General features: G+C 41.7%; 2 protein-coding genes across 2 annotated transcripts; both read right to left on the minus strand.

Moving 5' to 3' along the window:
• Positions 1-6,838: 6,838 nt before the first annotated feature.
• LOC133448840 (RNA-binding protein Musashi homolog 1-like) lies at positions 6,839-32,935 on the minus strand. Its single transcript, XM_061727747.1, has 14 exons — positions 32,787-32,935; positions 32,185-32,225; positions 31,171-31,252; positions 30,935-31,019; positions 22,259-22,300; positions 21,722-21,814; positions 15,868-15,916; positions 13,962-14,044; positions 13,681-13,798; positions 12,033-12,113; positions 11,295-11,351; positions 9,601-9,657; positions 9,279-9,433; positions 6,839-9,165 (listed from the first exon to the last, which is right to left on the minus strand). The coding sequence occupies exons 1-14, from the start codon at positions 32,852-32,854 to the stop codon at positions 9,124-9,126; spliced, it is 1,053 nt and encodes a 350-aa protein (XP_061583731.1). The 5' UTR covers positions 32,855-32,935; the 3' UTR covers positions 6,839-9,123.
• Positions 32,936-45,749: 12,814 nt separating this feature from the next.
• On the minus strand, positions 45,750-50,961 carry LOC133449489 (protein unc-119 homolog B-like). Its single transcript, XM_061728640.1, has 5 exons — positions 50,587-50,961; positions 49,523-49,636; positions 49,236-49,335; positions 48,858-49,030; positions 45,750-47,456 (listed from the first exon to the last, which is right to left on the minus strand). Exons 1-5 carry the CDS (start codon positions 50,807-50,809, stop codon positions 47,344-47,346), a joined length of 723 nt encoding a protein of 240 aa, XP_061584624.1. The 5' UTR covers positions 50,810-50,961; the 3' UTR covers positions 45,750-47,343.
• Between the last annotated feature and the right edge of the window lie 326 nt (positions 50,962-51,287).

The following is a 51,287-nucleotide window of genomic DNA, read 5'->3' on the forward strand; positions in this document are numbered from 1 at the left end:
ACATGAAAATAGGAAGGTTGTTTACATGCAGGAGCATCTGAGTGGGATTTCCAATGGCCAAGCAATGCTGGGAATGAGATCCTACAACCCAGATAAGCTGAAGAGGAGACACTGAGGATGTAGGGTCGGTGGAAAACAGAGATATAAGAGCAAGGAGGTTAAAACATTTCTTTCCTTGGCTGCCACGGAATCCTAGAAACCTTAATGTCTGAAGGTGCAGTCCTGAACACGTTACTGTGTGAAGGGGCATCTCTTCACCTGTTCACCTGCTGATGCTGCATGTGAGTTCAGCAGTTCACCTGTTCACAACGTCATAATCCATTTACTGCATAGTTTGCAACTATGACCATTTGGTGTGATTAGGGGTATACATTCTATGTTCCAACAGTTTATCAAATTATTTTAATTTGATTAGATTTTTCTGAGAATTAATTTATACAATACATATTTTTTGGGTTTAAAACTACTAAATTCATCCATTTGGTGATTAATAAAATAGCGTTGAACTTAATTCATGTACAATGACCCATAACACATTCCAGGCCATGAAAGGGTTATTTACCCAGAAACTCTGGCTTCCAAAATCAATCCACTTAAAGCCAGCTGAGATGTTTTAGGAGGAGCTAGACCTGAGAGTGAGACAAAACAACTGCACAACTGCAGTTCCTTCAGGAGTTTTGCAGAAGCATTCCAGGTGTTTGCTTCATAATGCTGGTTGAGGAAATGCCAAGAGTGTGCAAAGCTGGCATCAAAGCCAAATGTGCCAATTTTGAAGAATTGTTTTTTAATCAGTTTATCTTCACATCACATATAGCACCCAATTAAAAAAAAAAAAGAAAAAAAAAACAGAACGTCAGAGCATATATTTTTTACTGGTCCCCATAGTTAACAAGAATACTACCATGTGAAAGTCTGTAGTGACCCTGGCGAAGATTTTCTGACTCTGATGAGTACAAGTTTATGAGATGATTCATCTTCTTTCAAGTCTGCAGAGAGGTTTTGCATCTTGTTGCCATAAGGATTTGATTTCCAGGCATTCATCTTTACTCTTCTAGCTAATTGTGACCATGTTCATCCATTGTGAGAGCAGGTGTCCAGGAGCAGGACCTAAAATAGCTCTCTCTGTCTGCTAAGAGAGGCAATTTTACACTCGATTCAGAAACAGGATGCGAGAATCATGGATGTTGCTCCACACTGAATAAAGGTACAAATGGCATACAATTTGATAACATATTTCAGTTTTAGTGATATTTTACTCCATTTTTTTTTTAAAGCATGAAAAATGTAATATCCAATTGCTAAATACATGTTTCAGTTTCTGCGCTTGCTCTGCATCATTTCCACAGTTATCTTCTTTCATCTGTTCTGACTGGATAAAGCTGCTCAAAAGGAGGAATGTGTCATGGGATATGTGTGCATGGAGACTATCTGCTGCTAATGGCAGCTACTTGTTGAGTGGCCTATTTATGAGCACTTCATATGAGTCATGGGCTGCTCTCCCAACATACCGACGACAGTGTTGCAAGCAACTGTAAAGCATCGCTACAGGTGATTTATTGGGAATACGAACTTGAAAATGTTATAATTTTTTGATGTAATTTGGATGTAGCATGAAAAACTGAATGGTAACTGCTTAAATTAGCTTTGTTTGTGTGAAATTTTCTTCTTCAGTTAGTTCCGTAATCAGTTTCCTGCCAGAGTCTAGCTTGATCCCGTGATAATCTTGGTAAATGCTTTCAAGTCGCCTAATCCCTACACTCGTTTTTCATCTGCTCCTGTCGAGTTTTGCTTTGGTGTGACATCAAAGAAGTGGGGCTGCATTCACGTTGCAGTTCTCTTTCAACTAATAGGAGATAATGGTGCATGATTACAGCCAAAACTGATTGGTGCAAGTGCATTGCGGTGAACGCTGGAACTCAACATAAGTCTGATTCATCAAAAGGACTGATTTGCACCTGCACAGAGGCGATAGCGTTGAAGGGAAAAGGCGCATACCACAAATAAAATGCAAGCCTTTCCTCCATGTATTGTACGTTGATGGTATTTGCATGTCGTCAGAGTCCATTGTTAGTCCGTGGATGGAGTTGTGAATCCCATTAAAACAGCCTGAGAGGGCTCTTTGGAGTAGAAATAATAAGAAAACTGAGGTGAGTCATGGGATTAGAATAAAATGAATGTACGTTTCTCTCCCACTTGAACCCGTCTGAATCATCACTTTATTTCCTCCCACCTTTCAGTCGCTTCGCAACAGGGTCAGCTTTGTTTGGCCATGTGATGAAGCAGGCAGTCTGCTACTTGGATGGGAAATCTGCTATATTTAGTTTGGGATATACTGTGACATATCACACTACAAGAAAGTGTCCCAGCAAGGCAGTTTGTAATCCAAGGCTTGAGATGTTAGGGTGTAAGAAGAAAGAAAAATCAAAAGGAATATCCTTCAATAACTAATAGTTATTGCAGTATATCAGACAGAACATGGCAAACTAAACCCCCAGTTTACAGGACCCCTGGGCCGCCTTTCCAGACTCTAACAGGCGACACTAGCTGAGATGTCAAGCTCTTGTAATATAATCGTTAAGTTTGAGTTCACATTTACTTGACGGCTTTGATGCCAGATTTGGAACCGTTTTTAGACACGTCAGTCCAGCCAGGAAACAGGGCTGCAATAGCCACCTGGTCTGACAGGAATAGCTCTCCCACTATTGCAATCAAATCAATCCAGCATGGGCCAAACAAAAGTTCTGAAATTGTCTTTTATTAAGTTATTCAAGGGACAGAAAACAGACATGAAAATCAATAGTAAAATTCAAAAGAACAGATTCACGTGATCATTTATCTCAATGTAAATCACGATTTGAAAACACTGTATTCTTTATAAATGTATCATAAAAGCATCTTTATTAGACTCTTGCTGCTGGACAAATTCCAGCATCTTTAAAACTTTTTTTTTAAAACAGGAATAAATGTTACAAATTTGAAGTATTTTCTTCACATAGCCAACATTCAACGTAATCCTTCAAACAGCTTTTCACACATCCTTTACAATTGTTGTCAAAAGTGTAAACTAAAGGATCACACTAGCTATCAAATGTCAAAGAACAGTACAATCACGAAGTCTGTTAAATTACCTTGACTACATTTTTAACATCATCCACAATATCCTACTGTTCATACCAGAACAACCCTGACACTAATGCAGTAACAAATGCTTGATTTATGTAGTTATCATTATTGTTGCTATTATTATTATTATTGTAATGTGATTACTTCTTAATAAATATTAGTCTCTGACTTTAAAAGTTCCCTCCAGAGCCAAAGGGGACATTTTGGAGTAATACGATACAAATGATGATCCTGCGAGAAAAGTTCTGAATTTAAACTAAGAATAATATAAATATACAGAGATTTTTAAACACATGTTTAAAAAATCTCACACAAAAAATCTCACATGTTTAAAAAAAAAAGGAAAGAAAGAAAAGAAAAGCCATGCTATAAGGTGAAACTTTTATGTGAATAGTTACATGAGCAGAAGATGAGCTAAACTATTTAATTTATTTTTTTTGTAGAGTTATTAACTGGAATATGGTGCAAACGTTTGGGTCCTCTCGGGGGTTTAAGCTGTTATGGGCGGTGCTGCACTGTTATTGTACTAAAGCTGCAGCATAAATGTTACCTTGTTAGAAGCCACACATGCCATGGACCAATGTAACATCTCTAGGGTTATGTAAGATTGTTCATGTATGACACAAGAAGCGTTCAAAACACTGTGCTTTGGGACTTCTGTGATTTTTCCTAATCTCATAACAACCAAGGAAAATGTTACAAAGTTGCATGGGTGGAATTAATTTCTGTTTTTTTCTCTTTAAGGCCACAATGAGTAAATTTGATGAGAATTTGGTCCACAACCCTTTCCGACTGTTAGACACGGAGGAAGGCTCAGTCATGGGCTCGGTCCAATAATAGAGCCTTCTGGAAACAAGCATCTGTTCATAAAAAGGATGAGTTGGGATCCTGATCATAACACCTTAAAATCCATAACTACCTTAAAAATGTGCAATTTGAATCTTAAAGCAGCACATGTTTCATGTGTATATATCTGTGTAAATTTCATTTGAAGGAATATTTGCTTACTTTTAGTATGTACTGTTGTCCAGCTTTGACCATTTTCCAGACCCGCAACAAAAAGCAGCCAAGGTGACTTTGCACTCCCATCTCGGCTGTCACTCGTGAAGAGCTTCATCATTACAGAGAGCTGAGCTGCAGCGTATCTCATGGCAGAGGTGACTAAGAAACTCAAAAAAGTAATGGCAAAAGAGAAGTTGTATACCAAACCACAGACTAAACAACACATTTTGGACAGTGTCAGGAAATAAACTTTATCTGCATTGATAGATCTGTTAAACTGAAATGTGCAAAAGTTATTTTGTGCTGCTTTAAAACTTAAATGAGAAGTGTCTCTTCCTTTGTGAGAAGAATAGATGAAAATCCTGGAATAATGTGCTAAAACAGTCTCAGAAAAAGCTAAGATGCTTGTTGAATTTATTCCTAATGAAAGTGGTATATGCAGGATGCAAAAATGATTGCTTCAGGGTCTCAGGTGTTTTTCTTTCTTCAAATCAAAACAATCTTTTTTAAACTATCAAAGCAATGAGTCAGCTTTAACTGCATACATTTAGGAAATAAGGTTATTATTCCCTCAGCTATTCACAGAAACAGATTTTATTTCTTTAAAGAACAACACAACTAAACGTCCAGTAAACATGAGGGAAAAATCAGTTACACTGTACATAGAGGTATTTTGATCGTTGTTATCAATGAAGTACTCACATGATCGTAGTAAATTGTACTGCTGTAGCAATAAATAGTTCTAATAAGGCTGGGTTTTTCAGCATATTTTCAGAAGTGAACCAATTCAAAGCATCAAGAGAAATATTTACACTCACCAGCATTCACAGTCAATATAAATAACGGGAAACTTGAGAGAAAGTGATGTGCAGGCTGAAGGAAACATGAACTGAATCCTGCCGTTGGCAAATGGGATGAAGGTGATCACCTGTCCACGGTGCTAATAAAGCATCTAAAACACAAAAAGAAGTACATTGAACCAGAATCAGCTACAGAATAGCTGTTAAATGGTATGTAGTGATTTGTGCCCTGAGAAATCCACCTGCCATTTAAGGTTTTCTTCTTTTACACATATAATTTGCCTTGAGTGATAAAGATGTTATGATAGGTTGTAGTTGCAGTGTCTTGCAGGTTTAATGTGGACTTTCAGTATCTCTCAAAACATATTGAGACACAGGCCAACATGGAACTCGGTGTTATCGGTCTGAACAACCTGAGCCTTACTGTGGTAAAATGAACAATGCAAGTGATGGCAATGATGAGAAGGCCAATGATGATGGAGGCGACAGCAACGTAGAGCGCGTTCCTGCCCAGCATCCTCGAGCCATCGTAGTCACCGCGATAATAGCTGGTTCTGGACTGGGGGAAAAGAAATCCCCGTAAAACATAAAACTAAATGTTTGTCCCTAACAAACTGGCTTTTAAAGGAAGTGGAAGCGACAGAAGCATTAATGAAGCAGTAAATGTTGTCGTTTCATTTTATACATATAAACAGAGACGTTTATATCATTTTCCGAAACAGAAGATGAACAGAAAGTGAGTTTGTTTGACGGGCAAAGCAAGATGTGTGCCTGGCCGGGTAACACCTAGGTGATCGACACAACAAATCAAAGCACAGCTTCACTGAAACATTTGGAGCTTCGTGGACATGGACAACATTATTTGCTAGACTATGAATGCTGAGATGACCCGTGATATCCAGCCTCAGTTGTCTGTGCTTACCATGACAGAGAAGACCAGGCCCACAATGTTGATGGGGTAGGCAGGACAAAAGCAAGCAAACATGGTCCAACCGAGGTAGCTGCGGAGTGGAGGCGGCAGTTCCTGCTCCTCTTGTACAGAACCACCGTCAAAATACGCACTCCCGCTTAAGGAGCTTTTCTCTTTTGAATTTAGCACTGTGAGTGCCATTGAACCTCACGGCAGTTAAACACAGTCCAGGGATGAAAACCAATAAGACACTCAACCTAAAAATGATCAATTATGACTAAAATGCTACTATACAAGTGGAAAGAGCGTAAATCCAGCTTGAGCAGCTACAGTCTGACTTTTTACCAGAAAAGGTCTGGAAGCAGTGGCTTGAATCCCTGCTTGGTTAGTTGGATGCCATTGCCTCTAATCCTCTCGGTATGAGAAATTTGTAAGTTTGTAGGCAGAAAGGGGGAAGGGGAGAAGTGAGGAGAGGATCACTAACCCTGCTGGCCTCCGTCCAGGACCGGAGTACAAGTGTGAGGGCTCGGACTCTGTTTACCACTGCAGGCCTGGCACCCCACACCGCCAACTTAGTGCAGTGTCATGTGTGTGTGTTGGTAGCGCATCACATGAAGGATGTCATGGTATGCGTTGCCTGCACCCTACTTGTTTTCTCTCTGGTTAAAATAGATGACGGCGCAGATGGGGTTACGCATGGAAACACGGCCTTCATGCACATGAATGTACATGTAAATAGTCTTTCACAAACATCACTGCCCGGGGGATGAGGAGGCACTCGCCACTTTTAGATACTGGTTCTGCTTTATGAGACATCCCCGCATCGGCTGCGAGACTCACACATCACTCACATCTGCTTGCAAATGGATTTCTTTTGTATTCTTCCACCTGGAGTCACCAGAACCGTCAGGTTCAGACTGAAGAAAAACAACAGGTTTGCATGCTTTTGCAGTTTGTGTCACAGTTGCATCGTAAAGTAATAAATATGATCACAAAATGCTTTAGAATAATTTATTAGGATCTTCAAATTGAAATTGTCAGAAAAAAAACATAAAAAACAAGGAAAGCTTAGCGGGGGACAGTCCAAATCTTTATCTTTACGTGAGCTCGTGCTGAGCTCCAATCAAAACATTGGCCCTTTTCCTTATGTCAACAACAAAAGACATTATTAAAATCAATATACAAGGGGGACCAAGACATCAAAACAGAAAAATATAGTTTCTTTTTTCTGAAAATAAGTCTTAATGCTGCAGAATTTTCCACTTGTTGTCTACTATTACCAATAATAGTAATATTTTCATTTGTAAGGTAAAAAATAACTTATTGCTTTATTGTAAGTTAAAAAGTTACAGTGTTGGTGTCCAGCAGTAGTGTTAGTTTTTTTTTGTTTGTTTTTTTTTTTTTTTTTTTTTCCTTTTTTAATTGTGCCCCAGCCTGCCTGACGGAGGAACTGCTGGCTGAATCAGGAAGTGTTTTTTTTTTCTGCTGTGCTGAGCATCAAACAGGCTGCAGCAAGAAGGCTGAACAAACAGGCGATTTGTTTTTGCAAAGGTTCAATTTGTTCCAGCATTTTTCATTTTTCCTGCCAGCCAGCATCATCTTGAGGTCCTGCATCAGAGCGGGCCGGGAGCGAGAGCCCGTTCCATTTCTGGTCGTCTGCCCGTGCCCTGTCTGTTCACCACCACGTGGAGCAGCAACTATTTATAAACAATAATATGTTGGTTCCAGCGTAGCACAAATTTATTACAAGTTAATATGAAATGGGAGAAAGTCAGGCACGAGTAGCAGATGAACCACAATGGAACGGGGCGACCTTCTTTTTTCAGTACCAAAGAAAAAAAGGCAATCACAACGCTCCTCCGTTGCCAGAAGTAGTTCCATATTACTCTTTGATGTATGCTCACAAACGCTCACTCACACACACTCAGACGCATTCACATGCACCTTCAATAGTGATACAAGGACAGAACATGATCGTGATTTTCTACAACTGCTTTCTCTGAGAATGTCCTTCATTTGTCTTCGCGGTGGACAACACCGCATAAAAGAACCTTTTTTTTTTTTAAAGAAAACAATAAACAAAAACATTAAGAAGTGAATTGCAAAAAAATATATATATAATATTTTCAAAAAGAGGAAGTCAAGTCAACCCCGAATCCCGAGAACCCCTGATTTCTGCTGCTTACGGTTGTTATTCTTCCATAGACCCATCAATGTTAATCAGAGAAAGTTTTCATGAAGATGAAGGCTCAAATTTGCTTTTTCTCAAAGTGTAAAGCAAACAAAGGGATGACTTTGTAATAAAAAGTACTCATATCTGAACAAATATGCCAGACAGAACCCAGAAAGGAACACACTCATCAACGGCTATGGTTGATGGCGCTGTGCTGAAATCGACTGGCCCACAGTGTACACATATACTATACGCATACTGATAAAAGTAGTGAGATGAGATCAGATAGTAGCAAATAACATCCAGTCACATTGCTGTTAACCCTCTTTAAACCAACCAATGGCATGCCAGCTGGTTCAGTAACCCCTCCATCCCTCCCCATGTCTATGTACAATATCTTACAGGAAGACATAAAAACATTGCTTTAAAACCAATTACAGAATAAAATACCTTACAGATTATCATTATTATGTCATTATTAATAACAATATTACAAAGGTTTTGTTTTTCAAGACTACCAAAATATACATTTTAGGTTTTTTTTCCCATGTTTTTGTGACAGTTGAGTGTAAAAAAGGACTTTGTTGGATTTGTTCTTCCTTTGTTAAAAATGCTTTTCAAACAAAGACCCCACGTTGTGTTTGTGTGTTTGTTTTTCTCTCTGTTCATGTCAGTATCAGCTTAGAAAGTATTCATGATAAAAATAACATATCACATTAAAATAAAATAAAATAAAATAAAAACAAAGATCGTTCTCTGTGTCTTACTCAAAGATGACAAATGCTTTCTCAGAGATGTTTTTCTTTTTTGCAGTGTTCTTCTCTCAACTTCAAAAGAAAGAGCAATGGATAACTGATGGAGGACCTAGTCGTTACGCTACATGGGGACAAAAGAGGAGAAACGGGAACATTATGTTGAAGTGAGATTAGTACAGCAAGACGAAGAGTTCTGGTTTTAAGAAGATATTCAGTCGGTGGGTGGAACCACGTGGAGCCAGGAGAGGCCGGTAGCGCCTATGGCGAGCCAATCAGGTTGTGCCATCAACAGGCAGCCAGCATTCTGATTAGCTCAACAGCAGAGGAGAAGCCCTCCAATCCTCAGTGACCTGAGTCTTCTCAGTGGTATCCATTAGTGAATGCAGTCGCAATCAGAGGACCCTGAGGACACAGAGAACAATAAACGAACGCACTCATTACTCGCCTTGTGAATGTGCATGTGCAGTCGTGCATGAATCTGAGTGTACGGGAGGGAGGGTGGGTGGGTGACCTACCCCTATTCCGTGTCCGAACCCCGTGCTAGGGGCAGGACTGGCGGCACTGATGTAGCTGCTGACTCCTGAGTCCTGATTGGCTGCGGCATACAGGTCAGCCATTGGTCCGGGGCTGCTGGTGCCCAGGAAGCCAGCTGTGCGTGAAGGGGTGGAGCCTGAAAGGGAGAAGGGACGAGTCAGGCTTCAACACCGGAGGGCTTTACACACACACACACACACACACATACGGATCTAAAAATATGCTTTTATTTGTCATAGCAGGACATTGTGCAAACACCACATAGAGCAAGTGCACACATATGCAAAGCGCGCACACACGTACCTCTAACTACTGCTGCTGCTGCAGCTGCCATTGGTCCGTATGCAGTCAGTGGAATGGCTGAGGGTTACACAACAACACAGCAAATTAGTGCACCAACAACTTATTGTGGATCATTCTCATAATACATCATAGGCAACGATCTAAAGCTCCGTCAGGGGGGATGTACATCTGCCCAGACATCTGCTATGTCATTTAAATCCAACTGGTGGATGGGCTAAAAGGCACCGATGATGCAGAATCCAACATCATTTTTTCTTTTATTTCAATAAAATAGGTCATCTTGTGAAAGAAGATAAAGGACACTGAGGTTATGAAGTCCACCTCACAGCCTGTGGTGCAGGAAGCCTGCCTGACATATTTAGATGAAGTACAGGAATGGTGTCATTAAAAAAATACAACATATTTTCAACACATTTTTTTGGTCAAAAGTACTTTCAAATCCAAAAATGTACTGTAATTATATCTACATTAGTTTAACAATACCTGTACCTAGGGCTGGGCGATATATCGAGATTTTAATATATATCGATATATTTTCAAACGCGATATGGTACGAGACAATATCGTTTATATCGATTTAAATTTTTATTTTTTATTTTTTTTTATTTTGATATAGCTTATTTGGTGACGAATTGACTTGAATGTTTTATTTGAGATTTGGACAAATGTTTTGTTATTTGCACAACTGTCAACCTCAGTGGAAAAGTCTGCCTGTTACTGTCTACATTGTATTAATTGCACAGTGTATTTTAATTTAATTGTTATGCAGGAAAGGGATATTTGTTTTATTTTATTCAAGAAGCATTTTTATTCTCTATATGCAGGCAGTTTATTTTTATTTAATTTGTTTTATACATTTTGATATTGTGCAGACCTCTGTTAATAAAGGTACCTGTGTGACATTTGGCACGAGGCTTTGTATTAAAACTGACTGTTTTTTTAAGGGTTTGCCTCAGAAAAAAAATGAAGCTAACAGAGATGCTATGCTATAATGCTTTGGGGGAAACCCCAATTATGGCACAGAAAAAATATCGAGATATATATCGAGTATCGCCATTCAGCTAGAAAATATCGAGATATGACTTTTGGTCCATATCGCCCAGCCCTACCTGTACCTTAAACAACCATAAAAAAAGTAGATCCCCTAAATATCAGGTCATTCTGTTACATTTTCTCCAATATTAGGAGTTTGCAGGTGTCCAGGTGCTGCAGCTGCAGCTCAGAACGTAGGGGGTTGTCCCTTGACTCAAGCTGCACACCAAAGTGTCCTTAAGCCAGACAGACTGCCAGATAGCCCTTTAATGTGTTCCTCATTCATCTAGTCCTGACATGACTGCACATATTTGACTACGTGTGTTCTTTCTCCTGGCTGAGGCCGTCTTATTCGCTCAGTAAACATTAGTTTACTTCCACGGTTCCTGTACTATGTGGCTTTTGTTACCGCTCTGCAGTTCCTTTCAGACCTAAGATATCTGGCGTCTGGGGGTTTAATTAAATCTGAAACTCACGTCAGATCTATAACAGGAGCTCTGCAAAGTCACGCTCACATGCAGCCAGTTCTGAAAAGGTTTCTGGTTACTGTTATTTACTTTAACTGCATTTAACAGCGGTAACCTCGGTTTACTTTTATTTTTCCGCTGCTAAATAGGTTTGTTTTTCTCTCCTGGTCTTTGGAGAAGTGATGAGTCACTGACCTGCCAGCTCGTGGGGGTGGGATGATGTCAGGAGGGGGGTCCTCTCTAAGTGGAATTCTAGAAACAGAGACAGTCAAGAGAGAGTGCTTTGTAAATGCCGTCTCCATCCACCGGCCGGACTATAAAGCCTCATACACACACAGGAAAAACAGCAACATGAATGCACAAGCACGCCGAGTCAAGAAATAAATAGATACATAAATAAATACTGTAAGAAGAGGCAGGAGGGGAGTTAACGAAAGGAGGGGCAATGTGAGGCAAACTGAAAAGAAGTTAAATTAGTCAATGAAACCGAAAAAAAACAAAAAAAAAACATTTAGGAGGAAAAGCAAATATCATAAATCTGAAGTAAAGAGATTATTCAGAAAATTGGGAAAGTTTGAGAGGTCAGACAGAAATGGTTTATAACCAGAGCCGAGTCTACAAGCAGCCAGCAATGATTAATGAACATATATATATATATATATATATATATATATATATATATATATATATATATATATATATATATATATATATATATATATATATATATATATGTGTGTGTGTGTGTATACACACACACACGTATTTATAAGCAGAGGAGAGGAAGAGATCAGTCCACTTGGCCGCCGCTGTTGTTCACACTCATTTCCCTGACTTCAGTCACCAACGTGCTGCAGCCTGTACTGTTTCCTCCTCTACTCCGTGTGCAGGCCTACACACACTCAGGTGTGTTTACGGTTTACGAGGGCTTACCTGGGAACTGGTAAGTGTATCCAGGAGCAATTCCAGTGTAACTGCGGCTGGTGTAGGTAGTAGTCTGGAAACCGGGGTAGCCTGGTAAAAACAAACAAAGTAATCAGTTTAGTTAATTACTGGTAACTGATAAAAAAAAAAACATGACGTTTGTTTTAGTACAGACTGATATGCATGAAAAGTCAAAGTAAATCATAAAACTTTTCACTCGTACTGACTTCTATTTTAAATGAACACAGTGATATGTCAACACGTCTGTATCTCGGAGCTGCAACATAGTGAAAACTGTTGGGATGATAAAACCTTTACCACTTTCTGATGGTGCTAACACTTCTAACAACAAAGGCGTTTGGAGGTGAGCAAACCAAGAATAATTCCAGGAACTATTTTGTGCTGTTTCTCCTGCAAACACATCTTAGGATGTGCAGAGTTGTGTTCTTTTCTTTTCTTTTCTTTTCTTTGTTTGACCTCAACACCCTCCTCTGTCACAACCACACCTTTGTAATGTAAACAGCAGATTTATTGCATTGATGTAGCATCATCACCATAGCACCATCACAGATCCTGGAGTTTGGACTTCTTGCTGAAAACAATCTGCATAATCCTATTCCTCTTTCATCCAGAGCAGACATTGCCTATTTCTCCGGAAAAGAAATGTAGAATACTGATTTATCAGACCATAATACACATTTCCACTGTGTGATGATTAACCTCATACACCTCCGGCGCCCTTCGTACACTTTAATTCCCTCAGATCTCTCTAATACCTCTGATGTCAGTGCCCTGAATATTCCTTTGAGGAGCATTTTTGGAACATTTTAAGGATTTTCCTGACAACTGGAAATCTGTGAACATCACCCTTTTAGAAATTGCATCATTGTTTTCGTTGTTTTTCGTTTTGACCTTTTTTGAAATGAGTTGCAGGCCTGAAGTGCAAGTACAGGTGCAAATGAATAAATCAAGAAAGAGACACAGACTATCTGAAGTTCTTACTGTTACTGTCCATCCAATTGTCATTTTATAAATGTTCTTCTAATATATTATAGTTAAGTACTCCGTCTCATTTTAATAGAGGGATAAGAGTTTAACACTCGAGTCTGACATCGGCTGTCTTTTTCCTCGTCACGGATGGGTCTTAAACGGCCAGTAGAGGGGGCAAAGCAGCCACAGATGGAGACGGTTTGAGTGGCTCTCACCGTTTGTTTTTTTTGTTTTGTTTTTTTATTTCTCAATGAGAATCTCTCCAAACTAATTTTTCTTCCAATACGAGCTCTTCACTCTGTGACTTTGTGTTTTTAAGATGTATCACGGATGAAGCATCAAGTGAACCAGACGGATGAGTGCGTCCCAAGTCAACGGGATCTTTACATTCACATGAACACTGCAGCAAAAAAACAAAAACAAACACAAAAAGTCCTCCCTTTGTTGCTGCTTCTCAAGGAAGTATCCTGAAATAATACCGGGTCATTTTTAAACACACCTCAAGCTAGCCAGCACCTGAAACCAGTCACTTTTTACAGGTAAACCAAAGTTATACTTACATCAATAAACTGAAGTAAAATTATGGTGAGTGGTTTTAAAAGCCTTTTAGTGAAACCGTACGCCTCTTTATGTTTCTTTATATATAGATATTTAACCTTAGCCGTACCTAACATGCCGATACCCAGCATGAAGGCGTCCATCCCATAAGGCATCACTCTGGAGCGACCTCTGGCTGAGCCTGTCGGTGTCATCACCTCTTTGGGCTGGGCTTTCTTACATTCCACCTGAAGCAGAGAGACAGACGTGCAGTCCAATTACACAAACAGATCCGCGGGTCACGACCCAATCTGGCAGACAGCTGCATCCCCAGCAGAGCGCGTTATCCCACAGCGAACGTCGCCCAGTGAACATTTTTTTGACAGGCTAAGTTGCTCCTCACTTACGTACCATTTTATTGTTGATCTCGTGAAAGTGGATCTCGCACACTTTCTCCACCACGTCTTCGTTTTCAAAGGTGACGAACCCAAAACCTGGAAAAGATGGAAACAAACACATAGAAATACTCAGTGGTGGACAGTAACGGAGTAAATTTACTTGAGTACTGTACTTAAGTACATATCCAGAGGATTTGTACTTTACTTGAGTATTAGATTTCTTTGGTACTTATTACTCTTACTTGAATACATTTCCAAGACAAATATTTTTACTTTTACTCGAGTAAATTTCTAGGAAGGCTGAAAAGTACTCGTTACTTTCAGGTCTGCTCTTTTTTCTTCTTCCCTAAAATCCTATTGGACACAAGCTGTTTTTGTCTAAGGAGGAGACCTATCACAGTGCACGCTCTCCACTGGGATGTACGTGAAGCAGAAATACGTCAAGCCTCCTCAAAACGATACCGCCAAAGTAGCCTGCGTTTGTCTTGAAAGCAGAGATGTAGTTCTTTGTAAAGCAGTGGTCTTTGAGGGGGATCCAGACTTAGTTGGATGATGCAGGTTCATTTGGTTTCAGTTCATGATTGTTAATAAACTCTGCATCATCTGCTGTCCTCTTATGATCCCATTCACTTGATTTGTTTTTGGTGTTTCTGCAGGTTTTATATAACATTGTGGTTCTAAAAGCAGCACATCAGTGCAGCTGGTTTCAAAGAGTTAATTCTCAGAAACAAGAGTTAAAAGATCCTTAAATTAATTTAGAAAAAATATAGTAATTTACTGATGTGGAAAATAAGAAATTTACTCTTACTCTTACTCTTACTTAAAGTAAATTTAAAAGCATTTACTTTTGGATACTTAAGTACCTTTAAAAGCAAGTACTTTTCTACTCTTACTCGAGTAATATTTTGACTGAGCTACTTTTACTTGTAACCGAGTAAATTTTGACCAGTAGTATTTGGACTCTTACTCAAGTACTGGGGTCGAGTACTCTGTCCACCTCTGAAAATACTTAAAAAATGCTGCTTGTCGTTTAGCAGAAGTGATGCCTTCAAGAACCTCTGTCCCTGCCTTCATCACCGCCGCACAAAGAGCTGAGCGATGAGGCGAGCTCCGTACGTCATGCCTTGTCAATCAGCTGTTGGCATTATGCAAGAGACGGGGGGGGGTGCGTGCACGGTTTGAAAATAATTAAACCCAGATCATCATCGTCACTTGTTTCTAAGTATTTCTACTCCTTTCCTTCTCCCCACCGTCCCCTTGCCTGCCCTGCTCAGTTACATCATCGCCTGTGACCATCCTGACATGGCGACCCTCAGCAGGCCCTGCCCTCCTGACCCACAGAAAGGACAGAGATAAATGGAAGGAGGGGGAGGCGATAGCAGAGGAAAGACAAAGGAATGTCACCGGAGAAAAATGCAGCTCTTTTTTTTGTTGCCGTTTCACCTACTGACTCTCACTTTAGCCCCTTTCACACAGCCAGTTCGAGGCGGGAACGTTGCGCCTTTAAGCCGCCTCGCTGTTCTGTGTGAAAGTCACGGAGGCGGAATGGGGGGGCCAAGTGGCCCCACCAATAAGCCGGCAGCGGAGGTAGTCACAGAGCCGTCACAGAGACGAAACGGGGTCTGTGTGAATGACACAGCCGGCATGCCGCTGACATGACGGTCGGACTGACGCTGTCGTCACGCCTCTGATTGCGGAACGCCGGCATGCTGTGTGAATTTACAGACGGGAGCGGCGTTATGCCGGCGTTGTATGGTTCTGTGTGAACCAACAAAGGCGGCGTATTGGCAGGACTTCTTTACACCAATATTGCGGAATCTCTGTGTGAAAGGGGCTTTAGTTTCTCCTTTCATTTACAAGAACGTCAGTGCATTTACATAAGGTGTATGCGTGTGCAAATGACTGGAAGCCGTACCCACCTCTGTGCCTGTTGGTTGTTTTGTCGAACATGAGCATGGCATCATCGACCTGGGAGAACAAAGCAAAGAATACTTGAGCTTCCACATATTAACGCTCACACATCATTACCCAGCATGGGGTTGCAATTGTCCCTCTTTAGCACTGGCGTACGAAGGGAAAACAGACGGCGATGGGTGGAGCGGGAAGAGGGAGGGGTTGACAGGTGACAAAGGAGAAGACTGAAAGGGTGAGAAAGGAAGACAGCGATGGAGAAAACGGGGGAAAAGAGGGTTACATGCTGCACGGGAATAAAATAATAAATGAAATGCACTCTATCATTGTCCAGGAAGAGAGAGTGAACGTTCGGGGGGACGGAGACTCTCACAAACTCTGCTCTGCTTTCTCTCTCTTCTTTTCTTCCATTTGTTCACCCTCGCTGTCTTTCTTTCACTCTCTGTAAAGTTTACCATTCCCATGGAGACCGTGTAAAGAATTTCAATAAGAAACAACTTAACCCCCCCCCACCCCTCCTCCTCCTCCTCCTCCTCCTCCTCCTCTTCCCCCAACTCATTTCAATGAATAGGATTGAGAGAAAGGGGGCAAAAGAGGGTTAGAGGAGAAGAGTTAAGAAAAACATGTAATAAGATGATTTAAAAAAAAAAAATGGGCAGGGAAGAAAGTTTTGATGGAGGGTAGAAGAAAAACTGTTGGGAAAGATTTGGAATTATAGAGTAGAAAACAAAGTACGCTGAGGTCTTTGTCAGCACCCTTTTCTTTAATTCTCCCTCTCCCTCCTCTTTCCTTTTTGTACTCACTCCACTGCCCTATTCATATTCCACCTCCTGCCCCACCTCCTCCCTCCCTCCCTCCCTCCCTCCCTCCCTCCCTCCCTCGCTTGTCCTTCACTGGCAGGAAAGTTAGCAGCTTCTGCTTGAGCTCTGATGGCACCAGGAAGCTCACGGGGAAATCAAAACCCGACGGCACTGTCTGAATCCAACTTTTCAACCTTGCTGCATCGCCTGGTGCGCACGGGGCGGTGTGAGCATGACTGCGTGGCTATTTTCATTAGGCAACAAGCAAGTGAAACTCAAACCGCTGGTAACGTGAGTGGCAGAGGCCTCGGGATGGATCGGCCGTCTGATTCCTGCACACCTATCTCACATTAAAAACACCACATGTATTCTTTCTGTTCGACAAACACGGACAGGATCAAGGTTGCTCCTACAACCTCACCGAGCCCCATCCCTGCGAACATGTACACACACACACACACACACACACACACGCTTTACCGTCCTTCATTCAGTTTTTTATCCCCCCCCCCGCCCCCCCTTTTTCTGCCCTTCCAGCCGTCCAAACCCAATGACACAGCAAAGAGCCTGGGAAGAGGACACTCGGCAGACAGCTGCATGGCAACATGTTATCATTAAGAGTAGAGTTACACAAACACCTAGCCCTTCCGCTAGCATTAGCAGCATCTATTCTCGAGGAGAGATGGCTACGAGTGCCAGCCTGAGATTGTGAGACATGCTGCTCTGATTGTGAGAAAGGAAGGGAAAAAAAGAAAAGAAGAAGACATAGAAATCACATAATATGCGGCGCAGATGTGATTCAGCTAATTGTCTTCGGGGAGAATACAATGGTGTTAGGACATACTAACAGTGCCTGTCACGTGAGCTTATGCTGTGGTTCATTAGCTTTTGCCAAAACCAATAAGAAGACGCTCTCAGTATGTCCACTGCCCAGGGTGCTGTAAAACAATCTGATTGGATAGCTGTGGGAGTCTGAGATTGGCTTAGCGGTGGCTCAGTCACTTGCTATTCCCTGAGCACGCGGGGAGCGAAAGAAAAGTTAAGGTCATATTCTCAAGTTCTGACATTCTCAGATGTACAGTCACAAGATTTAGTGCGAGATCCTGAGCAGCTTAAATAAAGCCTAGTTTTTAGTGAAGTGCACAGGCATTGTCTGTAGAACAAGTGTTTGCTGACAAGTCCATTACACTTCTTTTTTTTTTTTTTTTGGTGAGATTATGAAAGGTGGCATTCACATTTTTTCCCCGCTGTCTCCTCACATCTCCCTCTTTCATTCTCGCTCTGGCTCTCCAGCCATCTCTCTCTAAACAGGCCAGCAGACAAAGTGTTCAGTCAAGCCTTCTAATCGCCAGCTCACATGGGTGATTGGAGTCCCAACTTTTCCCGTCTGCCTTGTCCATGCTGCATTTTTCATCTTATCCAGTCCTTCCTTTGCTTGCTGTTCTAACATAGCCTCACATTTTTCAGGAGTAAAAAAAGAAATCACAGTTCTACTTCTTATAAGGCACTTTCAAGTATGCACGGCAGAGGTGCAGGATGAAACGGCATGAAAACAAGTACTTCCTGTGGACTTCACAGAACTGACTTTATGGCCAAAAAGGCCTGAAATGATCGTTTTCAAATGATCTAAACTGCCTGTGCAATAACCTGTTTAAATCTGTGAGGCAGACAAGTTGTATTCTTTCAGCCTTGGCCTAAAAGAAAGTGGGAGGTTTCATAAACTCTCCACAGGGCTAAGAGGGATTACAAGACCTCCACCTCAGAATTTGGACTTATTTCTCATACGGGCAGGATCGCTGCAGTTTTCCTGGCCTCGGGACATTTAGCAGCCCAAGCTCAGATTTGTTCTCTGGGGAAAGCACGTGAACCAGTCTGCGACTGGTCGGACTGGTCCGAGACACCCTAAACTGCTTTACTACGGAACCAGTCGGGTCCAGTGTTATCAAGTTTACGTAGGTGTGCTCTAAGATGGACACTCCAAAAAAATAAACTCCAGCGTGAATCAAAGAGCTGCATAAAATGCACAGCGCATTCTGTGTTTTGCTTCCGAGGCGGTGCCACAATATGAAAATAAACAGGACACTGAGTAGCGCTCCATCTAAACCTGCACCTTGTAACCAGGCTTAGATAATAAACAAGGAATACCTCCTGCTCAGCGGGAATGCACTGTGGGATTGCTGCAATCCACGATACAGCTTTGCTCTCACGTGTCCAAACAGTCCAAATATTCCCTCATCCTGCGGAGGGAGTGTTGTCTTAGATATGAGTGTCTGTAATCTCCACTGAGAAGCAATTCGGCACAGAGGCGCAAAAAAAAAAAAAAAAAAAAAAAAAAAAAAGAAGCCATTTCAGGAAACAAGACGCATGTCACAACATCCACCTGGATGACTGTGATGGTCACACGTGTATTTCTCATTTAGAACGATCCACAACTAAGAACGACAGGAAATCACTTCAATTTGAAGCAGCACCTGAAACACGGTAATACCCCGAGCATGAGTCAGAGGCCAACGGGGGGAAAAAAAAAACTAGCCAGACACAAGGCAGAAGGAGCTTCATGCTGTTAATTTCTTCCAACCCATTAGGCCTACATCCTGAAGCAGTGCTCATTTACAGACTGTCCTGGTCACCGACAGCAGCGGAACCACGCTCCTAATGCTTGTGACAACTGGATCGCTGCGTGTGAGCCCGACTGTCCATCTGTATCTCCAGAAATGTATGCAAGCTTTGCCTCCTTCTGCCGCCATGACGATGACACTGTCGTACTTTCAATGCCCTCACACACACACAGACACACACACACAGATACACAGACACACACACACACACACATCTTTCCATTCATGCAAATGCACACTTCTTAAATGTTTTTTTTTAAAGGAAACAAAAATACACTGGATTACAGCGGGACAATGGGCAAAGGCAGGTCACCACGGCAACAAGCAGAGACAGGCTGGAGCAGGGACTGTGTGTGTGGAATGGGAGGGTGTCTGAAGTACTGAATTTGGGAGAGACTCGGGGGCTGGGGGGGGTAGGAGCAACTTTGCATTTGATTAGTTAATACACTAGCGTCTACGCACCGCTCACACACTTCCCAAGTGACAAAAAATATCATGCATTATGGATTTACTGATATGTTAGTGGCCCATCAAATTGTTTTTTTCCCCCCTTTAATGGTCACTTTTGCTCCCCACTATCTCAGGATCCCCCCCCCCCCACACTTTCATCTGCCCTCCAACCTTTTCAGAGATCCCCACCCTCTCACCATGGGGGGTCACTTCTTCTCTTTCAATCCCCTGCCATCTCCCTCGTCTATTCCCCTTCTGCCTTTTTTTTCTCTTTCTCCGTCTCCCCCGGCCACTCATCTGTCTCCACAGCATGTGTTTGCGCCTTTCACCAAATTTTATTCAAAGTAACAAAGCAGGACAAATGCAGGAGCTGAAAAACACTACGACGCGATAAGAGAAAACAGCCAAACGGCTAGTAAAGGAGACAAATGAACAAACTGAGAAAGACTGTAGCAGACAGAGCCGAATTAGCAATGACAACATCGGATTATTCTGTCATTTCTGTCTTTTTTTTTAAGTTCTCGCTTTCGTTTAGTTCTTTCGACTGCTTGTGTCTACCCCCTTTCTAACTTCTTTTTTTTAAACTACTGTCCTTTATGCTTTTCTTCTGTTGCTGCTGGAATATAAATGGAAGTGGTAAAGGAAGATGCATAAAACAGGCTTTTCTCTTTAAACCGTTCACATTTTAGACGAAAGCTCCAACTTTTTAAATCGCCAGTGCAAAAGTGCGTTCCCTGGCTGAATTAAGGTTTGATGTACTTATATAATCATTCATGTATTTATTTACTTTGGTTCTGAGCTGGCTATAACATCTGTAACACAAGACTCATACAAGTTGGAACTAGTCAACAAGCATGAGGACCAAAGACGAAGAAGAAAACATTAGCTAAATGCTGCAATTAACTAATAAAACAAAGGATAGGTCATTTACTTGAAACAGCTGAAAAAAACTTGTAAAATATAAATGTGAGGTACTGTAGCCTATGAATGGGCGATATTTTATCGTTCACGATATACCGTCAAAAGAATTCCTCACGATAAGAATTTGTCATCTCACGGTAAAAATGATAAATTCCTGTTGATGATTTATGGTTCTGCTTTAAATCCACGCACAATGTACGTGAAGGAAGGAAGGAAGGAAGGAAGGAAGGAAGGAAGGAAGGAAGGAAGGAAGGAAGGAAGGAAGGAAGGAAGGAAGGAAGGAAGGAAGGAAGGAAGGAAGGAAGGAAGGAAGGAAGGAAGGAGAGAGCAGGAGGAAAGAAGGAAGGAAGGAAATGAGCCTGAAAGAAAGAAAGAAAGAAAGAAATGAGCCAGAAAGAAAGAAAGAAAGGAAGAAAGAAAGAAAGAAAGAAATGAGCCTGAAAGAAAGAAAGAAAGAAAGAAAGAAAGAAAGAAAGAAAGAAAGAAAGAAAGAAAGAAAGAAAGAAACAAAAATATGAGCCTGAAAAAAAGAAAGAAAGAAAGAAAGAAAGAAAGAAAGAAAGAAAGAAAGAAAGAAAGAAAGAAAGAAAGAAAGAAAGAAAGAAAGAAAGAAAGAAAGAAAGAAAGAAAGAAAGAAAGAAAGAAAGAAAGAAAGAAAGAAAGAAGGATAAATTCCCGTTGATGACATTTTTGTGTAACAAACATGGTGGATCTGAGAGCGAGATAGATTTATAGTTGAAAAGATGGAGTTGAATTGGTGTTTTTGTATCGTCATTTTTATTGTAATCGGGATAAATGCCAGAAATTATCGTGATACATTTTTTAGTCCATACCGCCCATCCCTAAGCCTAGTTAGAGGCTAATTTGAGCGAACGAGCTACAACATGATGCTAAAAATGAAATTCTTAGATATTGGTCAACAAGCTAATAAATAAAGAGTAGAAATAGTTATCTTTAAAAAGATTGACAGTTTAGAGCTGGAAAAACTATCCAGGTTGAATTGATCTGCGATGACAGCTTGTGTGAAGGAGAGAGATGGCGCTGCATTGGACAGCAGCTTGTGAACACTTTACCTTTCCGAACTGCTCAAAGTATTGCTTCACATCTTCGATGGTGGTATTGACTGACAGTCCTCCGACAAAGATCTTCTTTGTCCTGGTCACCAGCTAGCAACAGAAGAGGGAGAAGGTTTCAGTAATAACACCAGCTAGGGGCCTGATGTCTGTGACACAGAGACTTTGTGTTGGTGGATTTTCATCTGATACAAACAGGTTGTGAAAGCTTATTTGAGCACTTAAGCTGTTTCTGCTAGGTTTAAGTTCTGTGTGTGTGTGTGTTTGTGTGTGTGTGTGTGTGTGTGTGTGTGTGTGTGTGTGTGTGTTTGTGTGTGTGTGTGTGTGTGTGTACTGATGAACAATGACGTGAGTATTCAATTATATCTGAGCCAGGGCACAAAGGTGTGTGTTTCAGAGGTCACGGGGTCACGGTGTCAGGCTGAACAACTGGTCTGTAGCTGCTATTTGGTCACATGCTCCACCCTGATATGAGCCAACCAGGATTAAAAGATGAGGGCAAACACATGACATCCTCCTCCTCCGTGGAGCACTCACCTTAGGCTGGGCCCGGCGGGGGAACGCTACCTTTGGGTCGATCTGCGGGACGACAGAGATATATGATGAGTTGTAAAAGGGGAACAAAGCAGGCATAAAATTCAAGAGGCTCTTATGTGAAGGCGATTTGCATGAAGTCTTCTACAGCATTGCCGTTAATATTCTATATGCGCACTTCATTCACACTTATTTTGAATTACGTGTTATAGAGATCTACTTCCCACTGTGTTACATCTTGTACAAGCAGATTACTCAGCAGTGGTACATAAATAATACAGCCAAAACTAACAGATACAAAGAGCATCAGGGTTTAGTTATAAAGTTAGGGTCTCTGATGACATAAACACCATCATTTGGAACTAGAATGCGTCATAACTTCAAGGTAATATTTGTCCTATCTGCCAGCCGCCGTCATAACGTACGCCACAGCCTCCGCGCCGTCCAGCAGCTCATCCTGCGCCTGTGTTAAGTGCTCCAATGAATATCCGCAGTGTTAACCAACTCGAATTAGTTACAACACAGAGCCTCTAAGTCTGAACCCATGTGAAGGACTACTAAACTCCAGAAATAGACCGTATGCTAATCCACCAGTATGTATAGAAGACTCTCGCTTACGCAAGCTCCCCCAAATCCAAACACAGCAGCCGAACAAACAAGAAAAAGGAATAAAACACACAGAGAAAACATCAATACCTACTTTCTCTGAATTGTGTGTCGAGACACAAGTAGACAGATCTCAGCAACGAACTAGACAGAGCGGGGCGGTCTGGAATCCAAAATGAGCATTTAATATTCTGAATACATTTCAGATGGATGTGTGTTTTTTTCTATTTTTTTTAACTCTCACAAATCCTGACAACCTCTATTTTGGATTAGCCAGAATTGACTGTATCCGTATTTCTTTCCCACTGGAATGCCTCAACAGTGGTCAAGGTTACAGATAAAATTAGAAGTAAATGAGCTTTGAATGAGCTGGCCTTTAATAATGCTAAATATGCAAAGCCTAGCCTGGCATTTTAAATTTGTGTGGAATCTGGTGTTATTCACACTCAAGCCAATGCGCAGGATGATTTTAGGTCACAGGACCTTGTAGTGTATTATAGTCTTAGAGTTCCATCCTTGTTGTAATAATTGGATGTGTGAAGCAAAGCCCTTTACGGCTCACACAGCCGCTATTAGAGGTATTGAATTGATATTGGCAACTAAAAGGAGCCTATCAAACAGCCAAAAATAATTACTTATACTATGAACAATGCAGACAATACCAAGGATGGTGTTCACGGAATATATTCAAAAAAATCCTTTCATCTCTTTCCAGTATATAATTGCCTGCTTCTAATGACAAAAGTACTAGCAAATATATCCTTTGAGGGGCCTTTAAGAGCCCCAGATTTGCCACTGCTTGGAGAGCAGAGCACTGCGTAACCAAGATGCAGCTGAGGCGTCCTTGGGAAGGGACTGCGGAAGGACTTTGCACCTTGAAGTGAGACGCAAAAAGATGAGAAGAGTCATGTCACCTCCAGCTGCTTTAAGCACAAAGGCAAAGGTGACAAGGACACATGAAGCCAACAGTGACGAGCAGCAACAACAGAGCGGGGGCCACGAACAATAGCAACGCAGCTTGTGCCCAGCGGGACGAAAGCAAGATTATAGATGTGTACGTCTTCATGCAAGAATCGTATGTCCTTTACAAGGATGCAACAAAGAAGAAAAAAAGATCCTCTCTGCTTTCTATAGCCTATACGATGCGATTAACAGTGACCCTGTACGACCTTTAAAAAAAAAAGGTAAATTCATGGTTTAAACAAATATCTAGAATCAAAGAGCAACAGAGAAAACTAAGATCAGCACTAAGAAAAAAATCTAATATCTACAGAAGTCAGGGACGAATGCTCGACTACATATTGTCTCTGGTGAAGAACTGGCCACGTGGCCATTGTTTGTTCTGACCTGAGAGTCCTGGGAGGTACCGGTCTCTGGCGTTCAGGTCAGCCCACCTGCCTTTAATGTGACAAGAGCACCGGAGCTGCCCGGGGCCAATACGTGGCAGAGAAACAGACGGAGCACGAGATGACAGAGACGGAGGTCATAAAGCAACTCACGTTTGACATACGACTGCAGGCACATACTGACTGCCTTAGTGAAGAGTAAAGGAAAACATTCACACAGACATGGCCGTCACATCCAGCAATTCTTTCATTTATGCAGCAACATGTGGTGTTTTTGAAAATCCTGTAAAGTTTTTTGTTTTTGTTTTCATTTCCTGTTAGTTGTGTATGAAAAAGAAGACAAATTACCGTATTTTCTGGACTATAAGCCGCTACTTTTTTCATAAGTTTTCAACCATGCAGCTTATACAAAGGTGCGGCTATTCTGTGGATTTTTCTTCCACCGCTCGGGCGCTCTAACCGGAATTAGAATCAAAACTAAGACAAAATAAATGCAAAGAAGAATAAGCTACTTCTTCTTTAGCAGATAGAAGTAGAAGCAGATTTCAAACAGATAAATAGATAAATAAATACCGGTTATTTTCTCTTGGTTCTGTGCCGTTTTAATCAGCAAAGTTGCTGCCGTGACACTGTTAGGAAAGGATCTATTTAGGTACAAACATGTACATCATTTACAGTTCAAAATGGTTCTGTACATGTAGTAAATATCTAATCTAACAACATAAATATCTGCGCCTTGCATATCTTTTTTTTTTTTTAAATAGAGCGGATGCGGCTTGTATGCAGGTGTGGCTTATAGTCCAGAAAATACGGTAATTAAATCAAAACATGTCATCATTTAATCTTTTTAATACAACACAATGCAATCAATGATATTAAATCTAACATAACTTTTGACTAGAAAGTAACATTTTCCCATCCACACTTTACATTTTCTCAAAGTTTTTACTCAGCTTTCTTATCACAAGTTTAAAAAAAAACAAAAAAAAACAACAATAACACCCTAAAATACTGACATTTACCGACAGGACTAAGATTAGACCTAAAGCAATATCTGAGAGGCTCTACTATGGCTACATTCATGCCATGCTGTTAAAAAATCATTCCACTTCAGTGAAAAAAAGGGATACATCTAAAATGTAATTTCTACATGTCGCTGCTCTCAAAGGGAGGCAATAATAAATGAAAACTAAAGCATCTATCAGAGAGGCAGATTAGCCTCCAGGAAGACAGGCCACAAAGCAAAAAGTAAAAGGACTTAGCCAGGTCACTGTTCGCAACACTCAGAAATAGCTCTTCAGAGGTTTGACATTTGAGAAGAAGCTCCGCTCGGAGCAGTCTTAATCAGACTGGTGGAAATGTAACTACACATGAAATATGTTAGGATGAAAAGAGCTGCCCTTCCGAACCTGACTGCGAAGAGTTACAACTGAGTGTTCGTGAAATGGTCTGACTAACGTCAAGATCATGACATCCAACCTCCGCTCAACCCAAAGCAGCAAAGTGACAGCAAGAGCCTACAGTATGATTTTAGTGGTTTAGCTGTTGAAGACGACGCTAATCTACGACCAATAGTCACCTCGCTTGGTGCCGACCCTCCGCCACTTCTATAAACTGAAAAATAAATAAATGATGATAATAAAAAAAAGTTGGTTACATCAATTAGTGTATAGATAAGTAGAGAGAGCAGAGACTGGAAGTAAAAAGGAAGAGTAAAGAAAGAGAAGGCATTCATTTGGAAAAGAGCGTTAGCCCATGAGAAAGTGGGCCTGTCCGGTGCAGCGGCGCGGCGGGGCCGTCCCAGCAGGCAGCCCCTCTGATTTCATTAATTAACAGGACAAAGAGTACAAAACAGATGGGCCTGTAGAGGAACTGGGGCTCCTGTGCTACCCAAACACCCCCCACTCACACACACATGTATTATTATAAACACGAGCACTAACCCCTCTGAGATCCCAACTTCTCACATCTCACTGCACTTTTCTATATTTACTTCGTCTACAGGTCTGCCTTGCACTTTGTCATTTCTTGGCACCTTCCACCTTCTGTGAATATATCACATCAGCACCTTCCTTGGCACCTTCCACGTCTCTCTTTTCGTCTGTGTTTAATTGACTTAGCGCTGAATGCCAGCGTCTCTCGCTGTACTGTAGCTTGATTGTTGTACCTCATTTGTAAGTCACTTTGGATCGAAGCATCTGCTAAATAAGTAACTGTAACAGTAAATAAACAACCAGGATCATACACTATCGGCATGAAACGCATCGCAGTGATGCGCCTCATCTAAACACTCTGGCATATAGGCATGTTCAAGCCCTGACACACCGTTAGACCTGCCAACATGTGCTCACAGCAAAATGGCAAACGCCCACACTTACAGAAAGGCACCACAGACTGCCCCATTATTGCAGCATAATCAATATAACCTAAACAAAAAGCTATAAACACAAGAGGAGACAAAAGGAAACTGGCATGTCAATGGTGAGGGAAGTAAGACTTGGTTTGGGCTCCGGCCAGCAGGGTCAATCTGCACGGCTAAACAATGGCACAGTAATTAGTTAACGAAGCACACTAATGAGAACCCACGACCCGGCCCCGGCCCTAACCCCGTGACCTTCTTTATGTGCCTCTCCAAGGCGGGTATGGGCTGTTTTGGTATTTTTATGTTTTTGGGAAGGGGGTGTTGCTAGGGATGGGCGGTATGGACTAAAAAATGTATCACGATAATTTCTGGCATTTATCCCGATAACGATAAAAATGACGATAAAAAAAATACCAATTCAACTCCACCTTTTTAACTATAAATCTATCTCGCTCTTAGATCTGCCATGTTTGTTACACAAAAACATCATCAACGGGAATTTATCTTTCTTTCTTTCTTTCTTTCTTTCTTTCTTTCTTTCTTTCTTTCTTTCTTTCTTTCTTTCTTTCTTTCTTTCTTTCTTTCAGGCTCATTTCCTTCCTTCCTTCTTTTTTCCCTTCATTCCTTCTTTCCTCCTGCTCTATCCTTCCTTCTTCCCTTCCTCTTTTCTCCCTTCCTTCCTCCTTTCCTTGTTTTCTCCCTTCCTTCTCCCCTTTCCTTCCCTCCTTCCTTCCTTCCTTCATTCCTCCTGCTCTCTCCTTCCTTCTTCCCTTCCTCTTTTCTTCCTTCCTTCCTTCCTTCCTTCCTTCCTTCCTTCCTTCCTTCCTTCCTTCCTTCCTTCCTTCCTTCCTTCCTTCCTTCCTTCCTTCCTTCCTTCCTTCCTTCCTTCCTTCCTTCCTTCCTTCCTTCCTTCCTTCCTTCCTTCCTTCACGTACGTTGTGCGTGGATTTAACACAGAACCATAATTCAGGCTTTACACAAAAACATCATCAACAGGAATTTATCGTTTTTACCGCAAGATGACAAATTCTTATCGTGAGGAAATTTTTTGACGGTATATTGTGAACGGTAAAATATCGCCCATTCCTAGGTGTTGCACATGTAGCATGTCGAGCGTGCCCTGATTCCACCTTCATAGCAGCTCCACAGATGCTTTTGTCCACAGATCTAAGGCCTCGCACGGACCTCAGAGGCCCAATCCAGTTTGTTTCTTTCAATCCGATTAGCTGCTCTTCAGATCCATACTAATTACAGTGCAGGACCTGGGCCTCCCCCCACCCCCATCTCCTATTCTCCATCGTCTCCACCTTCTCCACCCCCCACCTACACTTCTGCCCGTGTCAGCATTAACAGCTAATTTCCCAGCGTGGAGTGAAGAGCTTGCTGCTGGTATCCAGACTCCCCAGTAACCAGGTGTTGGACCAGCACAGACCAGTAGCCGGTGCAAGCCGCAGCGTCGCTGCTCCACATGTGTCGGTGAAGCACAGAGCTATAGGTGAAAGCGGTTATATAAGCCCCTTGCTGGCAAGAACTACTAGAACATATCTTCACAGACCGTGACAAAAGCAACTATGACCAACTACTGTATCATATCCTGTCTGGCTGGATGTAAAAGATTAAAGGAAAAAAGGGAAAAATGCATATTAAATGTCCATTTTTTTATATTTTGTATATTATCACTAACTTTTCAGAAGGTCATTCTGTGACAAACTCCCCTGAACAAACACTAAATTATCACAAATTATTGACATTTGATCAATTAACATGTAATGCGGGGATTCAAAAAGCACAATAATCATAAACATGCAGTCATTTTCCAGTAACTCTCTGCTCTCGTCTTGTCCCCTTCCTCTAACTGGTTCTAGTAAAGCACTGCTAGGAGAAAACAAACACCAGTTGTGCCCTTCTTCTCTGTCCAGAGAAACACAACTGTACACCACAGGCCCGAGGCCATGCTCTGGCCCGACAGGAAATCTAACCTCCAACCAAAACAACAGCCTCAACAGATCTCTCTCTGGAAACAATAGGCAGGCTCTCATTTGTTGTATTGGAGACGCAGGTATGGACAGTGTGCATATTGTTCTGCTGATGGCGTCTGAAGCACTGAAAGCACTGAACGCACTGCCGAACGTAACAGGACGGTAAATGTTTGATACCAATTCTAACCAGCGAAAACGGACCTTTGCACGAGGTCATGTAGATTTCCCCTCCTGCCCTGCGGCCTCACGCGGCTCCTGTTGCTCTTTTGTCATTTTCCAACACCTAGTTTTCCTCGTTATTATTAGCTTTTAGCATTTCTCCCACAAACCAAACGCTCAGTTTAACACGAAGAAGAAAAAAAAGAACCGAGAAGCATCGATTAATGTCCCTCATTCCAAGGTAGTATTGGCATAGTCCAGATAAGTTGCAGAAAATACGAATTGTTATTAATATATACATATATAAATGATAAACTAATTTTGGTTCGTACCTAATCCTTTTCTATATCACAGTATTTTAAGAATTAGGCTAGAAGTTAGATGAAACATTTTTTAAAGTTGCTGCTGTCGGATCCGGAAAATATGATATTAGCTAAACAACCAAAATAAAAATCCAGGCCCTCGTCTCCGTAACGGAACCACAAAATGGCAACCACGTCCCTGTTAAAAGCATCTGGTTGGATAAATGATGCCTGCCCCCCCTCCAGACTGCTGTCACACCAACCTGAGCAACCGGAGCTGCATTTGATCCATTACTGTTATTATTGTTTATCCTTATGCTGTATTTTGGTTTATAATAGGGCAACGCCTAACCCCTGCCGTTGGCCTGCCAAGCTGAGCTCCCAAAAGCATCCAAACCAGTGTTCACATCACAAACACACACACACACAAACACTGGGTCTGGCTCCCGAACACTTCAGCAGTACCTAGTTTTAAGAGGTAATATGACTCACTGAGTAACACTTTACAGTTGCTTAGAACTGACTTTGAAGCAAACACAGCAACAGTCGAGTTGTAAAACTCTTACAGCGGCCGTACACAGAACTCCATTCACTTCCAATGTTTTTAAATTTCAGCTTTAAGCTGCTGGCCCCATCATGTTTGAATCACAGCGAGAAACAAATAATACCTCGCATATGCAAAGTGTGACATGACGTGACATTTTCTGCGTGTGCTCGTACTCTCCCACCTGACTGAGCCCAGCGCCTTAAGTTAAATGCAAAATCACAGAGAAGTTGTTATGGCGACACAAATCCCATTGGGTCGTGCAGTAACAGCACTGTCTCCGGAGACTGGCATCACCCCCGGCAACAGACTTGCTCCAACAACTAACCAACTCTACCTTTCTCCACCCCTGGGCTCTGCTGCCTTTCTGTGCCACCGATTTTCACTCTCAAATGATCCTATTGTGTTTGTATGTGTGTGAGTGTGTGTTTACGCGTGTGTGTACATGTGGCGAGGAAGGACCACAAGCTGAAGAAGACACACCCAGTCCCCCGCTCCTACAGCCAATCTACATGACCAAGCAAGACAGCAGCATTCACACCTCCACAGATATTCAAATGGAAGTCAGCAGCTCTGACTCCCACCACACAAGTCGTGGGGATTAACTTCTGCTTAACTTGTGCCACCAACATTCTACATAAGCATGAATAAACTAAAAAATAAACATGGCATTCTTCTGGCAATGGATTTTTTGTTCCCCTCTATTTACCCACATTGAAATGTTAATGTCTTAATAGTGCAGGGATTTTTTTTTTAACTCCCAGATCAGAAGCCATTCAAACACATTCTCCACAAACCTCCGAGTTACATCACTATTTAAATTACACTCATTTTGACCTCACAGAGGCACAGTTTCCCAACATCATACCCACTGCAACTGTGTCCCTTCTTCAAACTCTCAAGAGCAGTCACTAGAAAAGTAAAAAAAAAAAAAAAAAAAAAAAAAGCTAAACTTGTGCTGTTGTTTTTTCTATGAAACAAAAAACAAAACAAAACTAAACAACCTATGCAGAACATGAACTTTTTTGCTGTTGCTCTGCAGAAAACCTGTCAGGGTTTTGCAGGGGCTCCTACCCTATTCAGGTCCCCAGGTAACCATGGCAATGAAGACCAAGAAAGAACGCTTTCATGTTGGCGCCCTGAACCAGGATTTGGAGGGGGAAATGAGCAGACAGAGGAGGAGGAGGAGGAGGAGGAGGAGGAGGAGGTGGCTGCTCCAAAACACACTCCTAAACTTTACAAGCCATACGGTGGGAAGCTGAATGCACCGAGAGGCAGAAAAAAAACAACAACAACAACACAAAACACAGAAACCTAATAGAGAAAGTGGAAGCCAACCACAAAGATATTAAAGGAAACAGACAAACACACAAAAACTCACTGTTTTGGAATCCAGTTCGTGTCTGTTTTGCGCCAAAACCTTTTCCACACCCGCTTGTTCTGCGTATGTCACGAAGCCGAACCCCCTGCGAGAGAAGAGGACATGGCAGGCCCAGTCAGACCCCTTTGGGAACCCACTGGGGAACACAAACCCCCTCGGGAAGTGTTCCCCGCAGACGCGCGGAGGAGCGGGAGGTCTGATGATAGGACGGTAGGGCGCACACGCCTCCTTCTTACCTCGACCTCTTGGTAACGGGATCCCGCATCACCATGCACTCTTTCACTTCTCCAAATTTACAGAAGTACTCCCTCAAGCCCTCTGCAAAAAAAAAAAAAGACATTGCGGGGTTAAGCCTAATCTTGCACTGTAGTGGTTATATTATGTTAAAAGGGTAGACAAAATAAGCTTTGGCTTCTGTCTACACCTTTTGGTCCTTGATCTACATGAAAACACTTTTTATCGACAAATAACTTTAACAACGTGACCAAATAAATATATCAATCAAAAAATATATCAATCAATCAAGCCTGAATTATGGTTCTGCGTTAAATCGACGCAGGGCATACGGCGTAGGGTACGCGGCGGTGCTGCGTAGGTGTGACGCGGGACCATGAATTAGCCTTTAGACGAGCGCGGTGGATGCGAGTGGAGTGGCCGGAGCTTGTTTGTGTCCCTCCGGCCTTCACGCTGTGCTATAGTGTCCAATTCAGCACAATGGCCCTTTAAGCCCACAGTGGACCTCACACAAGATTGCTGTTTGGACACAGCAGCAGCAGTTGGGATAATAACACGGGAACCAAAGCATCCACGCATCAGCCCGGCGCGCATCGGCTCCTCCAGATCAATGAATGGACTCAGCGTGGAAGCAACAATAAGGAAACGGGCTGAACGAGCGTGGGCAACTCCTCCATGCTGCATGCTGGATTATAACCCATTACTTTGACCACATAAGTACCGATCTCGGTTAATAACAGTGTAATAACAGCGAAAAAAAAAAAAAAAAAAAAAAAAAGGCAGACAAGTCGGTGTGCTATGAGCCCGATTTCCAGTGTTTAATCTCCTGCGTCGCGACTAAAGACGCAAGTCTAAATCCCCCCGGGACCGGGAGAGATCCGTGGGTGAATAGGAGGCTTTGATTCAACTGTGTGCGGTGTTTACGCGTAACTTTTAGGAAACACCTACAGAAATGAGGCAAAACAGCAGGGATTTGATCCAGACTTGTGAAATAAGTAGCGTGCGGGACAGCTCACCTTGTGTTGTCTGCCAACTCAGACCCCCGATGAACATTTTGCTGAATGGAGAGAAACACAAACCCCTGTAAGTCACGGAATCACACGGGGCAAGGACAAGCACATTTATAAGGGGGGAATGTGGTGGTGGTGGTGGAAATCTGGGGGGATGATCTGTAATATAGCATAAATAGTGAGGAAAAAAAAAAAAAAAAGAAAGCATCGGCCATGTTGCGAAGTCACCCATCGGCCAGCCAGCCGGGCCGTTATAATCCTCTAGAGGAGGAAAAAAAACAGAAAAAAAAAAGGAGAGGATTTTCCAGATGATGGAGGAGAAGTTACAGTGTGGCCTTCAGGAGGAAAAACGGCGATAAATAAACAAACAAGAGAGGGGAGAAGGGGGGAGGAGGGGGTGCAGACGGAAAGCAGCGGTGCGTCTGTGTCTCATCCGCTGAGTAGATCCATCCCACACATACACACACACACACACACGCACACACACACACGCACACACAGCATGCTTGTCTTTTGTCTCGGCTCAGCTCCCTGCACTGAACTCCACTAAAGTCCAAGGTGAACTCAAACCGGGCCGAGGTGGGGGGAGGGCGGGGAGGCGGCGTTACCAGGGGTCGTGGGGGGAGTTGGTGTCCGGGCCGGAGGACAGGCTGCTCGGGCTCCCTTCCGTCTCCATGCTGCTCTCTCTCCGCTGCTAGAATCCCGCACTGAGAGGCGAGGAGAGTGAGGCAGTGAGGCTCACACCGCTGCTGCTGCTCCAGACTCAGGGGCGGGCAGCGCGCTGGGGAGGGAGGAGGGAGGGAGGGATGGAGGGAGGGATGAAAGGAGGAGGGGTGTGCGAGGAAATACACAGGCTCAGAGACAGACTCCGCCTCTACCTCGTTTTTCCCGTAGCCTATTCATGGTTCCGCGTAAAATCGACGGCGCACCCTACGCCGTAGGCCCAGGGATATTCAATTGGCGGCCCGCGGGCCACATGCGGCCCGCCAGGAGCTTTTATGTGGCCCCCGGTCATATTTCAAAAAAGGGGGTGTTTGTTGAAAAAAAAATATTTTTTATTTTTTATTTTATTTTATTTAATATTTTTATAACTGGCTAGTATGGACTAAAATGGTTGTGCTCAATGCTTAATATAATATTCAAATAAGGAAATCTTGGTGGAAAGTGGTGCTTTGTCATTATGGCATGTTTTATTAAAAGTAGGTCAATATCAATTTCATTAAGTTTGCACAATGCATGGTTTCAAAATGAACTTGCATTCAAAATAATATTTCTTTATCTGAATATTATATTTAACATTCACAATTACTAAATCTGGAGACAATTCATACATCATTCATATGTAAACTAGATATATTCAAATGTATAATACAAATGTATTATATTTACATAAGTCTTCGTCTTTGAGTGCAAAATACATTTTGAAAACCCCCACATTTTCAAATTGTGCGGCCCTCTCCATACAGTCCTTTTGCAGATGTGAATCTAGTTGAATACCCCTGCCGTAGGCTCTGCGTTGGTGTAACGCGGAACCATAAATCAGCCTTAACCCTAGCTCGGGACCTCCCTCCTCTCCTCTCCTCTCCCCTCCCCTCGCCTCGCCTCTCCTCCCCTGTCCTCCCCTGCCCTAACCCTCCCTCTCCTGCACATTGCCTGCCTTTATTCCTGCTACCAGTGGCGCTCTCTCTGTGGCTTTTTTTTTTTTTTCCCCCGCCGTTCTTGTCATTGGTTGATCACAACAGCATGCTCCATTACAGCATATTGAGTGGTGTGAGATCCCCCAGCAGCCCTCCATCTATTCAGGAACCTGTTGGGGGGCATCACAAACGCAACAAAAATCATCATCAGGAAACTGAATTGGTGGACCAGAAAGAAATGGCATAGGAGCAATTACAGGAGAAGTACAAGTACAAGACATGTTTCTAATCATTTACCAGAGCCCTGTCACACATTAGAGCTCCCTGCACATTAGTCAAATTTATGAGTTTGGCTTTGGCCCTGCAGGCGGACGTAATGAAAAACAATGTCTTCCTGTAGTGCCAAGTTAGGCTCTTAGGCCTCAGGTGCACGGACAGATTACTGAATGGGTCTGTTGGACAATGGCCCAGGGGCAGAGAAGCCAGGGGGCTCCTGTTTCCAGAGCATACAAAACACACACATGCACATATATATGTGTGTGTGTGTGGGTGCGTGTAACTGAAATAACTTGAAATTGACAAAAGTACTGATAGATGTGCTCCAGATGTGTCAGGTTTGAAGGGTGCCCTCTCCAGACTGAATATTTTAGTTCTTTTCAAAGACGTTCAAAAGGATTTAGCTCAGGGCTGAAAGAATGCCACTTCTGAATAGTCCAACATTTTTTTGTGTTGGTTTTGGGTGATTATTCTGTCGGAGGACTCCTGACCTCTGACTGAGACCGAGCTCTCTGACACCTGGGAGCACACTTTGCTCCAGAATGTCTTGAGAGTCTGGAGATTTTGTTGCATCCTGCACAGATTCAAGACACCATGTGCCAGCTGCAGCCTCAGAACATTACCCAGCATGCTCCATGTTTCACAGTAGCGACAGTCTTTCTTTTCTTCTTTTTTTTTTTTGACGCTTCAGTTTTTGCATCTGTCAGCATAGAGCCGTTGTTACTGCCAAAAAGCTCCAGTTTTGTCTCGTATGTCCAGAGGACATTCTCCCGGAAGCTATGTGGCTTGTCAATATGCATTTTGACAAATTTCAGTCCCGCTGTCTTTTTCCTTTCTTTTTTTTACGATTTACTTTCCTCAGCGGAGTCCTCCTTGGCTGTCCACTTTGGCTCAAACAGTGACAGATGGTGCGATCGGACACTAATGTACCTTGACCTTGGAGTTCACCTTGAATCTCTTTGGAAGTTGTTCTGGGCTCTTCGGTTACCATTCACATTATCAGTCTCTTCAACTTCTCATCAATTTTCATCTTGCAGCCACGTCCAGGGAGGCTGGCGAAAGTACCATGGACCCTAAACAGCTGAATTAAATTTCCAACTTTAGTCACAGGAACATGAAGTTGCTTGGAGATGGTCTTTTAGCTGTTACCTTTAACGTGCTTGTCTAAAACTTTTTTTGTGATACTATTAGACAGCTCCTTTGCTTTTTCGGGTCCATATTCAACGTGGTGAACGTCATGATCCCAAACAGTAGGATTACTACTTTACTCCTTTTCATATGATTTATACCCAGCAACTATTCATAGCAAGCGGGTGGGAATGACCATCAATTTCATTTGTAGGCTGAAGCACTCTTATCAACTGAAACAGGAAGAGGCTGTGTATGAGGCTTAAAACCGGGCGAGGAAGTGCCAAACTCTGCTCTCAAGGTGATGTTGTGGGAGACAGTTCATGTCACAGGTCATAAACCATGGTAAGACCGAGCACTGCGAGAACGCACAGGGTAGTTACGGTGGCTTACCAAGGTCTTTCCCAGGCAAAAATTCAAAACACATGAGGGTGTCAAGATGTGCTGTTCCTTTGAAGAAGCGGAAGAAACAGCCAACAGTGAGGACTACAGATGCAGCGGTCAGATGAGTAAATGGAGCAGACGAAAGACACTTACTTCCCTTACCCAATGGGAAGATGTCCAGCAGGGCCATCAGCTGAAAACTAGCAGAGACCACTGAGGTTCAACCATCTACTGACCAGAGGAGTCTGGCTGGAAGCGATTTTCACAGGAGAACCGCTGACAAAAAGAAAGCCAAGCAACACAACTGTGCACAGAAACATAGGAACTTGAGTTAAAAAAAAAAAAGAAAAAAGATTGCAGCAGGTGCTCTGGATTAATGAGTCAAAATGAGAGAGATTTGTCTGAAACGCTGAAGTGTGGATGTACAGTATGAGTGTCTGCAGGCAGCATTAGAGCATGGTGGAGGTCCCTTGCAAGTTTGGGGCTGCATTTCTGCAAATGGATTTGGTCTGGATCAATGGTGTCCTCAGTTATGACAAATATAGACAGACTCTTGTCATTACCATCTATATATTGACTCTAGCCATCATGCTACACCATCGGGGAGGCACCTGATTGACCCCAAATTTATTCTGCAGCAGGACAACAATCTCAAACATACAGACAATGTAACTAGGAACCATCTTCAATGTAAAAAAAGAGTATGAGAAGTAATGGTATTCCTTTTATATGTGTGTAATAGTATGTGTGTGTGTACACATGTGTATGTGTGTGAATATAGAATACACAGATACAGCTCAATATGCTGTAATAACATCACTTTCAAGACTTATTTGGTATGTTTATTTTTCAAAGTGTGGTTAGAAGATGGCACCATGGACTACATTACAAAAGACTGGGGCATGTTGAGGTGGTCCAAAAAAAGCAACCAAAAAACCAGCCAGTATGATTATAGGTAAAAAAAAATGGAGAGAGTAAGCATACATGTATAATAATAACTACATTTACAAAAAGTACTTGATGGACACAGTTTTAATCATGGAATTTAGCAAACATAACACAAAACTAGCCCAAATTTAACGTGCTGTAACCTACCAGACACTGAATGGCTACAAAGAGACAAAAAGAGAGAAAAACAGTGACGCAAAACACCAAAGTCAAATGAATCAATCAAACGGACTAGAAATAGTTGGAAAATGGGCATTGAGTGACAATACATTTCTAAATTTGAGGTACAAAATATCCCTAAAGCGATATAGTAGGACCTGATTGTTGTTTCCCTGTTGTAAATCCATGCTCAGTTGAAAAAGGGGATTCTATAACCAGAATCACAACAGGGAGTTCGCTCAGATTTCAATATTCAAAATTCTGTGAGGTCCTGATTTTTTGTCCATGACCATGTTGTATGTAAATAGATCTCGAAATGACTCACTTCATTTAACATATGAGTCTGGTCCTGATATCATTTGATCCTATTTGAATAAATGTGATCCTGCACATGTTACATGATTTGATCCAATTTTTTATGTGGCCGATGATATGAGTTCATATCACATGATCTTATGACGTTATGTTATATATATACGGTGCAATATCCTTATCTTACATTGTGACGTCTATGGAAATGTGATCCTAAATATAATGCTGTCCAATGTCATGTCATAGTCTTTCTTTTTATTTTCTTTAAAGTGTTTCAGAAGTTCACACAGCCAGGCCTTGTGAGTTTCTCTCCATCCACCAATTATTCTGCCCCGTGTCTGCAACCCGTCACCCTGCAGATCACCTGTTGCATTTTCTTCCACATCCGAAGGCATGTACGATCATCTCTATACAACCTTCACCAAGTTCTTCATCTGGTCATCCTGTCACAGTTCAGTTAAAATCTGAAACCTGGTCTCACTGAATACCCTTCTCCCTCGCCCCATGTGACAGGCGGTCCAAACCAGCTAAGTTCTAGATTAGCAGCATTACCTCCAAATCGCCCATACTCTTGGCTGGGGCAAGCCTAGTCAGCTGAGCACTTTCATCACGTACTTCAGCTGCTGTGTGACAAATGTGAACCAAGTGCACTTGCTTAATTCTCATATTATTACCCCTGAAAACAGAAAATCAAAATCTAGCCATTGTGACCCTGTCTTCAAAGGTTTGGGTGCCAGATGAAATACATCTGGCTGCAGTCTGGCCCAGATTTGGGATCTGATTGCAGTACCACAGACTGCAAATCAAGCCACTTGCTTCCTGTTATGTGTGTAGCAATTTTGATGAGCCGGAGACAGACGAGAGTGCCCAAAAGTCTCATTCTTTCTGCACCTGACTGGAAGTTTTCGGCCGTGATGAGTAAACATTCCCGGCACCACATGATGGTCCGTGCATGTGCCGGTTCTGTGAAGGGCCGCAGGGTGTTTGTGTGCGTCAGTGAGGAGAGGCAGGTTAGGGGGAGGGTGTGACTGTGGCCTGGTGGACCATAGCGAGAGAACAGTATGTAGGACAGGGCCTCACACTGGCTAACCTACCCAGGCTGGAGCCGGGGCTGGGCGTGCTGAATTTCTGCATGCATGATCAATGGCACTGAATAAAAAAAGAGAGGAGAAAGATAGCAGCTTGGGGGAGGGGAAGGAACAAGTTAGGGCACTCTGAAAAGAAGGAAATGAAAGCAGAATTATCGATTGTATTGACGGCGAAATTAGTATGTTTCTGTAAGCGATGACTATCTGAGAGCTGAGAGTGCAGCAGAACAACAAAGAGCAGAGTTTTTCCAGCTTCAGAAACTTTGACTAACTTTGCTTTATGAGCTTAAGCAACAGCGTTGGCTGATTCGAAAATCTGGCAAAGTATGCGTAGAAGCAAAATTTACACAACAGTGTGTGTATGTGTGTTTTTGTGGGGGGGTGTGTCAGTGTGTGAAAGAGGTTTTCAGTGGACTCATTGCCCTCCTCTTCTCCATCCTATCTCCATCCCTCTGTCTTGTTGTCAATCTGCAACCTCACAACACTGCAGTGATTTGTCTCGTCCAGCTCTTCCCTGCTTTTGTTTCCTTGACCACAACTGACCCAGAGCGGGAAGCTTTTGTCTGCGAGCGACCCCTGACCTGTTGGGGCCTGGGACTTGCTCTCCACCACTGTCCAGGCAGTTTGAAAAAGCCCAGAGAACAGGAGTCCTTAGAAAAGAGTTAGAAAGCCATCTTCAGATCATCTGAAAATATATCTCTGTGTCAGAATTCAAAGCCAGCAGCCATCATTTGAATGTGATGCAAAATGTAAACAAGCAATAAGCAGTTCCTGAAAGGAGTCCCTGAATTAAATGCATTCAGTGGATAATGAAAAAGGATAAAAGTGAAATGTTTGAACAAGCAGAAACGACCTCAAAGCGGAAGCTGGGAGGCCATTTTAAAGCACTCCATTTGCTGTGGGTGTTTTTTTCACCTGGCAGGTGGTGAGTTGAAGAAGTCATTACATGAGAGAGGAGATGGGAGGAAACAAGCACACCTGTGAATGTGCCAGGAGCTTCAGCTCCGGCTCCATTCTCCAATCACAATCCCTGCATCCCTCCGGGGGAAGGTGTGGCAAAGGTAGAGGGACAAAGGGGGGGAGAGAAAGGCAGAGGAAGGAAGAGATTGAAGAGGAGATTTATGAGCAACAGTTGACTGGAGGTTGAAGTTAACCTTTTATTAATCATACAAAACAAACTGGACTGGTGGTGCTGGGAGTCTCTGAGCGGCTTCCAAAAGTGTGCCTGAGCTTCCTGCAAGTGCAAACACACCACAGCCTATTTACCTTAATGACACAGGACTATTTCTGTTTGACGGTCTCATGGGGTAAGCAGCAGCGGAAATCTGTGCTGTAATACCATGCAGACAGACGGCTGGGTGGACGGACGCAGGAACAGCGTTCACACACACACACACACACACACACACAAACAACACAGAAGCCACACAAAGGCTTCTGGGTACAAATCAGCAGAGACCTAACACTTAAAGACAGATTGTCAATACTGCACTTGCCACCATGGAAATTGGTATGGGAATCACAGTTTGTTAAAGGGTTGCCTATCCATCACTGCTGTCCTGAGTGCATTATTAACTTGGATGTGACTAATTATCTCGTATCCCCTGTCAGATCCACAAAGCTTTGTCTGGCATGGTATTACATTACATCAACTATTCCGTCCGAAATGTGATTTTTCTTCTTTTTTTTTCTCTTGGTTTCTTGGATTTATTCTTGGTCAGCGCTATGTCCTTTACAAAAGGTGGGTGTGATTATGAATGAACTTTGTTTCCCCCCCTATAGCTATACAAATGTTGACTCATATTTACAGGAGACGCATCATCCTGAATGTCTCCCCCTGACCTCGTTCAGAGGTGAGATGAAGTCAGAGCAGTTCCCGGGAATGACATAACGACACATGCAGACGGAGTCACGACCATCTCCGAGACCATCTTCATGCTGACCTAAAAGAAAAGACAGTGCGGTGACTCATCGTTTCTTTGCGAGTGATGCAGTTTTAACACGTGATGGGTCTCACACCAGGCCTTTGGAGCAGGACCAGAGAGAGGCAGGGGGGAAAAAACGGAAACAGGAAAGAAGACATATGTATAAATAGAGAGTGAGGTGCATGGATGGATGGTAGATTTTACTGGGGTGAAGGAGAGTGTCTGTGTAAGGGGGCGGGGGGGTGGGGGCTGGTGGTAAGAAATCCTTACAACCTCTCTCCAAAAGTACCTCACAGATACAGACACATGCATGCAAGAGGACTCGCAGTATGAGCCTGTATCTCTTTTAATCCTTTTTCCACTCCCCCCTCTATTTCTTTTCACAGGACCTATCAACGCCATTCCTAGCTTCTATTTATAGGAGACTACTGTCCCCCCCGTCCTCTTCCCCGTGTGTAGATATGCTTGTGTGTGTGTGTGTGTTAGTGTGAGAGGATGTTTTAGGGGAACCTAGATAAAGCAGGCCCTCTAACTCCTAATCTCAATACAGTGTTTTTTCACGGAACAGAATATATGGGGAAGCCAGGTACTAAGTTATGTGTGCATGTGTGAGTGTGTGTGTGTGTACGGGTATAAGTGAGGAGAAAGGGAATGGGGTGGTGATGAGTGTGATGTATTCCACCTGTCCTGTTTGTTTCTGGTGCGTGTGTGTCAATCCGTGACTGACTGATGAAATATATTCCACGAAGGCCCGAGAATGCAAAAACCGTCCGCGGAAAACGCATGTATTTATCGCTCTCAATGGTCCTCACGCAGACCATAATTGTGTGGATTCAGACTGGATACCTTGAGATTCTGGCTATTCACATATGGTTTGGTAGAGTACAGCTGTTTTCTGCTGTATACTGCAGCCTGCACGCAGGGCCGGCAGCCTGATGGAAGCCTGTGGTTATTGATTTATGAGCTCACAGCTAAATTATGGCCTGCTTTGTGGTCTAATCAGCTACTGACACATGAGGTGCTCGCACCATCGTTTTTTATGAATTCTATGTGAATATGCTGCTTGTTTTTGGTTTGGAGTGGTGGGGACAAGGTTACAGATGCCTCCAGTATCTGCAGAATTTCATAACAAATGAGGATTACCTTATTATCTATGGGATCAAGTAGGTAAGTATAAAAAATATGCCTTTGAATATTTCCAGTAGCATTAACCTAGTTTAAATAGATTGAAATTCAAAATATGCAGTGTTAAACAGAGTTTTAGCCCATTAAATGTCAAATTATCCCAGACCATCATTTTAGTGAATATTTGTTCTTTGGAATAATGAAAAACCAACAATTTATATGAACTATTTAAAAAAAATGGAACTCAGTAAGTAAGCCTGTCATTAAGAGTTACATCTTTTATTGCATCTTATACATACAGTATAGATTATTTGATATACCTGTCAACATAACAATATGAAACATTCTGTCATTCTTAATATCTTCATAGAAATATTTGTTCTTGCTCTATGCTGATGGGGATCATTTCCTGGACTTTTCTCTTTAAAGGTTGGATAAGTGATATCTGGATGGCATCACATCTGTTGAAATGAAACATCAATAAAGCCCAGTGAGCTAGCTCCTCCCTCCCCCTTCCATTCAGAACTCACTGAGAAAATACCCATCATGAACTCTCCAAAGTCTATTCTTCCCTCCTACACTACATATGCATGAGCACAAACCTTGTCCTCTCAATGATTGGCTGGAGCAAAGTGTGGTATGTTTTGGAAGATAGGCTGCCCCGACTACAGGCGGGTTTCCACTAGCAGGAGATCAGGGTAAATCTGCCAGATAGGAACCGGGCCCGGGCTCCTCGGCCCTTCTCAGCCGGCGCGTCTCCACTACACTGTAGCGCCACACAAGAACCATTGACTGAAAAAATAGCGCCGCCGACATCTCATGCTACAGGGCCGTTTTTCACCCCGTAAAGGTTCCTGGAGACCACTTTTACGGGGCAGTTTCTGGTAATGTAGACACACACAAAGAGCCCGGCCCCGAAAAATCCACCCGGAACTCCTGCTAGTAGAAACGTACCTTATGTTTGTTTCCAGTTTATGGAGCCAGTGCTGTGTGTTAAGACTGGGTTTTTGTATTCACAGGGTACGCATGAGATGGACAACAGAAAGTGAGAAGACATTCACTGAATGTGACCGAAAATGTTCAGGGTTAGAAATGACATAGATATCACTTACCCTGCCTTTAAAATACATTAATTGCAGTTCTTTCACTGGATTCAAGTAAAGCGAAAGCAAACTTCACTGGACCATGGTTTTTCTCTTTTTTCTTCTTTCTATGTGAAAAAGCGTACTCTGAATCATGCTGTAAATATTTCAATATTATTCCACATTTTCATGTTGCCAAGCTCCTGTAGACAGGAAGTCATTTTCTTAGCTGGTATTTTTGTATAGCCACAGACATTTGTTGTGACATCTGTATGGTTATGTAATCCCAAAGCATCACTCTTCTGTGTTTCAGTGCTGCTTTACTCCATTGATTTGCTGTTGACCAGATGTACTGCAGGTTCAGACTAGGCTACTATTGTATTGTATTGTATTGTATTGTATTGTATTGTATTGTATTGTATTGTATTGTATTGTATTGTATTGTATTGTATTGTATTGTATTGTATTGTATTGTATTGTATTGTATTGTAGTCTAGACTAGTCTGGATGGCATCTTGTGCCATAATGATTGGGAATAATATTTACATTAAATTCAATATCAATTTTGTGCAAAATGCACAGTTCTACATGCTATCAGTTCATGCCATGCATGCGTCATGTTTAGGAACAAACTCATGATGCTAAAATGCCCAGACGGGGCTTTCCGGCCCATGAACTAGAATTCAAATCAAATCAAATCAAACTTTATTTATATAGCACTATAAAAAACTCACACACTCATGGTTAAAAACACACATCCTCACATTGACAGTCACACAGCACACAAGAGCCCGACCCAACATAGACAACAAAACATAATCATGAGCATCATAAACATCTGGCTTGACGCTGAGGTGAGGGATGATATTTTGGGGTTCTATCCACTCCAGGGGCCACCCCAATAAACTAACTTTCGTTGTTTTCTTTCACTGTAGTTCAATGTTACAAGAACATGTGTAGAGATTCTTAAAATGTTTTTAAAAGTTCTAAAAAATACATGCATGGTTAAAAAGCTGGCAGCTGTGTCATTTGGACTGGACCCGACTTGGACTGGACTCAGGTTTGAACACCATGGACTTGACTACAATAATCCTGCTTTCAAATGAAGAAACTCTCTTTCCTTCATTTCTTTATTTTTTGTTCATATCATCACATGCAGGTGAGACCAAGGATGCTGGATTTGATCAATCTGAACCGGACAAGTTCATCTTCCTTTTCCAAAGCATCTTTTCAAATTCTCAACCCTTGCAAGGTGCTAAGGGATAGGCAGGATATCTGAGTAACTGAGGGCCTTCGATCTGGCCCGGGTCATTTTGACCCAAGCCTTAACGCCTTGAAAGGGTTGAGTAACATTTGTCTTTCACTTTTATGTCAAACTGCATGTAAAAGCTTTCTTTTTTTTTGTCTTGAATTTTGGCAAGGGGTTGACTTGCCCCTCACTCATATCCCTCACTCTGTTCCGCCTGCAACAAGAATTCACACTTCCACTGGCAACTTTGGCAAAGAGTCTGGAGCTCTTGACTGTAGCTGGATTGTAAACACCACCATCGTTTGTTCTATGCGTCCTGATTCAGCTGTACTCCCACAGATTTTTACTTAATCCGTTATTTTCTCTTGTCCTTTCTTCTCTGTGAAATCTAAAAAGTAAACGATTCAACACCTTGGCCCATTCTTTTCCACGTGTAAATGCAGATATATGGACAGAGCCAGCTCATAGGTGTACTTGAGAAAAGGTCATTTTTTTATACCAACTGGAAACAACAGGTGCTCCCACTTTTCTTAACTTAACTTGCTTTTTTTATAAAGTTTCAGGGATCACGTGTGTATTCATATGCCGTGCAGTGAATTTTAATTTTGAAGTTTGTATGATACTGTATTTAGAACTTAATTATTCAAAAACATGTTGTTTTTGATTGCTCATATGTACTAACTAATGAGTATTTTTATCTCATTTGACATCTGAGTGATATTACACATGTATCCATTTAACCTCTGTTATATTCACAATGTCTTTATAAAGTTAAATTTTACCATTGAGCACCTAAACTGATTATTTATATTTATATACAAATCACTCCTTGATGGGCATTACTACAGCTGTGTCTGGATCAAAAGATGCACAACAACTATTATCTCCTATTTCTGTGTTTTTTTATTGCTTTCTAATGTTTTGCATTTATGGCCACAACAGAATAATTTTGCAGCTCTTTAAAGGTCGAACAGGAAGACAATGTTCGTACCCAGATGGGAATTACATTGGACTATTTGGCAATTAAAGAACTATAATTTTCTGAGGAATTGTTTATAAAATTAGAGCATGCTTGACTGTTCATGCTGAATGAATGAATGAATGAATGAATGAATGAATGAATGAATGAATGAATGAATGAATGAATGAATGAATGAATGAACATTTAAGTTCAAACAAGCTCTCATAACGCTTTGTAATAAGTATTTGTGTGAGTGCTAGTTATTTCTGCTGCAAAATTGAAAACTCTGACCACTTCCTGTTTGCATAGCCCCATAGCCGCAGCTGCAACAACAAAGATTAACAATAATATTTAAAGATGATGGGATATCCCAGTGGGCCATCAGAACTTTGTCTTTTATCTCACAGCCCTAGTCTGATGTAATATTAAAGGTGCGCTGAGGTCACGTTCAAAAAACAGAGAAATGATCTGAGACATAATCCAAGAGAACTACATAGATGATGCAAAAATGAAATAGAGCAAAAGAAAAGAGGAAAAAAATGATTCAAAGGAATCGAATGTGGAGGCAAGTGCAAATAAAAGACAGCAAGTGTATGTATTTGTCAGCATGTGTGCGTGTGCGTGTGCGTGTGTGTGTGTGTGTGTGTGTGTGTGTGTGTGTGTGTGTGCAGCTGTGCAGTGACGGAGTGAAGGGAGGAGTGAGCAGAGGGGGTCCATTGTGGGTCTTTGTGTGGCTCAGATTGTCCTCTTCTCTGGGAAAGTGGAAACTCAACACTCCTCTCCAGAGGTCTGGTTACCAGGTGAGAGAAGCAGAAAGAAAAGAGAGAGAGAGGGGGGAAAACAAAGCGGGAGTGAGAGGGAATGAGAGCTGCATAGGTGTGGAGAGAAGCAGAAACAGAGGAGAGAAAAGATTGTGTGAGATTTTGGATTTGGGGGCTGGAAAGATCGAGAAACAGGGCTAGAAAGAATAAAAGCTGAGAATACTTGATTTATATCCTGCAATACCTTAAAAATCTGGATGATAAGAGTGTGACAAGCTGGAAATATCTTCAGAATTTATTTAAAGCTGTACTACCTCATTGTATGTAGCTGGGGGACAAATTAAACATTAAGAATTAAAACAAGCAAATACCAAAACTAACAAAAGCATGCTGGAGGACAAGAATAATATACAACGTTCATGTGATTTTTTTTTTCCCTCAAAAAATATACAAAGACGAAAACTAAGCAGTGACCCTGTTGTAAGATAGCTCCCCCTGGTGCCCATTTATTGGACTTTTTGTTTTAACCCCTTAAACTTCTTAAGATAATTAACCAAACTTCACACACTCTGTATCTGAAAATGTTCATTTATTGTCTCAGTAAACTTTTTACAATTATACATACAATGTAAACACTACATTTAACCCTGAACACATGTTAAAGTACAAAGAGGGGGTACAAGAAAAACCTTCTGATATTTGAAGATGCTTGTATTTACATAAGAGCTGAAAAGTAGAACTATGTTTGATGTTTCTTTCAAATAAAGAACTTCTCTTTTCTTTCTTTCTTTTTTAAAATTTTTTTCATATCATCACATGCAACCTGACATCTGAAACTTTTGCCTTCTTGAAACTATCTTTTCAACTGGTCACCAGAAGAATTCATCTTTTGTCTGGCTGAACTGTAAAGGTAGAGTTACATTGTCGTTAACGGTTACCTGATCTATTTTTATCTTATCATCAAACAGACAATCTTAAACGAAAGAGAAAGCTCAAAGACCCGTACTATTGTCAAAGTGTCTGGGTGTAAAAGAGAGGCAGGCGGGGAGCAGAGCTCAGGAGTGACCATGTGTGTTTGACAGCAGTGTTTTTGAGGAGGATTTCTTTTCTTTCCCCCCTGGTGTTGTCTCGAGTGGATTGTGGAGGCGGCAGCTCTGACAGCAGCTGCTTTTGACAAACACTGCGTAAAAACTATATGTGTCATTTGGGGATTGTGTACCTGTGTGTGTGCGCGCTTGTGTGTGTGGTTGCTAGGACACTTAAATAGAGACTAAGCATCTATATAATAGTCATTTAAACTGTCTCAAACACGTATAACAAGGTTACTAGTTTTGAGCCCTCTTTTGGTTTCAAAGAGCTTTGTCAATAATCAAAATTAGATGAATTAACCCATTCTATTCTCTTTCTAAAAGAAACTTCCTGTTTGTGTGTCAGAGTAGCAGCTGATATTATCCTCCAACTAATGAAAAACATTCCCTGATCATGATCACAATGACCGGTGTTCTGCCATTCCTTGCTACCTGCCGAGAAATGCTACTTTGTGGTTCTGCGCATGCGCACACAGTGGATTTTCAAAGTTTGATTGGCACGTCCATGATTTCTTGCACGATGTAAAATTGATAATATGGGATGTTGAGTATTTGATCCTTCAAAATACACTACCCATGACATGAATTGCATTACACTTTGTGAACATTATACGATAAAGAGAGAAAAAAAAAGCAATTCTATCGCTTTATTTGATATTCATTCAGTCATTCACCTTTACTTAACCAGGCAGGTCATTAAGAACACATTCTTATTTACAATGACGGCCTGGCAAGAGACAAGGACCACTTGGGGGGAAAAGGGAGTGGGCTAGGGAGTAAAACACAGTAAAATTGTAGCTTTACAAAGGTAGAAAACCATTAGGTAGCACTTTTTGGCAAAGCAGCAGAAATTGGCAGAACACCGGCACTTCTCCCTTTTAAACACAAGAGGGCGCTCCACCATCGCTGCAACTTTCCACGCATGTGTGTTTGAGCCGTTTCTTCCACAAAGTGCATGCATGTGTTAACATGTAATGTAAATCAATAAATGTGAGCAGTGGTGTGTGTGTTGGTACAGTATTTGCATTCAGCCAGTCAGCCATCATTGTCCTCCATTATAAGCATAGTCTGCCTTGTTGTGCATGACCAGTCTGTTCTCGACAAAATAGAAACTGTCTGACCGGGTTTCATAGGGACACTCCACCATCTGACGCACTGCAAAACAGACAATACATGCATGTTAAAGACCTAGAAAAAAGACTTTTTCATGGCCAAGTAATACGAACTGTGCATAATTACATAAAAAGTATGCTTTGATTGCTGTTACTCTGCAGGATACGTTTTTGGTTTTCATTTAGACAAACAGTGCAGCAATATCACAACATGTCAACACCACAGTTTATATTATTAAACATTCATATATAGACACATTTTATCTATTACTGGCAACAGGAAGCTTAAATTAGCTTTAATGTGGCATGTTCAGATCTTTACAAGTATGCCTTAATACATTTATCATATCTGGGTTATATCTGATGTGTGCTAAAGATTTGTCTACATTAATCTGACTAAGCCAAATGCAATTTGAAATCCCCTAAAGTTGGAGTTTTTGTTGCAAAATCCCCTCTTTGTGTTTAGTATAAGCTTAGATATGGTGATAATCACGAGTACATCTGTTCCTAGGAAATAACACCGGCATCAAACTTAGGCAGATTGTGAGGATTTAGGAAACCACTCAGTTTGGCCGAGTCAAATACCGAGGCCTAATGCAATGTAATACCAGAACTTTCACTTTTGTTCCCTGCTCCCTGTCCTGTATTGTCTTGTTTGGCAAAAAAAGCTGTGATTATTAGAAGTATTGGGAGTTAGAATAACTAATAACTAATCAAATTACATGTGATTTGCATATACAATAATACAAAATAATACAAATATATATTTAAAAACATATCTAAAAGTGTTAGAACATGTTTGGTTTTTTATTTGTCATTATTATTTGCATTTATGCTACAAAATACCTCAAAGTTTAATCACATCAACTAGTCCTTGCTAAAACAACTCTGGTCTAAGCTTCAAATATTTGATGATAAATTACATTGATAATATATTTACAATGCTACGTTTAAATTAGGTTGCATTAAATAAATTTACTCTCGACTTTGAATGAGGTTTGCAGACTGAAAATCGAAAACAGGCGTATAGTCTGCCTTTAAGTTGTGAATTTTGTATGGTTTAAAAACACATTGCAACTGCTGATCTGTGCTGATGCAATGAACCCTTTTCCAAAACAATCAGCAGCGTTTCAAATCTCCTCAGAGCTTACAAATGTTACAGTATTGTCTGTTTGTTGCTTTATACGCCGTCACTGATGTTAAACGGATGTTCTGCATCACTTACTGAATTATAGTGAAGCAATTTGTTGTACAGCCGGATTGTGAAATTTGGTGGTTGCTCTTTTTCATATGCCACCAGACTAGTTTTCCTAACAGTACCTGTGTGTGCTGTCTTCTCCTAGTATCATGTACAAACAGTAGCTACATGTTGGTGCTGTCATAGAAACAGTTTGGGCATTGTTTGGTTCTCCTATCAGTTATTTGTTCTTAAAACATGACTCACCCAGAGTTTCAGACAGCTGCGGGAAGTCATAGATGTGTTCACATGTATTACGGCTGTTTGGGATACAGAACCCAAAGTCAAAGTCAAAGCTCTTCAGTAGGTGATCACGAAAGTAGTGCCTCTCAATCATGCGAAAGTTGTTCAGAGGACGGTTACCAACCGTGAATTCCACTCTGATTGAATAAAGAAAGGAAAAGCGAGGCTGAGATATCACAACTGCATGTCTTTGCATTTTTACAGTCAGCGAGCACAGAAAAAAACAGTCAGTGGGGTGTGTGCCTCATAGAATACAATGCTGCAATTGTTTTCATTGTTTGCATGGGGAACACCTCAGTATATTTTTCTTAGGTGTGTGTGGATGACGTGTGAGTCACTCACGTAGCTCCCACAGTTCTCAGTCGCAGGAAGGCTGGAGTGAACTGGTAGCGCACAAATCGACCTGCACTGGCATCTCCCTCTTTGCTCTCCTCGTCATCGTCTACAGCAGCAACAACAGCAAGATTAGATCCAAGCGTTTAACTTAATTCATAATGAGCACATTTTAAGAAAGCTCACATAACAAGACACTGGTTTTAGGTCAGCCACAAGCAGTGTTTAGCAGAGACAATGCATCCATTGCTTAAGCAAAGAAACAAAACAGATGAGAATGCCAGAGAATGCCGTACCTGTATGTGGTGGTTTAGCAATTTCAAATAGGACAGTGTTACTCTCCAGGTCTCTGATCTTGAAACGTACGAAGTCGATGTTATAGATATTGTCCTCAGGTTTACAGAGGTACCCTACAACAGTGTCAGACAACAGCAGTTTAAGACAAAAGATATTTACATCATTCTATTACATGTAAATACACACACACACACACATATATATATATATATATATATATATATATATATATATATATATATATATATATATATATATATATATATATATGTATGTATATATATATATATATATATATATATATATATATATATATATATATATATATATATATATATATATATATATATATATATATATATATATATATATATATATATATATATATATATATATATATATATATATATATATATGGAACTTAGCTGGCAGTTTTGCTCTTGGAGAAACACAAAGATGTGGACAGATTTTTACAAAAAAAGGAATATTCGTCCAAATTATTATCAATATTTTCATTTGCAAAGCAGATAATTAAAATTGTCAAATGTGACTGAATTGAATAATTTCATGAAGAAAAATCCTTATTACATAAAAACTATATTGAAATGTATTTAGTCTTAATGTTCAATTTCCGCTCATATTTCCTATGTTGCCATAGCAGCTGTAAATGTAGGCCATGACACAGAAAAGACCCATGATCTTATTTTTCTATTTAAATAAGCTCTCTGGTTTAGATACGGACGCTTTAAAAGAGTAGAAATCAGTAAAAATCAGGAGACCCAACCAAAAAGAATCTTATGATGGGTCATTATTATTACTATACACCTGTAAGAATAAAGGTAACAATAAAGATGACGTATAAAATGTCCATAAACCAGTTATAAGATGTGATAGGACTGATATTATTTCCGTTTCCAAAAGAAATGCAGTCTTTTAATCAGAGATTGGTCTGCCTGTATTGACTCTTTAATCTGTGTTTATAAAATCCGCCAGTGTTTGCTCCAGTATTTGCCTCAGCGCCAGCAGCAGGTCCCTGCAGGCAGCTTGCTGCTGCTGCACGCACCTGTGGTGGCCGCCCGCAGTCCCAGCACGTCCTCCGGCGTGATGCGGCCGCCCTGCGCCCGCAGGTGGTGCTCCGTCACGGCCCTGCCGCCGTCCGCCTGGCCGGCCCGGGACTTCAGCCTCTTCAGCACTCCGCCGCCGGACTTGCGCTCCCGCGGAGCCGCCGCGGCGCCGGGGACATTTTCAGCAACAGGCGCGTCGCTGTGGGCTTTGGTGCCGCTCATTTCTTCTCCTGCTCCCCCCGCTGTGCCGGGAGAGGTTTCGCCGCTGCCGCGTCCCCCTTCCCTTCTCACGGCCGCTGGAAGAGGAAGATGGCGCCGCAGATGTCGACGGAGAAGCGTCGCTGGACGTTTGAAGCGCTTGTTTCTGTGAGCGGCACATGCTGTGCAGTTGCTATGGCAACTCGCTCAGCGAGCTGGAAGAGCGTGTTTCCTCGTTACAACCACAAGGGGGGTGAGAGCGAGGGAGAAGAAAGAAAGAAAGAAAGAAAGAAAGAAAGAAAGAAAGAAAGAAAGAAAGAAAGAAAGAAAGAAAGAAAGAAAGAAAGAAAGAAAGAAAGAAAGAAAGAAAGAAAGAAAGAAAGAAAGAAAGAAAGAAAGAAAGAAAGAAAGAAAGAAAGAAAGAAAGAAAGAAAGAAAGAAAGAAAGAAAGAAAGAAACTTTACACAATATTACACAAAGGAGCTATGAATGAATGAATCAA

Source organism: Cololabis saira, chromosome 8 (assembly GCF_033807715.1).
Source record: "Cololabis saira isolate AMF1-May2022 chromosome 8, fColSai1.1, whole genome shotgun sequence".
In the NCBI taxonomy this organism is placed as follows: domain Eukaryota; kingdom Metazoa; phylum Chordata; class Actinopteri; order Beloniformes; family Belonidae; genus Cololabis; species Cololabis saira.

Excerpts from the sequence above, each read along its gene's own strand:
- LOC133448840 (XM_061727747.1), bottom strand. The coding sequence starts at position 32,854 with ATGGAGACGGAAGGGAGCCCGAGCAGCCTGTCCTCCGGCCCGGACACC. Across the intron at positions 9,658-11,294 it reads CCACCCCCACGAGCTGGCAG|CCATTCCACTGACTGCATAC; the intron begins GTCAGTGACTCA and ends TGTAACCCTCAG. Across the intron at positions 9,166-9,278 it reads GGTTCGGACACGGAATAGGG|GGTCCTCTGATTGCGACTGC; the intron begins GTAGGTCACCCA and ends CTGTGTCCTCAG.
- LOC133449489 (XM_061728640.1), bottom strand. The coding sequence starts at position 50,809 with ATGAGCGGCACCAAAGCCCACAGCGACGCGCCTGTTGCTGAAAATGTC. Across the intron at positions 49,336-49,522 it reads TGCTAAACCACCACATACAG|ACGATGACGAGGAGAGCAAA; the intron begins GTACGGCATTCT and ends TTGCTGCTGTAG. Across the intron at positions 47,457-48,857 it reads GCAGCTGTCTGAAACTCTGG|TGCGTCAGATGGTGGAGTGT; the intron begins GTGAGTCATGTT and ends TCTGTTTTGCAG.